We start from the raw sequence: 72089 nt of genomic DNA, 5'->3' as shown, positions 1-72089 counted from the left end.
CCTGAAGACTCTCAGATGAGCATAAGAGACATCCTTACCAAACCAAACTCTGTCAGGGACATCACCATCCAAAGCAACAGTAGGAGATAAATTGATAACATAAGCAGCAGTATTAAGTGCTTCTGCCCAAAATGAATCTGGCAGCTTAGCATCTGAAAGCAAACATCTAACCCTCTCAACTAGAGTTTTGTTCATCTTCTCTGCTAAACTATTTAACTGAGGAATCTTTGGAGGAGTTTTCTGATGCCGAATACCCTGCTGTCTACAATAATTATCAAAGGGACCAATGTATTCACCACCATTGTCTGAGTGGATGCATTTTAGTTTCTTCCCTGTCTGTCTCTCAACCAAGGCCTGAAAAGTCTTGAACACATCAAGTACTTGATCCTTGGACTTCAAAGGAAATACCCAGAGTTTGTGAGAATGATCATCAATAAAAGTCACAAAGTAAAGTGCACCACCACAAGAGCTTACTTTAAAAGGACCACACAAATCAGAATGTACCAACTCCAGCAAATCATGCTTTCTTGAAGGTGAATGACTTTGAAAAGAAACTCTTTTCTATTTCCCGGCTAAGCAATGAACACATCTCTTTAACTTTGCTTGTTTGACTCCAGAAAGCAAATTCTTCTTAGCCAAGTTATCAATCCCCTTCTCGCTCATATGACTCAGCCTTCTATGCCATAATTCTGATGAAGTATCATTCTCCACCAAATTTACTGAGTCACCACAAATGGAGCCCTGAAATAAGTACAAGTCAGACATCTTGTAACCTCGAGCCACAACCATTGAACCTTTAAGAAGCTTCCACCGGCCACCACTAATGGTTTGATCATAACCATCATCATCAAGCTTTCCTACAGAAATTAAATTCAGCCGAACATCTGGAACATGCTTGACATTGTTAAGAACCAACCTCGAACCATTCTTACTTTTCAAGCAAACTGTGCCAATGCCAAGTACCTCAACCTCACTATTATTGCCCATTCGTAAATTTTCAAAATTACCCGGAGTATAAGAAGAAAATAATTCCTTCTTTGGCGTGACATGAGAAGTGGCACCTGAATCCACAAACCAGGTAGACTCATCACAAACAATATTGACATCATTTTTACCACAAGCAACAAGAAGATCATTTCAGCAACAACAACAACACGATTTTCATTATCACCTTCTTTCTTTTGCCTTTTCTGGTCTCTCTTAAACTTGTAGCAATGTTTCTTGATGTGCCCTTTCAAGTGACCATAGTCACATGAAAGATTCTTGTACCTGGAGGATCTTGACTTGCTTCTACTCTTGCCTGTCATTCTGACCTCTGAAGTTACTTCTCCCCATGTCTTCAGTAACCAAAACATCGGAGTGTGAAGTTGAAGAAGACGACGCTTGAGATATTTTTCTCATCTCTTCATTCAAAACACCACTCTTAGCATATTCCATGGTTACACCATCACTGGGAGCAGAATTAGTTAAAGAAACTCAAAAATTTTCCCAAGAGTCTGGCAGAGTATTAAGAAGCCAAAGTCCCTGTATTTCTTCATCAAACTTGACACCCATTCCAAACAGCTGATCAAGGACACCTTGAAAATCATTGATATTGTCACGCCCCGAACCTGGGCCTGGACGTAACACGACACTCGGTGCCTGACTGCATGTGACCGAGCGAACCAACTGGCTGGCTGAATCAACATGTGATACCAAAACATAACTAATTTATAAAATAAAACCAACACATGCTGATTAACTAAAAGTCTCACTGAAATATCATAATGCGGAAATACTTATACAATCTGAACAAATCTGAAAGTAGCCAACATGGCTAAACTAACCAACTGAACGACTGCCAACAAGGCTAACAGAATAAATATCTGACTGTCTGAACTGTGTCTATGAAGCCTCTAAGAGTACTGAATAATAGAGTTGTCTATAAATTGAAATAACTGGATAGCTGACAACGCCCCGAAGGAATTTGGGGCTCACCAGTAGCTGATACGTGCACTCCTAAATAGCTGAGTCGTCAACCTGTATATCGTTGTCTGCATCGCGAGATGCAGGCCCCCAAGCAATAAAAAGGGACATCAACACATTTGAATTGTACTGGTATATAAAGCAACTGAAGCAATAAAATACTGAAACTGAAACTGAAACTGATAACTGTAACTGTAACTGTAATAGCAAGGAAGTAGAGATATGAATACTCCCTACTCTGTATCTGAATCATCTGTATTATATGTGTTTGTATATGTGGGGCCTCGGCCCAATAATAAATGCACGCTATGGCCTCGGCCTAGTAGTGCGTCAGTCAATGGCCTCGGCCATGTATACGTATACACAAGACTGTGTTGTGCCCTCGGGCAAAATCACATATGTATAATTATGGTTAATTAATAAGGATTGAGACCATAACAACAATGAACAATGCTGAACTGAAATAGACATGCTGGACTGAATTGAAAACACTGTCTGTTTCTGAGCATACTGAATTTCTAGACTGAGACTCATGTGGTAACAATACATAAGTCTATAAAGATTACGTGCTGAGTTCATGATATTCAAAGTGAAAACCATGAACGAATTCTGTAATTGCAACCTAGAAGATAACAGTTCTACAACATATCACGAAACTAGGGCTAAACTGTATTCTGAGTCATATTACTGACAAGTATGAAGAATGAGGCGTAGGGAGAATCATGAACATTCCCTAACGTAGATAGTTAACCTCACATACCTTAATTCCAGCCTTTGAGCGTAATGCAATGTTCGTCAACCCTTTCAACTTTGATTTATATCAATACAAGTCAAAGGGATTCTATATTAGCAATAATATTCATGCTTTGGTCATCTAAGCATTTTATCAAACACTTAGTGGGCATGAAGCTCCACAACCTTCATTAATGGTGTTTTCTTCACCCAATCCCCACTCTATTACTTCTAGCTGATTCTACAATCTCAATTAGGTGTAATTAACATCATTCTTCATCACCCACATGAATACAACAATCCCAAGTCAACAATCCAAAACTCTAGCATAGTTCATATAATCCTCTTTATCAAACCCATTTACTATTCTCCCAAGAACTCATCAATTCACAACTATAAATGTTTAGAGAGTAGAAACATTACTTTTTTGAAGTCCAATCCTCTTGAATTCGGGTAAACTCTTCTAATCCATAGAGTTAGGATTGGAACATTAAGTTAGAAAGGGATTAGGGATTTAAATTCAACCTAGAATCATGATAAAAACTTACCTTGGAAGATCTTGAGGTTTGGGACTTGTTCTCTATGAGTTTAGAGAGAATTTTCGTGAATGGGGGGCTGGGGAAATAAACCCCATCCTAAATATAGCTTAAAACGCGTAAACCCGAAACTGACCCTGTTATGCGATGGTCGCGCGATGCACATGCAGCGCATGACCATACTCAGATCATTAGTCATAGTAGGGGTTTTTGTGCGATCGGCGTCCGGCGCGGGGCCATCGCACACGCCCGCACGCGCCCTCACAAGTGGCAGGTGTCGGTTCTGCACAACGTTCGGTAAAATAGGCATAACTCTTTGTACGAAGCTCTGTTCAAGACCCATAATATACCATTGGAAAGATATTTCAAAGGGCTACAACGTTCATCAAGGAAGTTTTCCCAAATTCCAAATTAATAGAGGGGTTATGGTCATTGGAATTAAGACCTTCTATAAACTCACTTGCAAACATGCCCCGTAGAGTGGCTTCTAACTTTTCTTTGCCCAAAGACATTTCTTATGACTTAATTGGTTTTCAAAACACTTCCTATAACCCTCATATTGGTTCCATTATATTATCATCTTATGAGTCAAACTTTCGCCCGAAGCTACGAGGTGTTACAGATATGATCAGAAATAGGATTGCCCTCTTTGTATCTAATATTCATCAATTGTTTTAGTAGGAACAACTTATTATTGCCAGTCTTTGAAGCATAAAGTGTCTCGAGCTTTTCCCACAAGCTTTTAGCATTTGTCTCATTCACAATATGATTTCGAACATTATCTTCAACCCATTGCCTAATATAGCCACAAACATGTAAGTGCTTAAATTCCCAATCCTCATCTTTAATAGACTCGGGTTTATTAGAAGCAAACACAGGTAAATGCAATTTTTTTTGACAAATAGAAGATCTTTCATCTTGCTTTTCCAAATATGGTAACTGCTATTTAAACAAACCATCTTGCTCATATTTGCCTCCATCATTCAAATAAACGATCAACACAATCAAATACAACCACAAGCTCTGATACCACTTTGTTTGGAAGAAACAAGCAATAACCAAATTGCACGACGAGGTAACAACGGAACAAATACCCAAGTCAAAACTTCTCACACTATTTGAACCAAGAGAAGACAATAAACACTAGCACATATGGAAATCTGGGCAGTAGCTATACCAACAATAAAATAGCAAAGCAAGCAAAAATAAATTGAATGGAAGAGACACCAAATTTACGTGGTAAAACCCCTTCAAGGTGAAGAGGAAACATCCACGGGACCTTCGGCCCACAAAAGCTCCACTATAAACAACAAGAGTTACAACAATGTTCTCTAAATGGCTACAACAACAAAGCCAAGCACGGAGCAACAATACATAAAAAATAGCACCAAAACTAGCGAAGAAAGGAGAGAAATCACCCCCAAACACGAGCTACTGTTCGTACTCGAACACTGGAGCTACAGACCATAACATCCGATCCTCACCGTTGAAATCGAAGAACCAGATGTTGAGAACCCCCAGTTCAAATTTCAGCACGATCCAACGGTTAACGAATCAGAAAACGCAATTTAAAGTGGACTGCTGTAGCAGAAAATTTCTGGACGAAAATCTGTTTTCTCTCTCACGTTTTTCTCTCTATATGGCTGCTATGAATTCACTCTTGTGTTCTCATAATAAGACCTAAATTGATCCTATATATAGAGGAAATTTTGGGCAAAATTGGTCTGGTCCAAATTGGATTGGGTTTTATTAATCCAATTCCACATAGGAAGGGAAAACCCAAAAACTTAATTGGATTGAGTTTTATTAATCCATTTCCACATAGGAAGGGAAAATCCAAAAACCTAACACCATTAATGCTATTATTATTCAGAAAGTCTCTATTTTTTTTTTCTAGTACTACATGTCCACCACAATGATGTATTCCTCCAACTATTGAGAAATCAATTCCTTCGTTGATTCCTTGAAATAGAGTCATGTTTCCTCCTTCCATTTATACCATAAAATTGAAACTTGACGGCATGAAGTTCTCTAAAGAAAAAGTTGAATGGTTCCTTTCAACTATTCTTTTATAAAAATCAGTCGGATATACATCAATCTCACAACATATTAATGCATCGAATGAGGAGAATGTTGAAGTTGAAGTGTGGGAAGTGGAAGATGTTATACAATTGGAGGTTGAAGAAAATTAGGCGTTAGTGAGAGAAGAGAGAATTAAAAAGGAATTAAAGTTCAATATTTGTATAGTTTTATTGACAAATTTATGAATCAAATATTATAAAATATATTGTTATGATTCACCTTTTTATTTGGTAGAAAAAAACCTAATAATTTTTCTTTAAACTCTGTATTTGCATTGAGTAATTTATTTATTATAAGCTGCAACTAGATGAGAGCTTCCGCTTAATTGAAAATTAGGATTCAAAAATGATCAATAATCGCTTCAGCTGTCGGATGAAAAAATGAGTAAGACTTACCAGTAGAGGAAAGGAGTATTTATCCAATGTCAACATCACATTGCGTAACAAGTTCACTGACCATTTTGTATAGACTGAGAGACGCTTGAGAAAAGTTGCATAACGATCATCATCGTTTTCTATTGTTGAAATTGAAATTTTTTGCTACACTCTAGTTTTTTACTCTTCATGGCTAAACTTATAAGGATGGACAATAAAGTATATGTTTATCAATGAATTAATTGTTGTAAATAAACAAGTGGATGTCCATGTGGGGCCGTTTTCACTGTAGCACAAATCTTCCCCCAAGCAACTACACTATGTAAAGACTTATAAATAGCCCTATGTAATAGATGAGAAAAACAGATCAATATGGAAAGAAAACTTAGTACTTTCTGTTTCTCTCTCCCCTCATTTTTGCTACTTTAATTTATTGCACTGTTTTTATTTTATAACACGTTATCAGCACGAGACTCTGCCATTTTGAGTTTAATTTTCTATCTAGCTCGTTGTGCAATTAATTACACGAGTGAAAGATTATCAACAAGATGTTATGATATTAGCGAAGAAGCTCTGGTCTTTGTTAACTGTAAGGCTCAGAGGTATAAGGTATGTGCATTTTTAAAGAAATCACTACCCATGTGAGGTATGGACACCTAGAACCCTCAACTATGTGCTTGATAATATTGCCTTTGCTGTAAGTTCGTTGCTCCAGTTGCTAGCTTATTTTGCAAGCATGCATATTTTGGTCAAATATTTAACATATGGGTACACTCCATGTTCTTTATTTCTAAGAACTTGTGATCCTTCAAAAACGTACTTGCTATTAATTTAGATGAATATATCAAATCATATTTAACATTAGACATATGAGCTTTTGGTGCTAATTCATATTTCAAAGAAGTGTAGATCTTGCAGTGCTTCATATTAGCAGCAATTGCTCCAAAAGCCAGGTGAGTAAATTATTACTCCACTTGTTTTTAATCTTGTTATACTAATGATATCACTTTGTTGGATTCATCGGATCTGAGAAAACCTAATTAGTTCTAGACCATTTATGCCTCAAAGTGTTCCTGAAGAACAATATTGTTACAAGGGATTATGGTGTTAATTTTATATCCCTTAAATGACTAAGAATGAGAGTTTACAAGACACTCGAAGTGATAATATTTACTAAATCTCGTTATGATTAAATTCATTTATGTCTATAACCACCAGAAGTGGGATTATTTTTATGGGCTTATTGTTGGGACTAAATATGTATGCCTCAATTTGCTCCAGAAGTAGCAATATCTTAAAAGAGGTTATAAGCTATCACGATTTGATATGCTTAAGGTACGTTCAGAAAATTATGTTTTATTCCTGAAGAATGAAAACTTCTGATAAATGTTGTAAATACAGATCCATTCTCTGAATTGAATGCGATAGTATGTAGTAAGGCCTATAAATATGAACATGCATTTGATTGTGAAAGTATCATGATTCATCTCCGGAAGAGGTAGAATAATTGAGAAGAAATATTCTGAATATTGTACTAAACTCATAAATTTGTTCCTCAAGTGGCAAACTTTGAACTCTACTCCCGAAGCAGTAAAAATTTGAGCTCTACTCACGAAATAGTAAGACTCTGAATTCTACTCCAGAAGTAGTAAGCCTATGAATTTTACTCCTGAAGTAGTAAGGCTTTTAATTCTACTCCTGAAATAGTACAACTCTGAAATCTACTCCCGAAGTAGTAGAATTCTGAAATTTACTCCTGAATTAGTAAATATTTTTAAATTCACTCCTGAAGCAGTAAGACGTTGAAATTTACTCCCGAAGTAGTAAACCTTTAAAATTTACTCCCGAAGTGGTAAAGCTTGAAACTTTACTCTTGAAGTAGTAAAACTCTGAAACATTACTCCTGAAATAGAAAGAATTAGTAAAATATCTGAGAAATATCCTGAAGCAATGTCTTCTTGTGTGTGAGCAAAATAACGAGCTATTGATGAACGTCGTATTTCAAGCACATTTAAATAATCAAGTTTCGTTCCCCGAAGTGAATGAACAAATACCACAACCTATCTCCTGGAGGGATAAAATACAAGGAATGTAGATGTTATATTTTTGTGGTATGAAATTCAGACATTGCTACACGTACCTGTCGTACGTCGAAACATATTAAAGTATCATTCTAAGGCAAAAGGAAGCAGAGTAGAATGCTTTCTCCTATAACCACATTAATACATTATGGTTAGTTGTTATTGATTTCCTTGAAGGAAATAACAATTAATGTATCTCTTTATGAAGGATTTGATTATTATGTGTTTGAGCTTAGATACAAAACACTTAGTTAATGATGAATCTCCCTAATGGAGATGTTTGAAATATTGAAGTTTAGAATTCAATATTTATTTCGTGACACCAGTAGTGTCGAAATTAGCTTTTATGGTACCAGAAGTATTTAAGAAATATTTGGTAATAGAAACTAATGATTAAGGGTTCCCGAAGAGCTAATTGTATATCTACAAGTATCATGACACTAGCAATGTACAAATAATATCTGATTATGATAAACAAATTGATGTCTCTCGAAGAGCTTATATATGATAGTACCATTCATCCTAGATCATAATTATTACGATCGGAAAATAAATTATAGTAAACCCGAAGTTTACTAGCGAGAAAAATGGTCATCATATTGTGACAACAAATGATTGAAAGATTGAATATCTCCAACTTATTACGGGTAAGGACACGTGTGTAAAGCGTTACCCGAGAATGATGAAATCACATGTCACAATAAACCAGAAGTTTTGACATAAAATCTCATGCAATCGTAAATCCGAAGTTTACTAAAATAAATAGTACTCGTCATGGTAAACTTGAAGTTTACGGGTAAAAATTATTTTATCAGTTGACAAGACTATTTTGATTGTCCTGATTTAAATCTGATGTGCTAACTGGGTATTCGAAATATATTGAAGAACTAGAAGATTCTTCAAGAATTTGTTTGCGTTGCTTGTTCTCATAATAAGTTGATTACACTAGCTAATGTTAGGACTGAATCCCCTAAAATTCTGAAAAATATAAAAGGTGAATATGGGCCCCTTCACCTGCGATGTGATGTCTTAAATAGATGCATCTATGAGACGGTCACATGTATGTTTATTGTCAACTGGCAGTTTGACATTTACGAAGTTGCTTGCTCAAAATAATTGAGTTGGAAGCACAATTTTCAAAATATGTAATCAAGACAATCATCTTGATAATGCTGGTTTATATCTAAGCTGGTTTGGCATTAGATGCCTCCATAATACAGCTAAACCATTGCTTATGAGAACAGAGTTTCAGATGTTGGTCTCAGATATGATATATTGCATACAACAGCACTTGTATGCTTCAGATCAATAAATTTTGATAAATTCTCCCCTCATATTTGGTTCAGGGTCAGGAACTAGATATTTTCATCTTTTAGCATTTGATGTGCGGTACATGATTAATGGATATACCATGATGCACACAGATGGATTTTCCCAAAGAAAATGGGGACATATGTCACTAAAATAAGGGGGAGAGAATAAGCAGCTAAGAAATATGTTGTGAATTATCATCAGTATGATCCTCAGATAATTCAAGTCAAATGCTGGAAGCATTTCCTGACCCAACTATTTCACATTTCATCTGCAAAATGCTCTTAATATCCCTGAAAGACAAAGTCTACAGCGTGCATGGAGCATGGTAGACCAATCGGTTCCAAATATAATAATCCTTGAAAAAAGGAGGAGCAAATGATCATAATAAGGAGGCAATGTGCTCTTAAAGAGCAACGACATAACACTTCATAAACCTTATGAGAGGTTCAGGTACCTGAAAATAATGAAGTAATGAGATCTTAGTAAATTATGTCGAATTGCGAACCGATACAACATGATATCTTGTCGACAATATTTTGATACAATATAGCGCGCAATAATGTATAAGGTTGTGAGGATTTGATTTCTACGTCTCTTAAAGCATGTTGACGTAGAATAATTACCAAGTAAAATGATGCATCTTGTTAAACGTAATGTTTATTGGGCCAGCAGTCCAAACAACAGAAGATGTCACATTATTTATACTGATGGAAGCTGTCACAGCCTATATGGCTTACTTGACAAAATTTATATGAAAATTTCTGAAGGATTCAAAATGCCTGAAGCATATACAAATTCTTGGGAAACTTGTTTATAATCCTTAAATGGATTTAATGAATCAAGCTGATGTACTGAAATCGCCTTAATGAATATTTATTGACGAAGGGTACAAATAAGATCATGTTTACCCTTGTCTCTATATGATAATCAGAACCTTTCATATTATTATGCAAGTTGATGACTTGAATATTATTGGAGTTCTTGAAGAGTTTCCAAAAGCACTTGATTATATGTGCTGAAAGAGGTTGAAATGAGAAAATTGAAATGGTCCTGAAGTACCATATATTTGTGCAGTTGATGCATTTATATATCTTGCTATAACTACAGACATGATATAATTTACTCAAACATGGAGTTATTGAAATAGATCAACTGCATATTGCAAATGAAAGCCCTGACATGAATGTATTTGTCCTAACCAATATTGTCAAGTGTTTTGGACGTACAGGGCATTCATCTGATCGACATAAGAGTTCAATCCAGATGTGTTATCTATTTCCATGAAGGATTATTGTCATGACAGTCAAATCATAGAAAGACAACAACAGATTATGAAGCAAGTCATGATGTACTTGTCCTGATTGCAACAATATTATACGGCGATGATGCAACTCTATCTGAGAAAGGAAGATGCAGATCATCAACCAGTTCATCAAATGATCATTTGACAGATCTGATAAAAGCTCTGTCAATCTCAAGATATGATAAGTTGGTATACAAGATTTGTTACATCATCGTCAAGAATTATGTGATGCTTTAATCAGGGGGAGCAAATACGCATTGTACTCTTTTTCCCTTCACCAAGGTTTTGTCCCATTTGGGTTTTCCTGGCAAGGTTTTTAATGAGGCATCTCTCAAAGCGTATTACTAGATATGTGTACTCTTTTTCCTTCATTAGGACTTTTTCCCACGGGGTTTTTTCCTAATAAGGTTTTAACGAGACACGTCATCTATTAATGGACATCCAAGGGGGAGTGTTGTAAATAAACAAGTGGATGTCCATGTGGGGCCGTTTCCACTGTAGCACAAATCTTCCCCCAAGCAACTACACCATGTACCACTGTAGCAAACATCTTCCCCCTAGCAACTACACTATGTAAAGGCTTATAAATAGCCCTATGTAATAGATGAGAAAAACAGATCAATCTGGAAAGAAAACTTAGTACTTTTTGTTTCTCTCTCTCCTCATTTTTACTACTTTAATTTATTGCACTGCTTTTATTTTATAACATTAATATCTTTATTGAAGAAATGACACTTACGAAAAATAGAATATCATGACAATTTATATATATCAAGAACTTCTTCACATTAAATTTCTAAAAAAATGCTATAATAGAAAGTAGTTAAAGAAATCTAAGATTTTAAGCTAATTAAGAAATAAATATTTCAACACGCCTAATAAAATTACAAATTGTGGTTAGAAAGTGTGAACATAGTTTGAAGAAGCACCAACCATGCACTAGAATATTTTAAGTTTACATAAAAAATTAACTTTGCGGCTTGACTTAACAAAAAATAAAGATGAAATTTAACTTGAATAGGAATATTTTAATGCATTAAAACAATGAAAATTCAAGCTTTCCATGTGCATTAATATTAACTAAATCTGAATTTTTAACTTTAATTCAAATTCTTTCGATGTTCTAATGCTGAAATAAGTGATAACTAATTAGAAGATTACCAAATTTAGAAGAAACATAATAAGCGAATAAAATACAATGAATTTCTGAAATTTAACTTGAAATAGATAAATATTTAATTTACTTACTAATTTTACTAAGCACTACTTTTGAATTACAATATTTAAGAGAACCCAAATTGCATACGAAAAGGTTTTTAATTTACAAAGAACTCTTTAAGTATATAGTCCTTGAATATTGATCACATTGGTATCTCTATACTCTAAATGCAAACTAAGAAAAAGTCAGCAATCTACATATTTCATCAATAAAAGACAAAATAACATTTAACAAAAAACTGTCAAACGAATTATCAAAAGGTGAAAAATAAATGAACTTAATTATCGTCGTCCCCTCTTCTTCTTTTTCATAATCATTCGAAAATACTAAAGGGTAGATTATGATACCGCCTTTTTTACGAGACCCGAGAAATTTCCAAAAAAGAGTGGCAAATAGTCCAAATTTTTGATGAATAATATGCCCGCTCTTCTATCATTATCTACTTAAATATCAAAATTTTATTTACTATCGGATCCAAATCAGTGACGCCTGTCTAATTGACACAACACATACATTTCACTCTTCTATCCGTTGACTATTGCAAATTGAGAATTTATTTCGCTTGGAGCTAATGATATTTATCGTTTTAAGGACCTAGTTCTTAGAGATCTAGGGAACGAGAAAAGTAGCATGTCCAACTTGCATGTTACTTATTAAAAACATTTAAGATTTTTAGAAACTTCACTATTGTTTGAGACGGTGGAAGCTCTTCTTGGTCGCTAGTCATGGTGGTGATGATTTTGTCTCTTAGATAAGATTAAAATTTAAGGCTGAAAATTATGAATGACTAAATCCTCTCAACTAAATCTCAAAGTTGAGAGGATTTCTCTTCCTTTTTGATGTAGTGTATCACGTCTATCTTGTTTTACTTGGAATTATTTATAACAATTCGATCCTTCATTTCTAGAAAAATTTGTTCCAAATTGAGTACTAAACATATACATGAGTTTGTATAACTGTTTGGAAATTGTTGACATGGTCAGGGTTAAAACCTGAGGACTTTGTGGTGTTTTGAAACATTGAAAATAATATTAAAGATGCAGAATTTTGTTGATATATTGTCACACTCCGAACCATGGCCTGAACGTAACACGACACTCGGTGTCTGACTACATGTGACCGAGCGAATCACATGGCTGGCTGAATCAACATGGGACATGTAATGATGTAGAATGTAATTTGTAAACATGCTGAGCTACTGAAAGTCTGAGTGAATCTTGTATATAAAAAATACTGGGAATATAATGGTGTAGCCAATACGGCTAACACAATATCTAAAAATGCTGACCGACTACTGCTCTAGTTTATGAAGCCTCTCAAGAGTACTGAAATACTGACTATTTACTGGGACAAGGCCTCCGGCATACCTGAATGTCTAATGGAAATGAATGACTAAAAGTAAAACAACGCCCTTGAAGGAAACTGGGGCTCACCAAGTAGCTGATACGAAAAAGATCCTAACGAGTCGATCCGTCATCTTGAAAATCAGTACCTGCATCGTGAAATGCAAGCCTCGGGCAATAAAATGGCGTAAGTACATTTGAATTGTACTTTATGTTAAACTAACTATAGAAATAAATAGCTATGGGGTGCTCAAGAGAATGGGCAACCCAAATCATAAACGTAAGTCTTACTCAATACTGAAGCTGAAACAAAAACATAAGGATAACTGAATCGAGCATAAGAATCATAGTCATAAGTAACCCTCTCACTGAACATGGGGAAACCATCTATTTATAAGAGTTAATAACTGTAGCCTTGGACCCATATGCACGTGCACAATTATGTGACCTCGGGCCTAAGTACACGTACATAAATTGTGACCTCAGTCCCAAATACATGTTTTCATCATTTAACATTTTATACCTTGGATCTGAGAGATATACTGTAATACTTATTTGAGATACTGAAACTTGAATTCATACTTAGGTTCTGATATGGAATACTGACTACTTCTACACTGAATTGACACATGGATTCATGAACAATTCATGGGAATTAAAGTAATACTTTTACATAAGCATTTTGTGGTCTGTGACTGAGACTCATGGGATGTCAAACATGAGCTTATTCTGATTAGGTACTGAGTTCACAGTATTTAGAGTGATAATCATGAACAAATATGAAAGTATATTCTCAAAGGATAGAAGTTCTAAACTTTTCATGAACTAGGGCATAATCTGTATTTCGGACATAGTAATCATGACGAACGGGGGGTGGGGAAGATTAATAATATCCCCACACGTAGAGAGCTAGACTTACATACCTTAACTTCTCCAAAACTTGATGAAAAGGTCTAAACTTTGAAGAAGAAATCCAAAAATCTGAACTTGAATCCTTGAAAAATGTTTTCTTGAAAACCCTAGGTATGTAGCATAGGATTTCACTTAGAATCCATGCATAATCATTAAAATTCACTTAGGAATACATAGGATGGACTTACCTTGGTGTATGAGGATGAGGATAAGAGGTAATGGTCGTTATAGGGATTGAGGATGTGAAAAATGAAGTGAAAAAGTCAAAAAAATAAAGTTTTAAAGTTGTTGTTGGGCCTCTTTTACGCCCACTTAAGACCTATTTTACGGCCCATTAATCTGATGTAAGTCCCTAAAAATTATTTATGATTTTTTTCTATTTTACAACCCAAAAATACAGCCCGTAAAACATTTTTACGACCAGAAATATGGCCCGTAAAATCTACCGTAAGTTTGCAAAATACTGTTTGTAAAACGTGCATAACCTTTTGTATAGGGACCCATTTGAGCGGGTATTTATATCGATGGAAATGGATTTCAAAGGACTACAACTTTCATTAAGGGAGTTTTCGCAAATTCTAAACAAATAAGAGGGTTATGCTCTCTTGAAGTGAGTCCTTGTTCAAACTCACTTGAAAACATGGTCCATAGTGTAGCTTCCAAATATAATTTGCCCAAAGGCTCTTCTAATACCTTTTATAGGCTTCAAAACACTTCCTACGCTTCCCATATTGGTTCCATTACATTCTCGTATTACGTGTCAAATCGTAGCCTGAAGGCACGAGGTGTACACTATCTCCCCCTGGATCATTCATCCTCAAATGATAGGTCATAAGTAGAAATATGATTAACTCTGGAATTTTACAAAAATTTTGACAGAGTTTGCTCTATAAATAGGACTATCCCAACATTTCTCAATCACCTTCCAGCTAACCGAAGCATCAACACAAGCCTCTCAGGACAGCACAATACATATAACACGGTGTAAGAGGGTAACTGAAATATAAACGCGACTAACGTGAATATATGAATTCTGGGCTCACATGAATACATGAATACTGAGTTGACATAAATACATGAGTACTGAACTGACTAAATACATGAATACTGAGGTAATTACCTTATGCACTCTCTGATTGCTCCTCAAACAAATACATATATATGAACTTCATGTCCTCTACGGCTTACCATGTAGCCTTTACAACCTTTGGCTCCTCCACAAAACCTTAACTAAAGTGACTTATTTAGTCCTCAATTTGCAAACCTGACGATTAATAATAGCCACAGAGATCTCTTCATAAGTTAGGGTATCTTTAACCGCTATAGTTTCGGTGGGGACAACCAACAACGGGTCTCCCACACAGTTCTTCAACATGGATACATGAAACACTGGGGTGTATGGAAACTAAATCTTGTGGAAACACGAGCTCATAAGCCACTTGACCTATTCTTTACAGAATCCTGATATATCTCGGACTAAGCTACCCTTTCTTCCGAAACGTCATAACACCTTTCATAGGCAAAACTTTCGAAAACACCCAATCGTTAATTTGAAACTCTAAGTCTCTATGCCGCACGTCCAACTAGGACTTTGGACAACTTTGAGCCATTTCCAAACGCTCCTGAATCAACTTGACTTTTTACATAGCTTGATGAACCAAATCTGAGATAACATCACTCCATCCGAAATCATTTTCCATCATTCAACCAGTCAATTCAGGTTGAAATAACATCACTCTATCCCGAACCATTTCCCTTCGGGCCATAACGATATGGCATATCAAGTGAATGTGCATGAAAGATCATATGAAAGCATTAATGTCATATGCACACATGGGCCATATTTACTATACAAAAAATCCTTTTAAGCAGCTCATTTACATCAAGTGTATGTAATACCCAGAGTGATGTGTAAACACATAATCAATTATAATAGAGGCTTACCATGTGGCATCTTTAACCTTTTAGCTCCGCTATAGAAACTTCACTAAATCAACTTCTTTAGTCCTCAATTTGCGAACTTGACAATTAAGAATAGCCACAAAGACCTCTTCATAAGTTAGGGTATCCTTAATCACTATAGTTTCGGTAGGGACAACCAACAACGGGTGTAACGACCCGTTTGGTCGTTATAATTGTCTTGGCATTTTCGCCAGTTTTTTAGCATTGATTAGCTTCCTTTTGACCCGAGGGGACCGTTGACATGCTTCCAAAGGTGTCTAGGCTGGAGTCGGAAAGTTTTGGTGAAAATATAGGCTTAAAAGTGAAAGTGGTTGACCCAAAGTTGACTTTGGGGAAAACAAACCTTTTTTGAAATTCTGTCAATTTTGAGGGTCCAGATAGTCGTTTAGAACTTGTGTGTGCATTTGGTTTGGTTCCCAATGCATCCAGATGCATTTCAGGACAGTGGATAGGAAATGGGAATTAAGGCATCGGTGGTTGACTCGGTCAACGAGACCTCCGTTGGAAATTTTGAGGCCACAGATGCCTTCGTAGCGTATTTTTATATGGGACTAGGTATCTGGTAGGTGAGCAGATGGCCTCGGGAGTTAGTCAAAAAATCGGATCGAAATGAAAAACTTAGGCCAAATTCTGGTGTCTGGTGCCTGCTTTGGCGGCACCAGCACCGCTGGGGCGGTAGCCCTGCCGCTGAAGCGGTCCTAGCCATTTCGACTTGACCGCTGAAGCGGTCAGGTGGCTGGTGGGGTGGCGCAACTTGGGTGGTCACAGCACCGCTGTAGCAGGCGACGGGCAGTTAAATCCATTAAATGAGTCTTAGACCCTCATTATTTCATATATCGATATTAGAGCTTGGGGATACTGTTCTTGGAGTCAAATTGAAAAATTCTTGTAGGTAAAACTTTGTCTAATCCTTTACTCCTCTTTAATCACAATTATCTTAGAATTTCCCCCGCCCTTTACAATCCCTTAGAAATGAAATTTGAAGGAGGGTTTTAGGAGACTTTTCCCTAGGATTATAATTGATAAATTGATGATGTTGATGTTAAAATGTGATGAATCTAAGCTTAGTAACCTCATATATTCCACTTTTAACATTTAATTTCGGATTTGGAGAATTAGGGTTCATACCTAATTTGGGGGGTTTTTACTTGAAATCAGATTTGGGATAATTCTTGAGTTAAAAAAAAATTAATGGTTGGGTTATGATCACATAGTACTTAACTTGGTATTTTGCCCGCGCATTTCCCGTTTCACCCTTGTGGGCCGATTTTCCCCAATTTCTAGGATTAAAATGGATTGAATTGAAATAGTAACAATACTAGTATCAATCTTCGTGATTTCTAATATAGAATTCGATTATGCTTAGACTACTTTGGTTCTGAGGTTCAATGGAAGGGAAAAGCAAAAGAGTGACTTGTTGGTGTTATAGTTCGGCAGTCCAGGTAGGTTATGGTTTACCTTTGGTGAGACTTCATATAACGAATCACATATTTAGATTACAATGTCGGAGATAGCATGTGAACCTTCAGGTGTGAAGGTGGGATGGATATTGCCTTAGGTTGGGCCCTAATATGTGTTGGGACTAGTCACCCTGTTATATGTGTTTGATTGTTCAATTGTGTTGGCTTGATGCTATGTGTAGTTGGTAGATATCGAGTTCTGCTTGTTGTCCTGATGCAGATAGGATTAACATACCTGTTGTTGGTATTTGTACTTTGATATATTGTTAGCGTACCCACTGTTAGTACTTGATTTGATATATGTTGGAATACCCACTGTTGGTATTGTGATGTGATACATTGTTGGCGTACCCCGTTGAGGTACTTGTGATATTGAGCTTGATTGTTGATGATAGACATATGCATTGCACGCATTTCTCATATTGATCATGCATGGCTGATATCCAGTGATGATTCGGTATCATTGATTAAGCGAAACTGATATTTGATAAACTCTTTTACTTGAGTGATTGTGAAAAGGTCGATGTCCGAAGATCCATTCCGGAATCGTTGTTTATATGGAACTGATACTTGATAAACTATTTTACTTGAGTGTTTGTGAGGAGGCCGATGTCCGAGGTTCAATTTCGGAATCGTTGATTTGTGAAACTGATTTTTGACAGACTCTTTTGAGTGATTGTGAGGAGGCCGATGTTCGATGGTTATATTCGAGCATCGTTGTTGCATGGCCGATTCCGATGTTATTCCGGAATCGTTTTTAGTGTATGGACTCCGCAGGTCCCCCAGGGTGGTGCCGGCGAGACTCCCCTTCTGAGCAATAAGCCAGGATCCCGTCTGTTTGTTAGGCAAAGATCCGGGACGGGTTCATGGTTCGGTTTGGGTCGGTTATTGATTAAAACCATAATCAAACCAATTTAGTCGGTTTTTAAATGTCTAAAGCCATAACCAAACTAAATAAAATAATAACCACCGGTTTGGTTATTGTCAGTTTGGTTCGGTTCTTCAGTTTAGGACTAGCAACCATGAGACTTATCAGTAAAACATTAAAAAGTTGAAAAAGACATGTCTTTTTTTTTTTGTTCAAACGATAACTTTTATTTATAGTTTAAGATGAAACATTCATCATAAAAACATTTTCACTATTAGTGATAGTGTAGTACTCAAGTTACCCAAAGTTGCTAAACTATTACATATAAAGCTAAAAAACTAACTTAGTAGTGGCTGCACCATTTTTGTCATCTTAATACACACACCTGGAAATAAAGTATAGCATAGGAGCTCTTAGTTATTGTTACAAACATACATATTAATTAAACATAAAGACTACCTAAAATTAAAATTAAAATATATGAAATAGAAAAACTTTGTGTAATGATCCCAAACTTTGGTGCAGTACTTGCATTTTGCCCTCAATTCTCCCATTTTATTAAAAAAACTTTGTGTAATGATCCCAAACTTCAGATGTTCTTCTATCATTATCCCCAAGGCTAGGGTCTCGACTACAATGAGTTGTTCTTTTCTGCTTTTTAGGAGGTTTACCAACAGAAGAAGTGTTAAGGCATTACCATGTGCTTGAGTTGCAGCAAATGCTGATGTTACTGAAATATCTTCTATAGGAACCTCCAAATCTACAACCTCTGTTTTTTTCATATGAAAAATATTAGAAGTTTAGGACCCATTCAGACAAGAAAAAAGAAAGGTATAAGTTCAGAAAAAAAGAAAGAAGAAACCACCTAAAATCAAATGGCTCACAAAGAAAGGCTAAAAATTTAAGTTAAAGACATTAGACTCTAACGTGAGCTTCTGTTAGTAGGTTTACACTTAACACTTAAAGAGTTAAAAGACTTAAAAGACACGGGCTTGGACATATTCTTAAAAACACGGGCCTTAAACAATCATGTGAAATAAGTAGACCAAAAATCAAATTAATGATTAAAAGGTATAAAATATTTATAATTATTTATGCAAAACTAATATTATACATATAAATAATTATAAAATTTATGTATATAATTTATTGGTTTGGTTCGGTTATTTTTTAATAGAACCATAACCAAACCAAATATTATTGGTTTTTAAAATTTAAAACCAAATCAAATCAAACCTGTTACACCTCTCATTTTCATCGTAGGAGAACCTATGGTTTCCTAATAGGGTATGCCTTTGGAATAGAGACCCGAGCCCGAGTTTGGAGGTAGAATGTATCTGACCCCATGTATAAAGGTACCAGTAGGTGTTCCTGGCAATTTACAGGATTAGAAGTTGAATGAATCGAATCGAAGGGATCTGAACTGAACCGGAGAAGTCTGCAGACACTAGTCATCGTCGATGGGGTTGTCGACATGTCGACTGGCCGCTGTTAATGTGGCACCGATGGGTTTCTACCAGCGCAGGTCAACGGAGCACGTCGACACGTTATCGACCTGCTCGTCGAACCGCACCGCTATAACTTTTTAACTTCCAAGTATAAATATATGATCCACGATTTTATTTCTCATTTTCCTCCATTCCAAATCATAGAAACCCTAGTATTTTCTCTCCCAACATTTCCATCATTAGTAGTGGAGATTTGGTAAGATCCGAGCCCCGTGAACCCGTGCTTGTCAAGAAGAAGGTTGTTTCTAGGGTTTCTTTAAGTTGGAAAGCTCAGGAAGTTGGAGTTGAAGTTGATCCTTGGAATCTTAGGCCCCTTAAGGTATGCAAATGATTTCTACCCTTGTATTTAAGTTATTTACCAAGGATTTTAGTGGTTTTAAGCAAAGAGAGGGTATTTGTGGAAGTGGTAAGTTGATAAAGGTTAAGATAGTAATTTGGGGCTATTTTAAGAGATGATTAGGAATATATTTGAGTATATTTTTATATATAAGTGTTGTTATTATTGTTGTGGTTGATGTTGGATCGAATGGGAAGTTGAAGGATTGTTAAGCTTGTAAGGGAAATGTTGCCCATAATTTGTTAAGCTCTATTCGTATTTAAAATGATTAGTAAGCAAGGTAAATAGTATAATTAAGGCCTACGTTATCTTGATTGTAGACTTACGAGCTCGAGGATCAGAAGTTGGACGATTGGATACAGTTCGAGGTATGTTAAGGCTATCTTTTCTTTCCTTTGGCACGATCCTATGATATGAGCCAACAAACGAGTAGGTGAGCTTCCATATTACTCTACTCTTAGAAACATTAGGAGTACTTCATTCTTTGATGTTCATGTACCCCGTTTATGATAATGAAAATTCCTTCTATTCATGGGTCAGTTTTATGTATCCAGTTCTATGTATACAGTTTATTCATGCATTACATTCATTATATATCCATGTACATTGACCCGTGACCAGAAGGCGTTATATACGCGAATATTAGATATATGTGGGGTGTGAGAAGAGAGATAGGCGTTATACATGCATTACCACCTGTTCAGCTGGTGCATAGTGATGATGATATTGATGATGGCCGCAGAGAGGCCGATATGATATGATGGGATGCCATAGAAGCTTGATAGATGTTATACACGCACATATATCAAGCGTTATACACGCACATATATATAGATGTATGACCTTCATTGATAGGCATGAGCATGCATATTATGCACCCACAGTGGCATTATCAATTATATAGATTCATTCGGATACATACAAATACTAGTTCATACAAGTACATGCAGATAGTCATTTCAGCTTATGAGTTCAGATCTTATTCATGATTCTTACATATACATGTTGTTCTTATGCCTTTCATAATAAGTACATTATCCGTACTGACTCCTCGTTGCTCGGGGGGCTGCGTTCATGCCCGCAGGTTCAGGTAGACCAACAAGTGGTCCGGCTTAGTAGGACTTCTATCCAGCAGTGGTCAGTGTGCTCCATTGATCCGGAGCTGCAGTATATTTTGGTATGCTAGCCTTTTGAAATGTATATACATATGGGTATGACGAGGCCCTGTCCCGTCCTTTCTACAACTTTTATTCCAGTAGAGGTCTGTAGACAGTTGTATGTATTAGTCAGATGATATAGCCTTGTCGGCTTCTATTCTCTTGTGTACAGTATATGTAGCAGCCTAGCTGTCTTGCACTGTTCTTTCAGCATGTGTATGTATATATGCAGATTGTTCAAAGTTTATGATGCCGCCTAATTATAAGATCAGTTTAAGTCATTTTATAGGCCCTTGATGTTCAGTAAGATTCAGATATGAGTATAGGGGTGTTTGGTCGCTAGAGGTCAGACACTCATCACGACTCATTAGTTTGGGTCGTTACAGAAGTGGTATCAGAGCAATTCCGTCCTAGGGTTGTCTACAGACTGTGTCTAGTAGAGTCTTATTTATAGGCGTGTTATGCACCACACTTATAAACAGGTGGCTATAGGATAATTAGGAAATTGTCATTCTTTCTCCTTCTTAGATCGTGCGATAGGGCCATGTGCTATGAGTTTGATTTCTAATAAATTGCTCTGATTTCAGCAATGCCCCGCAAGAAAGCTACAGTTTCCCAGAAGAGCAAGAGAGCGGCAGATGAGGCCACTAGCCGTACTCAATAGGCTACGAGAGCTCAGGATGAGATTCAGAGTGAGGGGCCGTCTGAGACATCACATACCTTGCCTCCAGCACCTGCCCCAATTCCTCAGCCGGATGCATCGAGCCAGGATGTGCGGGATGCTGTACAGTTATTGACCAGATTAGTAGTCGCCCAGGCTTAGCGGCAGGGAGTTGGTGTTGACCAGGCAGACAGGCTGGTAGTTTGAGGGTTAAGACCTTCCTTGGGTTAGGTCCTCTAGAGTTTTCGGTACTGAAGAAGAATATGGACCCCCCAAGATTTTATTGATGGAATGCAGAGGACTTTGAGGGTTATGCGTGCCGATGAGGTTGAGTCGGTGGAGTTGGCTGTATATAGGCTTCATGATATTGCAGTACAGTGGTATCAGACTTGGGAGTTATCTACGGGGAGAGAATGCCCCTCTAGCTATATGGCGAGAGGTCTCAGATGCTTTTCTTCGCTATTATTTACCTCCGGAGGTCCGATGAGCCCGAGCAGACAGGTTTCTGCGTATTGAGCAGGGAAGTATGAGTGTTCAGGATTATTTTGTACACTTCGATTCCTTAGCTAGATATGCCCCAGCCATGGTGGTTGAGATAGAGGATAGAGTTCATCGTTTTGTGGCTGGTCTAGGGCCACACTTGATAGATGAGTGTACGACTGCGGCATTACAGCCAGGTATGGATATCTCCTGTATGCAGGCGTATGCACAGAATTTGGAGGATCGTAAACGCCAGCGGAGGGCAGAGCGTGAGCATGACCAGGGCCGTGGTAAGAGGGCTAGATCTTTTGATATGGTTGGTGAGTTCAGGGGAGGACAGATTCAGCAGCATTCCAGATATTATTATCAGTCGGCAGGGAGTGCACCTTCGCGATTTTCAGGCCCTAGGTTTGATCGGTCTTCTTATTCTGGAGCGGGCCAGAGTTCTAGAGCATCAGGCTCTCAGTACCAACTAGAGTCAAGCCAGGTGAGGCCACTCTTTCCGCAGTGTGATCAGTGTGGTAGGCTACACGCTGGACAGTGTCTATTGGGATTGGATGGTCGCTATGCTTGTAGTCAGTCAAGCCACAGGATGAGAGAGTGTCTAATGAGGGTTGGTATCGGTATGGTTCAGCCTACGGGGTCTATGGCTGGTTCTTCTTCTACAGAACACCCTTCAGGGCAAGCTTTCCAGACACCAGCAGGACGGGGTAGAGGGAGGAGTGAAGCATCTAGCTCAAGCGGTCCTCAGCACCACGTATATGCATTGATCGGTAGACAGGATTGTGAGACGTCTCCTGATGTTGTTACAGGTATATTATCAGTTTCCTCCTATGATGTTTATGCGGCGATTGATCCAGGTTCCACCTTATCATATGTTACACCATTTGTTGCTGGCAAGTTTGGGATAGAGACCGAGTTGATTAAACCGTTTGAGGTATCTACGCTAGTTGGTGATCCAGTTATAGCTAGGCGAGTATATCGAGGGTGCGTAGTTATAGTTTGTAATTTCCATACCGCAGCAGATCTGATTGAGTTAGACATGATTGATTTTGATGCTATTATACGGATGGATTGGCTGGCTTCTTGTTATGCTAATGTTGATTGTAGAACAAAGATAGTTCGATTTCAGTTTCTCGATGATCCAGTTCTTGAGTGGAAGGGTAATGTCATTTCGCCGAAGGGTAGGTTTATTTCCTACCTTAAGCAGAGAAGATGATCAGAAAAGGGTATATTTTTCACCTAGTTCGAGTTCAAGATGTGCAAGCAGAGCCACCGACTCTTCAATCTGTCCTTGTGGTTAATGAGTTCCCAGAAGTGTTTCCAGATGAGCTTCCTGGCATTCCTCCATAGAGAGAGATTAATTTTACTATTGATTTATTGCCATATACTCAGCTAATATCTATTCCTCCATATAGGATGGCACCGACGGAGTTGAAAGAATTGAAGGAGCAATTACGGGGTTTACTCGAAAAAGGCTTTATCATGCTGAGTACATCGTCGTGGGGAGAATCGGTGTTATTTGTAAGAAAGAAGGATGGCTCTTTGCGGATGTGTATTGATTATAGGCAATTGAATAAAGTGACAGTAAAGAATAAGTATCCGCTCCCGAGGATCGATGATTTATTTGACCAGTTGCAAGGCGCTAAATATTTCTCGAAGATAGATTTGAGATGAGGATACCACCAGGTTAGGGTGAAGGAAGAGGACATTCCGAAGATGGCATTCCGGACTAGATATGGCCACTATAAGCTCCGTGTTATGTTGTTCGGGCTAACTAATGCCCCAGCCATATTCATGGATTTGATGAATCATGTATTCAGACCCTTCCTAGATTTGTTCGTGATTGTGTTTATAGATGATATTCTAGTTTATTCACCATCAGAGGCTGATCATGCAGAGCATCTACGAGCGGTGCTTGGGGTTCTTCGAAAAAGAGAGCTATATGCCAAGTTGTCCAAGTGTGAGTTCTGGTTGAACTCTGTGGATTTTCTGGGTCACATTATTTCAGAAGAAGGCATTAGAGTGGATGCCCAAAAGATTGGGGCTATGAAGGATTGGCCAAGGCCCACGACATCAATGGAGATACGTAGTTTCTTAGGCTTGGCCGGTTATTATAGAAAGTTTGTAGAAAGATTTTCCTCTCTTTCTGCCCCATTGACTATGTTGACTCAGAAATCAGCTAACTTCCAATGGACAGATACTTGTGAGTAGAGTTTTCAGACGTTGAAGGATAAGCTGACTTCAACACCTGTTTTGACTCTTCCAGAAGGAGCAGATGGCTACATGGTATATTGTGATGCTTCAGGCATTGGATTGGGCTATGTGTTAATGCAGCACGGTAAGGTTGCCTCTTGTGCTTCAAATCTTGCGGTAACTCGAGCTCATAGGCCACTTGGCCGATTCTTTATAGAATTCCGTATGGCCCAATATATCTGGGACTAAGCTTCCCTTTCTTCCAAACCTCATAACGTCTTTCATAAGAAAAACTTTCAAAAACACCCAATCGTCGATCTGTAACTCTAAGTCTCTATGCCGCACGGCCGAATAGGACTTTTTGCAACTTTGAGCCATTTGTAGGCGCTCCTGAATCAACTTGACTTTTACCATAGCCTGATGGACCAAATCTAAGAGAACATCACTCCACCCGAAATCATTTTCCATCAGTCAACTAGCCAATTCATGTTGAAATAACATCACTCTATTCGGGACCATTTCCCATCGAGCCATAATGATATGGATAATCAGGTGAGTATGTATGAAAGATCATATGAAAGCATCAATTTAATATGCACACAAGGGGCATATACACTGTACAGAAAAATATTTTTAAGAAGCTCATTTACGTCAAGCGTACAAGATACCCGGAGTGATGTATAAACATGTAATCAATTATCAACAATCATGAGAATCATTTCTGAAGTTAGCTAAAACATACGTCAAAAATTATTAATCAGGCACATAATTCATAACCTACAAAATAGTACCCATCACATCGCATATGCACCTGCATAAGTGCTCGTCACATCACGAATGTGGGACCCCCTTTATCCATACCTCTGATTATTCATTTAATAAAAAAAAATTAGTGGATTGGTTAGGGGTTGTCAAGATCTATCTGCTTGGACCATAGATAGTACAAGTAGCCTTAGACAAAAGAGGATTTTATACATAAACACTTTAAAATAGCTCAGTGCTACCGAAAATTATACCCAGATAAGAGAAACAAAGAGTTAGAATTCAAAGTAGGTGACAAAGTGTTCCTAAAGCTCTTATTTATGAAAGGTTCTATGAGATTTGTACATGCAATGTACTCAGAGGCGGATCTAAGATTTTTATAACATGGGTACACCACTAAAAAAGGAGAAAAAAAGAAATTATCAAGTGGGAATTGATCCCAATTCTTTTAGGTAAATAACTCAGCATTCAACCAAGTGCATTGTTTAGCCTTTTTGGAGCATGGGTGCTAGCGGATAAGATTAGATCAATGCTAGATAATATGTACATAAAATTCCTAGTTTGATGGAGAAATCATAGGTTTACGTGAACCTCTGCTCGGGGGTCTGCGCCCCAACTCTAGTCTGTGATCCTCCACCCAGAGAAGTAATACTAGCGGCAGCCTGCTGGGCATCCAAATGAAGTAGAACACGAGCCATGGTGTCCTAAACTATCTGATCTGAAGTGGCCTCGGGGGGTGCCCGTGCACGAGCCACATCATCCTCGATGGCCTGGTCTTGAACCGGCTGAATCTCAGTCTCAGGCTCTAGAGATCTCGTACACCACTACCCAAACGCAGGAGTCCTGCCCCTGGCTGATGCAGCCCCGTAGCCTCTAGCTCGACCGTGTCCTCTAACTGTCGCTCATCCCCTGGTGCCAGCCGCAGCTACGGTCTCCAGCACCTGATTTTGGCTATCATTGCTTGAGTCCTCACTATCTGTAAGAGAAGAGATATGAGTCAGATACCAATTCGATTATTCCATACACCAATTAGAATAAAGTAGCACGAACGAATAAAAGAATGCGAAGTTCCTAAATGTCCTATAGCCTCTCGCAGATAAGTACGGAGCTCATCGTACCGATCCACGAGACTCTACTAGACACGCTCTTGTATTATAGACTGGGTAACCTAAGGCTCTGATACCAACTTGGCACGACCCAATTTCACTTGTCGTGCGGACACCTACCTTCCTTACCTCGGCAGGCGATCCCTTATCCCAAAAATCATAAGAATGTAAGTAAAGCGGAACAAAATAGAATAATATAAGTCTTACGATAATAATATAAAGAAATGCGGAAGTAATGAAATTCCAACCCCAGTATCTAGTCTGGTCATATAAGAGCTCTACCAAATACTACAAGTTTGAATAATACAAAAGTCTCATTAATGTCTTGAAATAGAAATAAAACATGATAAATAAGAAGAGTCTTCGGAAGGTGATCGTCATCATGCTGACCCTGAATAGACTATGCAGCAAACTCGATAATCAGCCACGAGGGGTAGAAGTAGATCCAACCTGGTACTCTGTATTCATAAAATAATGCAGCAAGTGTAGGTCAGTACAAACAACACGTACTTAGAACAAATTGGACAACAAGCAACGGGGTGGCTAGCCCCCAAATCACACAACAAGGCCCAACCTAAGGCAATATTCATCCTAACTTCATACCCAATGGCTTACATGCATTCTCCGACAATATCGTCTAGCATACGCTTCGCTAATCGAAGTCTCACCATAAGGTAAACTATAACCTACCTGGAAGGCCGAACAGCTAACTCAAATGTCAATCGTGAGCCTTGTCCTTTCGTTGCGCCTCAAAGTAATGAAAGCCTAGTCATATCCGAATATGGAATTATAATAGAGAAGAAAGTATCCAAAAACCAAACTCCTATTTAACTCCCAAATCTCAACCCATGGAATAGAGTTTATAAACTAACGAGATGAAATAAGGAATCTATAGGCCTTAACATGAAATTAGTACTCTAGGTGATCGATTCCCATCAACAATTAGCCAATTAAACGTACAAACTGGGGAAATTCGGATTTTAGAAGAAACCCCCAAATTTGGATATAAACCCTAACTCCCAATTCATAAATTAGCCACCAATAATGAAGGATACATGTTACAATAGCTTCTAATCATCATTTCCATCCTAAATGAAGCAAACCCAACTCATAACCCAAGGTAGTATAGTCTAGAAATCATTTAGGAAAGAACATATTAAACCCTCTTTTAATCCTCAAGTTCTTAGGGATTCTAGCATGAATTAGGGGAATTTTACGATGATTAAAGGATAATGGACTGGTAATGAAGATGGAATGACTTACCACAATGATGTTCCTCCAAGAAATACCTTGAAATGCTCCCAAATAGCTCTAGTTTCAGAATAGAAAATGAATGAAGGACTTGGGGTTTTAACACTCATTTAATGCCAGCTATTGCCCGTCACCTGCTACCGCGCTCACTCGAACGTTTCCGCAGTCCCATGACTGCCTCCGTGGTCCATGCCCAAATGCATAAGGCTGCTATAGCGGCAGTCACTGCTATAGTGGTACCGGTGCTGCGGTCCTGGTGCCGCTATAGCGGGACATCAGACACCAGAAACTTCTCAAGTTTCATTAACTCAACCCGAAATTCCGACTATCACCCGAGACCATCTGCTCACAAACCATATATGCAGACATACATAAAAACACTCTCCGAACGCACTCGTGGCCTCGGAATTTCCAACGGAGGTATCGTTGACCGAGTCAACCCCCGATACCTCAAAACTAACTTCCCAACCCAAGCCCCAAAATGCACCTAAGTGCATTGGGAACCTAACAGAATATACACACAAGTTTGAAAAGATCATCTGAACCTCTCGGAATCGACGGATTTCCTAAAAAGGTCCGTTTACCCAAAAGTCAACTTTGAGTCAACTCTTTTTCGCTTTAAGCCTAATTTTCCCACAAAATCACCCAAATCATATCCAAAAACCTCGGGAAGCTTGTCAACGGTCTCTTCGGGTCAAATGTGAGCTAACCAAACTTGAAAAAAGGTCAAAAGCATCAAAAAGACAATAACGACCAAACAGGTCGTTACATCTTAGCTTTTCATTAAAGGCTAAGTTCAGATGTAACTTTCGGTTAGCTAGAACAAAGTACACTCAGCATGTAAAATTGGGTGTTGCTCACGTCCCACCTAAGTTTGAGGGCGTGATGGTTTGTGTATACTAATTAGTTAAACTGTGTCAATATATGGTACCTTCTTTCTACTATATATAAACAGAGCACTTTAATTAATTTGCAAAAGTATCCTGCGTTTTTATCATTCACTAGATATGTCATCATTTGTAAAGATTCCTATTGCTAGTGGAATTTCCCCACCAATACATTCCCCTGTCATGACCTATTCATCTAGCGTGCCAAATTACTTAAGAAATTAAACAAATAGGTCTAAGTCCAATTATTTAAAGGTAAATTGGTTGACTTTGAATTATAATACATAGTGTAAATTTTTTAATTATAGTAGTATAAAATACTACACATGCACCAAATGAAGTTTAAACTTTACCACAATAAAGTGCGATGGGATTTTTGAATGTCAAGAAATTGACCATTTCAACATATATACAAAATACCTAAGTTGCTTGTTTATTAGGGAAAAACACAAAAAAGGTGGAGATATCACATCCTAGGTATTTTATTGTGATGGGATTTTTGAATGTCAAGAAATTGACCATTTCAACATATAATACAAAATACTTAAGTTGCTTGTTTACTAGGGAATAATACACAAAAGGCAGAGATATAACATCCAAGGTAACAACCCGAGCATAATACTGAGACAAGAAGACAAAAACACATGCAAACTAGCATAACCTACCTTCCAAGTATTAATTCTCTATTTAATTTCTACCTTCTAGCTTTTATATATTCCAAATTCCTCTATCGTATGTACCACTCAATAATATTAGATAAACAAATTAAAGGCATTATCAGCAATGAATTCCAAAGTTTCTAATAATGTCCCTAATTCCCACTCCAATCTTCTCAAAAACATATTTTTCTTTCTCATTGGCATATCAGTTGGTATCTTTTCTATTTTATGTTTCCAAACCATGTCATTTACCTAAAAAAAATCTCTAAATTTCTCAGTATCGTCAATTAGTTCAGTAGACCTCGAACTTCCACGATCATTATCTCCTCCTATCTCACTACTAAAATTTTCAAATTTTTTGATATAGTCTATAATATCGACTAGTACATCAAACGAATCATCTAATAATACTAGTGTTCTCTAAAAGGACACACATCATTGATGCACAATATTGGTGATGAAGAGCTATTCTTGAAAGCATCAATGGTATCACACAAGAATGTCCCAAAGATAGCATGCATGATCTTGACATCAGGGCCATTGTCACTTAGTGCTTTATGGGACATTTTTTTAATGGTCATCGAGGAAAAAGCCCAAAATATATCATTGGACTAAAAAAAATGGCTTATTCATGCCACTTATTAATAGTTAGAATTGAATCAGAAAAAGTTGCACATGTAAGATAAGAATGGAAGGAGACAACCAATAAAAATGTCACCGTCGTTATAATTTTGGGCCATATATGCCATTCTCCACTAACGAAATTCTACTACTATCTAATTTTAGCACGTATGAGTAATTACATGGTTTTCCCTTCAAATGGGGTGGTCTTTAATTTTTGTCCTTCAAAATCGAACTTAAGCCTATAGGGGCATAAGTTCTTTAAGGGCGCTAGCATAATTTGTCGATATTGCGATGCATAACTTATGCCCCCATAGGCATTGAAGGGCAAAAATTAAAGACCAGCACAAAATAGGATAAAAACTACAAATGACCCTGCCACGTAGCATTATCCAAACATACCCTTCATTACTTACTTGCCCCATCCCTCTTTCCTATTTTTACGAGTGGCATATGCAAGCCATTATGTTAAGTTCAGTAGCATATTTGAACCTTTTTCCAATCCACCATCTTGCCCCAACCACTATAACACCTTAAATTTCACCATGAAAAGACATATGTACTCTTAATTCATGCACTCATATGTAATTACACACCAACTACACCTCATTAGTGTACTCTCCTTTAACCCCGTCTCTTTTTTTCTTAAACAAATTTTATGTCCTTTTCCTAAGGCTGCCACAACGTCCCAATCACTGCAACACTCCAAATTCTACCATATTGAAAATACATACATACTCTTAATTCACTCGATCATATATACTTTCCACACCCAACTATGCCCATTAGTGTACTCTTTTTTAAGCCCCTTTTTTTCTTAAACAAATTTTATGTTCTTTTCCCAAGCCACCACAACGTCCCAATCACTGTAATACTCCAATTTCCACCATGGAAGCACATGCATACTCTTAATTCGCACACTCAAGCATAACTTTCATACTCAATTATACCTCATTTGTCATGACTAATTTCAGGAATCATGATGACACCTACACTAAACCCCAGTAGGCGAACCATCCTCAAGTCATCCATTAATTTAAAAGGAAAAATGCAGAAGATAAATACAACAAGGATATTGCTTAAAAGTCTTAATACTATAAGTAAGTGCAAAAATGCAACTTAATCTTTACAATCCTCAAAACCTAGTCTAAATTGTACAAGATCTTCTAAATGCATACAAGCCTAAAATATTTAATAGAAAATTTGCAGGCATGTAAATGGATAGAAATATAAAGATAGGAGAAGATCCAAGGCTGCTAGCATGATCGATAGCTCACCCTGAAACCTCTAATGCACCACCTCGGGATCAGCCATGAGGCCTGGAACTAGAACAAAGGTTTGTATCTACACGGAAAGTGCAACAAGTGTATTATGAGTATAAACCACTAGTACTCCGTAGGTATCATAGGCCGATAATGAAGGAAAACACGTATAAAACATATAAAGACTGAATCTAAACACTCTTTAGGCTAACTCAACGTAGATCTTGCTAGTTCTAACCCAGAGTTCGTGTTTCCCAAGTAAGACAGGTAAACAAGAAGCACAAAGGGGCAATGATAGAATAAATGGATGAATGAATGTATGGACATAATGATTTGGCCATATAACCCGGTACACACATGCTAGTGGTCATTATGTCTAGTCATGACTCATGGAGGACTCGCGAGGTCCATATAACCGTTGCGGCGTGCAATCTGATCCCATGTTGTTGTGTTCAACCTGATCCCATAAATTATTGTGAATTTGTAACCTCAATCTTACCTTTTTCCGACCCTAAAGATAACATCATATCTCCTTTTCTATAACTTATCCATCAAGTATGTATGAAAGAATGCATGTATGGTAGGTATCATGTGCCAATATCATGAAAGTGTGGAATGGATAAGTGTACATCATGGAGTTACATAAGTTCGACTCTGTCAACATGGATCATCATTTCATAATTTATATGAGTCATGGAATGATTTCAAATATTTGCAAGTATTCATCCAACATGGCTATCATAGCCCTTATAAGAAACAACCATACCAGCCTAGTGGATTTATCACCATTACCATGCCCGTAGGCCTACCATGTGTTCCCCGTCTCATTACACTACTTTACATTAACTACCCGAATAACTACACTGGTACCCACCCAAGTGCTCATCAGAATCACTAAGTTGGACCCCCTTTCATGCCCAGCACCCCTTCAGTATTTATAAACTATATACGTCCTCCAGTCGGAGTCTTAAGTGCAAACCGTAATCAACCTCAAAGTCAAACATGAGTCACGAACCCTCTAGCCTGAGCCTTTCTTTTGGGAAGTGCCCTCGATCGATAAAAGTCTATCAAATATGTCATTAAAATACGAATCTATGGGTACTCATATTGCCGTATTTTTACCCGAAACCCAAAATAATCAAACTGGAGCCCTATGGACAAAATTGGAAATTTAGTGTGGAAATAGTTTACCCATAGCCTAAATAGTCATACATCAAAGAATCATGTAAATCTAATCACAATTAAGCCTTCAATATTAGTTATTTACTCGAAAACTAAATTTATGGAAAAATCCTTATTCCCCAAACCTAAGCCATGAAAGGAATTGAAAATTAACGGATGGAGTCATGAATATTACCTAAATGAAGGTTAGGAACTCACCCCAATGAAGAATCTTGAAAGTAGGACTAGAAATCACCCCAAACTGAGCTCTAGAACTCTAAATATTCGAAAAAGAAGGGTTTCCATAGTTTGTTCGCAATAAAAATCTGTTCAGTTAAAAATCCTCCATCGATCGCAAACCCCCGTCGCGATCGCGATGATATGTGGTCCATCCCAACAATTTGGCCTTTGTGTAAGCAGATAAAGCCTCACGAATGCGAGGCTACGCACTCGAAATGGCCTAACCTAATTCCCTTTCACAATCGTGGTCTCTCCCTCGTGAACGCCAAAAAGGAAACCAAAGCTGGACACCAAAATATTCTGGTGTCGCCTAAATTTGGAATGGATAATCGAAACATACCCAACCCCCCCCCCCCCCCCCCCCCTCTTTCTACTCCTCTGGACACAAACCAAATATGTATTTCAATCATAAAACATGCTAGAATCGCTCGCGCACTCGAAATTCCCAAAGAAGGTCGTCTTGACCCGATGTTGACCAAGGTTAACTCCAAATCCTTTAGTTTACATAATCTCAACCAACTATCTAAAACACACTCGAGAGCCTCGGGACCAGTACCAACGGTTCGACTAAGTCATAGATGACATACCAAACCTAATGGGTTCGTTGAAAATTTGAAAATATCATAATTATCCCTGATGTTGACTTGGTCAAACATCATAATCACTAAAACAAATCCAAAATCCGCCCGGTTGCCTCAGGAACCGTGTCACCCAACCCCGCAAGCCATAAACACCGAAATGAAATTACGAGAAGGGTATTTAGGAAAAAAGAGGTAAAAGGCTCAAACGACTGAATGGGTCGTTACATCATTAGTGTACACTCTTTTAAGCAAGTCGTTTTTTTTTCTTAAACAAATTTTATGTGTTTTTTGAAATCTTTTTAAGATCCATAAAGTATGTGAAAATTGTGAATAATATAGAATAGGATTAGATTCATAATCTAATTAAATAAGAAAGTATAGTTTTTTCATGTAAAATAATAATTTTATACTATAAGGGACAAACTTGTCCTTATAAGTTAGTTATATAAAATTATATATGGAGGTTTATATAGGAATATGATTCTATAAGGTTCAATGTCATGCCTCAAATGATAGAAAGAAAAATAATTGGCTTGTATTACGAAGGATTAGGAAAAGGCTCAAATATGTCACTGACTTAACGAAATGACTCAAATATGTCACTCGTAAAAGGGGATGAGAGGAATGAGGGGCTGGTAAGTAATGAATGGTTTAAATAATGCCACGAGACAAAATCTTATAGTAGTAGGATTCAATTAGTGAATAGTGCCATTTATGATCCACAATGTTAAAGGCGATGACACTTGTATGCTCAACTATTAACGAGGAGCATGGATATGTCATTTCTGATAGTATGATGGCATATTTGAGTATTTTCCCCATAAAACAATGAAAATTCAAGATTTCCACGTGCACTGGCATTAATCAAATCTAAAATTTTAACTTTAAGTGGAAATTTCTTGATGTTCTAATAAGTGAAAATTAATTAGAAGACTACAAAATTGAGAAGAAACATTATAAGTGCATTAACTATAGTACAAATTTGAAATATAACTTGAAATAAGTAGATATTTAATGTACTCACTATTTTTACTAAGTACGATTTTTGAAATACTATAATTAAGAGGAAACAAGTTGCATGCTAAAAGTTTTCAGATTTTACAGCCAAAATCAAATTTGTGACTTGCATTTTAAATAATGTTGTTTTTCAAATTTTAAAAATTTGTGCCTCTTTTTAAAAATTTTAATACTATTTTCCGCTATTTATCAGGAAGCTTTGTGTTACCATAAAAGCAAAGAACTTGATCAATGGTGGTGAATACTGCAATCAGGGGTGGAGGTAGAGTTCGAGCTAGGGCTTCGGCAGAATCCAATGTTGAATAGGAATAATACTTTTTTCCCCTGCTGCTAAGCCGTACTCATTTTTTCACTCCTACAGTTGAAGTGATTGTCGATCGTTTTTTCAATCCTAATTCATAATTAAGCGAAAGCACTCGTTTGGTTGCGGCGCATATTAAATGAATTACTAAGATAAATACAGTGTTTAAAGAAGAATTATTGGGTTCTACCGATAAAAAAAAAGGTGAAACATAGCCATATATTTTGCTGTATAATATTTGATTCTCGACAATAAGAATAACGTTGATTTCGGGGGGTTGGGGGCGGCTAGGCCTTCATTAAGAGTCATGCTATGGTGAAACCAATGCATGTGCTAATTATATGATTGGCTAACAAAATAAACTAGATTATTGCACGGTTGGGCTCACAATTGAATGGATCTCAATGCAGGTTGAGCCCTCCACGACGACGACATCTTCTTCCTACTATGGAGAACCCAATTCCTATGTTGATTCCTTGAAATAGAGCCATGCTTCCTCCTTCCATTTTATGCCATAAATTGAAACCTGACTACATGAAGTTCTCTAAAGAAAAAAGTTGGATGGTTCCTTTCGACTACTTTTATTTTCCATCAAAATCGGTCAGATTCTCATCAGTCTCAAAACATATGAATGCATCGAATGAGGAGAATGTTTAAGTTTAAGTGTGGGAAGTGGAAGATGTTATACAATAGGAGGTTCGAGAAAATTAGGTGTTAGTGCAAGAGAGAATTAAATAAAAAATAAAGTACAATATTTGTATAATTTTATTGACAAATTTATGAATCAAGTATTATAAAATAGATGGTTATTTTTCACCATTTATTTGGTAGAACCTAATAATAATGCTTTAAACTCTGTATTTGCATTAAATTCATTTATTATAAGCTGCAACAAGATAAGAGCTTCCGCCTAGTTGTAAATTAGGATTAGAAAATGATCAATAACCGTTCTAGTTGTAGGATGAAAAAAAAAAAAAAAGAGAAAAGCTTAACAGCATAGGAAAGCAGTATTTATCCAATGTCAACATCACTTGACAGACTTTCACATCTCGAATCACGGCTTGGCATAACACGACATTTGTTGCCTGACTGTATATGACTGAGTGGACCAACTAGCTGACCGGATCAACATGTAGTATAACTGGAAGCACAATATAAATACACAACACGCCGAAATCCTGGTCTATGTTTTTAAACACTATCCAGGCACTTTTTCTTCATTGCGACCCAGCATGGCGAGATCGTGAGTATTTTTTTTTTTGCTCGAAAAATTTCTTCATCGCGATCGCGAGCAAAATTTCACACCAAAAAACTAGAAAATTTCCAATTTGCTTCCAATTATCGATTCAACGCCCAAAATTCATCGGGAACCTCCTGAACACAAACCATACATGCATTTAGATCATAAACACATGCTGCAAACTTTCTTTCTTACTTGAATTTTCCAAAAGAGTTCATCTTCACCCGATGTTGACCTAGGTCAACTCCAATTTTTCAAAATACTAGAGTTTCAACCAACAATCCAAATCACACCGAATGCGTCGAGACCCATTATTGACTTTGGTCAAAGTTTTTCGAAACTTTGAAAATGGTACGTCCAATGTTGAATTTGATCAAACTTCTTCATTTCCTTAACATAAGAACTTCCTATTTTGCTAAAACTAATATGAAACTCACCTGATTACCTCGGGAATCACGTCAGCCATCCTCACAAGTGATAAATACCAAGATAAAACTAAGGGAAGAGTATTCTGGGGAAACAAGCCTTAAAGCTCAAAATGACCAAGCAGGTCATTACAGAGACTCCTCTTACTTGCAGAATAGGCTTGTCTCTTCAGTCGGATGGTTGCTTAGTAACAATTCTTCTGTTTATAATAAAATGAAAATTAATTGAAAAAAGTGTGTAAAAATATAACATTATACCTCAGGCCCAAAGATGCATAAAGCATAAATTACGGATGTTGACACCCAATTTTGACCCTCCTTTCTTCCAATTTATTTCCTCGAGCTTCTAAGTTGGTAATAAATCAAATATTATATCGTCGCTACTATTAGTAACTCAATTACTATTAATATTATTCTCATCATCATTATTATTATTATTATTATTATTATTATTATTATTATTATTATTATTATTATTATTATTATTATTACTATTAGTTGTATCAATACTATTATTTTTTTTCTTTTTTCTTTTTCATCATCTTTAAGGCTCCTCGTGTTCATTTACTTAATCAAGTAGTAATACTATTCTAGTTTTATGCTTTGTAAATAGTTATTATAATATTTTACTATAGAATTTGTATTTTACCAAACATTACCTCATCTCGTGATTTATTTAAGTGTTAGTGATTATAATGTCTCACAACATATTCGATTATTTAATTTTATTACTGAATTAATATTGGCGCTAGCATTATGTAGCACAAAAAATATATCTTCTTAAAAACTCAATATAGAAGCTCAAAAGAAATACAAGGGAAGAAAAGAAACCCAAACAAAGTGCAAAACTTTGAAATTTCCGGAAATCTGGAAACAAAAATTCATCAGCCCAATCTACAAATAGCTGCCCATTTGTAGACCCAATCCATCAGCCAAGCTATCAAGAAGCCCAATGAAGCTCATGTCCAGTCCAGTTCTAGACTATTCCATCAAATGAAAATTATCTTGTGCCCTTCATTAAATGTATGGAGACTCACTAATTCCTCTATCTTCACGTGAAGAGAGATATTTTTCAGGAAAAGAGCTTTTTGACTTTCAAGACGAAAGTTTCTCTTTTTTCTCCTCCACACGCTATTTCCTCAAAAACTTACCAAATCTTCTAATTTCTGCTCTCTTTATTCTCCCATGGCAGACCACCCTCACAGTCAAACTAGCAGAACGACAACCTCATTATTTCAAATTCAAAGCCAACCTAAAATCTCGCTCAAAACTTTAAAACCTTAACCCTAGTTGCATCTATAAATACCAAGCTATAGCAGCCATTTGAAGATAGATTTTATCCGCCGCCTCTTCCCCCTTTAAACTTCCGAAACACGCACTGTTTCATACTAGTTATCCTCTAAAATACAAGCTTTAAATCATGTTTTCTCCCTTCTCAGATCTCTATTGGCTTTCAGCCGTTGAGGTGATTTATTTGACTTCAATCGTGCCGTTTTATTTGTGAGGGAGGTCGGAGTCCGCTGGATCTAAGATCCCACGCCCTAGTTCACTGTACCCGCAAAAGGTCAGTGTCGGTATCCCTTTTTTGATGCCATCGATATGCGATTTGATGCTTGTTTTTGTCAACATGTGAAAGTATCAGTTTACTAACCATGTTTCGGCTTTAAAAGGTTATATTTTAAAAGTTTTTATTTTACTGTTGAAGTTAGATTTATTAAATGATTATTTATTTGATCCTCTTTGTTTTGAATGCTGTACAAATCTCATTGTATGCTTTAATATGTTTGAGAAAAATAGTAAGTAAAATCTGATCCTTTCTATTTCTCTTTTGTGTTGAGATCACATTGCTTGTGTTTAAAATAATCACGTTTTAAGTTGTTCTTGCCTTCAGTCGTGTTATAATATATTAATGTGATTTTGTTTACTGTCCTAACATGATAAAATAATTTGTTGAGGTTTTTTGTATTTAAAATGGTCTCAGAGAGCTTTTATGGCCAAACCATGATGCCAGATATTTTTTACTATATTTTATTTTCATTTTAATGCCTACATCAATAGGTCCTGTTTTGATTTCTTATACATCATATATATCACTCTCTTAGGCTGTATATTTTGATTCATTGATGAAAAAGCATGGTTGTGCGTTTTATTTTTGCTACTTAAAAAAGAGAAAAGACATGTTTTAGCCCCTGAATTTGGCACGAAAACTCAGTTTGGAAATTAAACTTAACTTTTGTTTATTTACCCCCCCTTAACAAGTTACCTTTTAATTATTTCCCCCCTCTGGTGCCCCAGACCAGTTGAGGGTTGGGTAGTGTTAGACACGCGCGAGCTAATTGGTCCACGTATTTATTTAATTCCCCAACTTATTTTTACCCGTCCCCACTTAAAAAACCCGACCCATCCCCAATTAACCCGACCCATCCCAAACAAAATACCCAACTCGATTCCCAATAGTCATTTTCCCCTTTCCACTACAGATCCAAACCTCCACGCTACACAAACCGATCATTGCAAAGTTAAAAATCCAAAAAATGCGTAAATCTTGTCGTTTCTGAGTGATATTGAAGATTAGTTAGCCACAAAGGTACACGATTGTTGTTGTTCTCGTTAGGGTTTGTCTAGATTTCGATAGATTTCGATGTTACTGTTTTTCAGTTGTAAAAAAATTATCTTTAACTTTGTTTTTTTTTTTTTTTGGTGTAAATGGTAACTGAATCTCGTTTTCATTTGTTTTAATTTTACGTTTTGTGAAGAAAATGGGCGATGTGTTTGTGACTTTGAGGTTTAACCACGGAGGTAATTTAGAAAAAACCCCTCGTATTAAGTATGTTGGAGGTATTGTGACAGATTATTTTGATGTTGATCTTGATAAATTCTCTGATTTTGAGCTTGTTTACTATGTTAAAGAAATCGGTTATAATGTTTCATCTTTTTGTGTATATATTAGACCACCTAAATGTCGATTTGTAGTAGAAGTTAAAAGTGATAGGGACATTATTGGTATTGCACCTCAATTAAAAAACGGAGATATTGTTGTAATTTTTGTGATTCATCTTGTTGAGGAACCTATTGTGGTCCCCCCTGCTCTTCCACTTATTACCCCTGTGGGTGGGGAATCTTTTACTGCTTTTGATAACCCCACATGTGAAGATATAAATGAAAAGGTTGGGGCAGGTGAGGGTAGTTAAACATTTGGGGGTAGTGAAGGCTTAGGGTTTGAAGAGGCTGCTGGTCTTGATGAACCCTTGGGTGGGACTGAGACTGCTACTGCAGCTACTGCAGCTGATGATGATAATGATTCTGACTTAGAAAGTGAGAGTGAATCTGAGGAGTCTGACAATGTAGTGGTAGAGGAAGGTGAAGAAGAAGAATTTAATAGTGATGTCCATGAGGAGGATAGGAATCTAAGCAAAGATAGGGTGGCTCTAAAATCAAAAAAGAAGAAAGAAAAGGCTAAGAGATCTGAAGGGATAGATTTAGGGCCAAAGGGTGTAGATATAGGACATGATGAATATTTATCTAGGAGTAAGAGTACATTTGAAGGGAAATTGGGTGGGGATGAGCCATTTTATGACTCAGATGAACCTGTTAGCTTTGAAATAGAGACTGATGATGAAGCTGATGACGAAGATGTGGTTGAAAAGCCTACCAAGAAGTCAAGGAGACCAAAAAGAATTAGAAATAGGGTTATTTTTTATCCTAAGTGTAAAGAAATAGTTTGGGAGACTGGTCTTGCATTTGAAAGTGTTAAAAAATTTAGGAAAGTACTTACTAGGTATGCAGTTCAAGAACATGTACAGTTGGATAAATATGTCAATGAACCAACTAGGGTGAGGGTAAAGTGTACTGCTGGTTGTCCATGGTTATTGTTTGCCAGTTTTGATTCTAGAACAAATGATTTTGTTGTGAAGAATTATAATCCTGTTCACATGTGCAATGGGACAACAAAGAACAAGTTAGTAAATTCTTTGTATATTTCAGAAAGGTACAGGGACAAAATTATTTCTGAACCTGGCATTAGAATTTTTGAGCTTCAAAATTTGATAAGAAAGGAATTAGAGGTGTATATTGGTAGGACTGTGGCAAGGAAAGCCAGAAGCATTGTTTTGCAACAAATCATGGGTGACAATGTAGAGGAGTTCAAAAGAATTTTGGATTATAGGGATGAGCTTTTAAGGAGTAATCCAGGTAGCACATGTGTGGTTAGGCTGAGTGAAGAAACTTTTGAAGGTGGAGTCAAAAGGTTTCAATCCTTTTATATATGTTTTGATGCCATGAAGAAGGCAGTCAAGACTGGTTGTAGGAGGGCAATTGGGTTGGATGGGTGTTTTTTAAAAGGTGTTAGTAAAGGGAAAATGCTTGTGGCTGTTTGTAAAAATGGGAACAACCAGATGCTACCACTGGCTTGGGCAGTGGTTGAAGTTGAGAATGCTTTTACTTGGAGATGGTTTGTCAACATTCTAAGGCATGATCTTGAGCTTGGAGATGGGACTGGTTTGACAACTCTTTCAGATATGCAAAAGGTAATGTATTCTTGGTTATTGATTTCTGAATTTTTTATCACTCTCTTTAACTTATGCTGCTCTACTATCACCTAATTTTTTTTTTTACATGTTATTGTAGGGTCTAGATATAGCCATTAAGGATCTGCTGCCAAATGCCGAACAAAGAATGTGTGCAAGACATGTGCTTGGCAATTTTTCTAAAAAATGGAAAGGCATAGAGATTAGAAACTGCTTCTGGAGATGTGCTAAGTCCACATATGAGCAGGAGTTGCAAAAAAATTTGGATCATATGGAGAAGTTAGGTGATGGAATAAATGGAGATTTGTTGTATTACAACATAGATAGGTGGTCCAAGGTCTACTTTAAATACCTCAGCTGTTGTGATAGTGTTGACAACAACATGGCCGAGAGTTTTAATTCTTGGATTTTGGGGCCAAGGCACAAGACCATTATCACAATGCTTGAGGAAATTAGAGTCAAAATGATGAGAAGGGTAGGACAACTAAGAGAGTTTTCTGAGACTTGGATAACAAACATCAGCCAAATGGCTTTGAAGGTATTGCAAGAGAACACATCAAAGTCAATGAAGTGTACTCTTGAATGGAATGGTGAATATGGCTTTGAGGTCAAGGACAGCTGGGGTAATAAATTCATAGTAAATCTGAACAGCAATACCTGCACTTGTAGATCTTGGATGCTGAAAGGTATTCCCTGCTGTCATGCCATAGCTGCACTTCATTTCAGAAAATTGGAACCTATTCACTATGTTGCACATTGGTACACTAAGGACGCTTACCTTAAAACATACAACTCATTCATTCAACCTGTTACTAATATGGCAATGTGGCCAAAGTCAACCAATCCTCCTGTCCTCCCACCTGAGATTAAAAAGCTTCCAGGTAGGCCAAGGAAGTGTAGAAGAAAGAAGTAGACAGAAAACAAGACAGGGAAGCTGTCAAAAAGAAGTGTTGAGATGACCTACAGCTTGTGCCATGCAAAGGGTCACAATAAGAAGGGTTGTCCTATGAATCCACAATCTGTCACAGGCAGAGGAAGGGCAAGGGGAAGAGGGAAAAGTACTAGTTTAACAAGGTCAAGTGTTGGTTCTTCTACAGTACCATGTAATTCCCAACCAAGTAGAGGAAGGGGAAGACCAAGAGGTTCTGCCAAAAAGGTAAAAACTTTCCTTGCTATTTACTAGTTGATTAAATATTACAGTCTTATATTTAGTCTAACTACTTAAATATGAATTTGGCCATGGCTGCTGCATTTCAATCTGGAAGGGGTACAGGACAGTCGTCTACATCATAGGTATTACTTAGCTTGTTAAATTACCACTTAATCAATTTTACAATTCTAAGTGTTTGACACCTTAAATGTGACTTAGGCTTCTGATGCAAGTGCATCAGTTACTGGAAGAGGGGCACCCTTTAAGAGGCCAAGAGTTGTGGGAATGGGAGTGTTTCAGACCCAAAGTGGTTTCAAAATTGTCAATGTAAGTTTGCAACCTCATTAAACATTTAATGCAAACAATCTAGCCTAATGGAGATCTATTTTATTAATGCAGCCTGGAATGGCAAATCAGTCTGCAACCATGCCTATGAATTCAGCAGTAGTCACTGGTAGTCTTGGACATCACAAACCAAGACCAGGAGGACTAAAATGGAAAAGGAGTCCAGCTATAACACAACAAGGGCTTCAACAAATGAGTGGACAAAAGAGAATGAAAACAAGGGCCAAAGCTGCTGAGTTGAACTCTTTAAGTCAAACAAGTTCATCAACTGCCCAGAAATAAAATGGAAAAATGAAGTTGAATTAGTTTAGTCCTGTATGTGTATGTCTTTGGTACTGACTGTTATGCAGCAGTGACTGCAGGTTTTAATGTTGTTTTTGTGAAACAATTATGGTACATTTGTCAATTATGTTTTTGTGAAACATATTAAGCAGTTGTGACTGCAATTTTTCCCTGTATTGACATTCTACTCTTGCAATATTAAGCAGTTGTGACTGCAATTTTGCCCTGTATTGACATTCTATTCTTGCAATATTAAGCAGCTGTGACTGCAATTTTGCCCTGTATTAACATTCTATTCTTGCAATATTAAGCAGTTGTGACTGCAATTTTGCCCTGTATGACATTCTATTCTTGCAATATTAAGCAGTTGTGACTGCAATTTTGCTGTATATTTCCTGGTTTGTTGACAGTTCAGTCTTGCAATGTTGTGTATGACATTAAATGCATAGAGAAGCTGGCCAACTGTGACTGCAATGTTGTGTATAAATGCAGTAAACTTTTCTGAGCAGTGTGTACACATTTGAGCAGTGTACGTTGGGCAGTGTACAGATTTGAGCAGTCAAAATACATTGAATGGATGCAAGTGAATGCATTATACAATGAATCTGAGTTAACTACTTGAGCAGTCAAACACAAGATTGAATCTGAGTTAGTAAATGATGGTAGTTGGTACTTGGGAGTGATGGTCAAAACCAATGAATCAGAGACACTATAACCATCATTAACTACTTGATCACACTAACACTATAACTCAACTCAATTATAAATAGGCATTCTTTCCATCTCACTTTCACTCAACTCAAATAGCTCTTAACAAATATAGTGATATTAAAGAGGCAGCCTTCATCTAAGATGGATGACATTCGTTTGACCGCATGTTTTGACAAAGAATTGACGAAATCGTACGTCGAAAAAGACGATTTCGTAAGTGTTGTCGTATTATATATTTTCAATTGTTCTTTTACCTCTTTTGGTAATAACATGTCTTTTTTAAGATCCTTCCAACTGACATACTGGAATTTCTTCCAGACACCGACAAGGACGATGTTGTTCATTACGACGATCATGAGTATAATATGAAATACAAGATTAGCGTATACACACGCCTCGCTCAAGGCTGGAAAGCCTTCATTGATGCTGCCGGATTAGGGATAGGAGATGTGTTGTGTTTTAAGGCATGTTTAGATGAGAACCGCATAGTGTTTTTTGTTCATGTAAAGGAGGATCCGGAGATGGTAATGATAGATTAGGTCTCCAGATTCTCTATTTAAAGTAATTTATAAAATTTCTCGACTTTTGCTATCATTTTCAAGGTAATATTTTCCATAACAACAAAATTCTTCAACAAGAGCATAAAGTTCTTCCTTGACATTTACATTGAAACAAGAGCATGAAGTTCTTACATTACCTACTACGCGATTACAACATACAACATAAATTCAGTTGATTAAGGAAGCCGCCAAAAAGCCAATAAATATTCCCCACGAAATCAAAAGCAACATCCTTGTATTTGCAAGTTTCTCCTCCAAATTTAGAACTTTTTTCAAGTCAAATTGCTGTTTACTCTTCAAGCCAATTAATTCATCCTTCATTTTATTCACTTCAATTAGATGTCTAGCCTCAATGGCAATTAATTCTTCTTGCAATTTGTCCCTTTCGATCTTGACCGCATCTAACGACGACGTCAAATTTTGAACATTATTCCACTGAATCTCAGGGAACAATTCATCTTCCCATTCCCAAAATCCACAAGAATTGCCCTTAGGCCTCGGACATTTGTAGAATTTCCATCCGGGATTATTAGGAGTCGATGAAGTGAGGTGTTTTGCAATGTTGCCACAATTACATTTTACGTGAGATGAACAGCTACCTTGAGACATTTATGAACCCACAATATTTTTGAATTACCACAAAGAGTGATTATGGACAGAAATTTGGAGGAGAAATTTGGTGGAGAAATTTCGTGGAGGAAGAATACATATATGAAGGAGCAATGGTGTGAGCAAGAGGAATTTCATGAATGGAGGGAAAAAAAATGGGGCTGGTGTGATGAAGATGAAGATGAAGATGAAGAACTAGGGTTCTAAAGGGTGGTGGGTCGGGTGGGATTAAAGGGGGAACGGTATTATAACCGTTACCTTGTCGATTTTATTTTTAAAAAAAAATTCACAAAAATTAATTAACGCGCGGCTGAGGCACTGTCAAACACGCGCCCTGGTCTGGGGCACTAGAGGGGGAAAATAATTAAAACGTAACTTGTTAAGGGGGGTAAATAAACATAAGTTAAGTTTAATTTCCAAACTGAGTTTTCGTGCCATGTTCAAGGGCTAAAACATGTCTTTTCTCACTTAAAAAATGATTGATCTTATACATTGTCTTTTAACAAAACTGGTAGTGAAACAAGCGTAATTTTAGCAGTAGAATTATTTATTTTCCCGAAGACTGTCTATGGTAATTTTGGCATACTAGTGTTTGACCTTTAATTTGGTGATCAACCTTTGTGTTTGCCTTATTTATTGGATACTCCTAAATCCGTTTATGTCGTTTACTCGTTATGAAGAGGTGAAATTGCTTCTAATTCTCTTTATTTTCCTTTATTTTGCATGTACACTTTGGGAGCAACACGGAGTCTTTCATGAAGACTTTCATCGCTGCATAAGTCCCTTGCGCCACTAGATATGGAATCCGCGTCTTCTTTTCAGTCACTTCCCTTGTACCCTCGAAACTCATCCGAACAGAAATTGCAAAGAGGAACAAGAGGAAGTCTGGAACACACAATTATTTCCTCATTCAGTTCTCTCCCTCTATTAAAATACATCCTAACAGGAGCAAGGAAAAGAGGGGAGAAGAAAAGAATGACTCTTGCATTTTTCAACTTGTTATAGGATTTATTAATTGTTTGTTCTCTAATTGTGTATGTGTTACACTTAAGATTACTAGTCTTAGAACACCTAATTTAGAGGGGAAGCGCAATCGGTACATTATTTCAGCGGCTATCTAGAAAGTAATATTTTCCGAAACTCTATGTTATGAACCCCAAAACGGTTTCAAAATTGGCTTTGTAGTTTTTGAAAGCACAAACGTGAAAAAATGATTCTTTATAGTCTTTTGGTCCATCTTTGAGAGTGAAATTTAAATATATTCTATATCTCCGAAACTGCATTTTTGGCCAAACTAGGATGACGCCAAGTTTAGGCCTATTTTTAAATGAAGGAGATTTGCTTACAAAGATGTTTTTTTTTCCCTTTAAATAGCTGATATTTACATTGTCTTACCTGTCCTATTTTTGTCACCTCTAACATTTGATTAGTTAAAGAAAATTGTTTCTAAATTATGGATTTTTTTTAACGCTTAAAAGTCCTTCACTAATCCTGCTCACCCTTTTTTTTTTTATATAAGTTTAACCTATAACTAAAATTCTGTACTTCTATTTTCTTAGCCTTAATTAATTAACCTAAGTTTGGCCGGTCAACCGTAGTTAACGGATCTTAAAGGATGCTTAATCCCTTCCCTTTAGGATAACTAAGAACTCTTACCTAGAATCACATTAGTTAAGCTGACCATTAATTGGAGTTAATTTCTTGCATTTACTTAGTTAAAATAGGTGTCCTAATTCACCTTTAAAACATAAGTAAGCGGCGAATCCTTAAGTTAAATAATCAGTAATCACCAATATGTTGTACTCCGCTTTGACCCGTTTAAAAAGGGGTATAACAGCTTGGCGACTCCGCTTGGGATATTAGGTTTTAACCATAACAAACTTAGGTTAATTATTAATTTGTTGGATGTTTTCGTTGTTTTTCTTTATTTTTGCTTTTATTGTTTCTCTTATGTGCTTTTAAGCGATTTTAATTATTGCTTTAATTATTTCCTTATGTGAATTTTTCTATGTAATAATATGTTACTGCTTTCTTTAACTGTCATTCCGTTCATATTTCCTCCACTTCTGGAAATTCACACTATCACACGTACACGCGAGGTGTGTTTTGCGCATCCGCGTAATTTCTTTCAAAATACCAAATTTTAGAAGAGTTGGCATATGCGCGGGGTGTCTGAATTTTCGTGTGACCGCGTAGCCTTCTCAGCCGAGTAGTCCACTCGGGAACCTTGAGTCTAGTCAACCAAATCTTCGAAAAACCTAGGATAGAGCTAAAACAACACCTTTTTCCTAAGGGCATGCATATTAAACTTAGGAGGCTTAATATCCTTGGTATATTAAGTCCATTAGTCAACCTTATCCAACTGTCCAAGTGGGTTCACGACCCCGAGTGAAGCTTATCATATTGTGTGTGCATTATTTGAAGGTTGATTGTGCCAAAATATGGACCATTGTTCTAAATTAATTAAAATTTAGGAGGGTGGGGTTGACTAACCTTTTGTGATGCAGATAGCCATGGAGATTGCAAGCTTTGGTAGAAAAAAACAATTCGCCTTGGCACACATTAGCAATGGGGAAAAAGTTTGGATGCGACGAAGAAGTGCACTTAGCTTATTTTAGATTAGGAAATATTTTTATTTCCCTTCATTTGGAATGTAATAAAGCTTATAGATATTTTTGTACTTCATTTTGGAAATAGAATTGTTTAATTAATTAAAGAGCAATGGAATGACATATAATGGCACATTTGTTTTTTAAATATACGCTAGGCCTACCTCTGGCATAAAGAGGTCCCTCTATATTAGAAGGTGTGAATGCTTGTATTATGAACCTTGTTTACTTACTTGCTAAGTGATTTACCTGAATTTATTTGCAATGTGCTTGAATTTATTTCCAATATGGTTGGATTTATTTGCAATATGCTTTACTTGATATTTACTAACATCATCTTTGTTTCAGAAGAAAAATTTAATTCATATTTGCTAATCTCTTGAGTTTGACATATAGCATATTGTTTATTAATTATTTTTTTTACGCATTAGCTTCACAATTTTTAAAAATCAAATTAGGTCGCGCTTAGCGCACTTTAGCGACTCTAGAGCACCTTTAGGCTCACTCACATTCCTAGTGCCTATCCCTCCATTTTTCGAGTATGATCCCCTATTTTTATAAAGTAGGATGTTTCACTCGACAAGTTCCAATAGTCGGAAGTCTTAGTTATTAAAATTTCCTAATATTCGCACCCATGAACTAGCCTTGGAAAAAATTCTTTTTGCCAACACTTGAAGTTAATTCTTATCATGCAAACTTTTTTTTTTTTAAAATAGGATAGTCTCTTATAATTGTTTTTTCCCATTACTGTTTCATTAGTCAATCAAATCGTCTTTCTTCTAAAAAAGTGTCAAAATATTGGTCTCGCGTCAAGTTCGAATTCTAGAGCTTTTACCTTCTCAAATCTTCCAAGTCCTTTTATGGGCATGATCTTTCATCTCAAACGACATAACATTTGGCCCATTAGTTCTCGCCTCGTAGGATCTATCTAGCCCATTTGATAATTTTTCACTATTTATCGCTTCTTAAATTGGTAGATGTCCAAATTTATTTGCGCAATCTATCAAATGACACTTGTTGAAATTTATTCGACATTTTCCATCAAGTCGTTCAAGAATAACTTTTCAAGTACCTTACTTCTGCGGAGTCTTCACTCGTTTAGTCGCGTCATTCTTATTTTGGGTCGCCGAGATTTATCTTCCCGCACCCATTAATTTCAAGTTTTGGCATGCAAGTCGAGGAACAATCTAATAAGTCTCCCTTCCTTGACATTTTACAACCCGCCAATGCCAAAATAAATTTTAGAGCTGTTTGCAACCCTTGTGCGTTTTAAGTTCAACTCTCGTGCGCTCGATCAATCATAATTTTTCTATCTTAATCCTGAGTTTGTCTATCATATATTCCAACAAGCATCAAAATATTTCTAAAGCCATAACCTGTCTTTGGCCTCTTTTAAAATAACCTTTCTAAGACTCAATCCATCGGTTTCTTCTTAGGAAAATTTCTAAATGCCGACTCTTAGCCTTTAAAACTTTCTTGCCTAACGTTAATCATACCTACCATACGCTTACCAAATATTTCATTTTCCTTCCAAAGGTTGACTTAAGTTGAACACCGAAGGTAAAATGAGTGTCATTGTTTGAAAGAAGCGATCCAAAACTATTGGATAATGTAGGATCATTCAGAGACCATTGACTCACCCTCAATTTATTTTGAATCAACCTCCAGCCAGCATATCGATGCCAAGTTACAATCAAGTAGTTTATCCGCAATGTTCCAGTCAAGTTCCTCCTCAAAGCCAAGTAATTATTGGACCAAAGTTTACTGCACCAAATTTATCCTTCCCCACATCTGCTGCAAACACTTATGATATAGCCGAACAGAGCACCAAATAGTCTTAAATGATCAATCTTTTGTATGCCTTTTATTATTAAAAGAAAAAAAACATTTTTTATGTAAAGAGAACTACGCTTGACCCGATTCCTTGTTGGATACGTAGGCAGCCCACATAGGGACTCGGTCATGTTAGTGTAGAATTTTTAATTCCCATTTGCATGTAACCGGAACTACGTTTGACCTGATTTCTTGTCGGATACAAGATATGTAGGCCTATATAAGGCCCGATTTTATTATTATAAAATTTTATATTCCCCCAAAGAAGGAGAATGAAACTGGGGCAAATTTTTGGCATGCAATCAAGACATCTTCATTAGAAACTTCTTAAAGACTGGGGCAAATTTTGGCATGCAATCGTGACATCATTCCTAAATACTGGGGCCATTTTTGGAATATGTCGGAGTTGGTAAAGGATAAGAATCAAGTCAGAACCAAGCTTTGGTGTTCGATATGAACAACCTTTCTTCAAAATGCATATTCTACTCCAATATAGTTTTCTTACCTTTCGTTAATTCTCGAGCGTTAGAGCCTACTAGCCAATAAGTTGTTCCCTTTCTACAACTTAGGTCATCTCTTCTAATCTAGAGCCTGCTTAACTAGATCACGAACTAATCTATTTTAAAAAATATTTTATTATCTTGTGCATTTACTTCATTTTTATATATGTTCCATGCACTAACAATTTATTTTTGTTTGTAGAGGTTTATTTTTCTCTTTAGAGGTTGCCTAGCATTGAACACTGTTTTGGCCGCGAATCTACATTAAGGACAAGACTAAACGTTCAACACTAACATGGGATTAGTGCCAGAACAAAATGATGATAGCGAAAAAAATGTGGTTCGAAGAAAAATTTTGGTCAATTTGGGAAATACCTTCAGTCTTCTTCCTAACGCAACCTCAGCTTCCAGCTCAACCCAAAACATTTCCTTAACCATTTCTCCTAACCCAACTTCTACTTATGGTATTGCTCCACAAATGCCATCAACCTACACTCCCAATCAAGTAATGATAATTCCTAATCCTCAACTTTCCATAACCACAACTCCATTTGAGAAAAATAAGCAAAACAAACTAGCAATATGCCCATATAGGAGGCCTAGAAAGGAAATCAGGTCGATTTGCCAAAAAGATTTGGGAAAAGAACTCCACAATTTGAGGAAATCCATTAATGAAGAGTTACATTCAACAAAATTTCCAGAGTTTGAAGTATGAAGATTTATGTGTGCATCCAAATGTTGAGCTTCCGCAAGGGTACAAGATACCTAACTTTAACACTTTCAATGGTGAGGGAGATCCCGTCGCTCATTTAAAGGACTATCGTAGCAGATTAATTGGCATTGGACATGGCGAAGCATTACGAATGAGACTATTCAATCAAAGTTTATCAGGATTGGCACTCACTTGGTACACGAAACAAGATTTTAGCAAATGGAACACGTGGGAAGATATGGCCCGCGACTTTATAAAGCAATATGAGTTCAATGTTAGAGCGATCCGCACATAGCTGATTTGCTCAAATTAAATAAAATGTTGCATAAGTCTTTCCAAGAATATGCCATACGATGGAGATTAGAAGCTTCAAAAATACATCCTCCATTGCCTGAGGTAGAATTGGTCTCAACCTTCATCCAAATTCAACAAGGCTTATACTATGATAAGCTGCTCGGAGCTTGTGCACGCAACTTCTCTGATTTGATTAGGATTGGTAAAGAACTAGAAAGTGGCATTCAAGGAGGAAGAATTATAAATAGCTCAGCAATAGAAGTCGTTCACCAAACCTTCCAAGCGAAGATACCAGGAAATCTGCAAAGCGAAATAAAGGAAAACAAATTCTCTTCCGTGACTATGCATCAAGCGCAATGCCATCAAAGTCACCAAATTTTGCAATCTTATGCCACTATGCAGCGTCCTAGCTAGTAAAAATCGCAACATGGTTGCCAACAAGGGTTTCACCAGGCACAGTCTAGCTCTCCACAACAGAAGAAGATGAAATCTTTCTCCTTCACCCCTTTTGATGAGCCATTGTCAAATATACTTGAGAGATTAAGTGCTAGGGGCATTCTACAACCAAAAAAGGGGATTCATACCTAAGCATTCACCGCCAAACTTTGATTTATCTAAGAGTTGTGCTTACCACTCAAACATTCAAGGGCATGACACTAAAGAATGTCTAGCGTTAAGATTCAAGATTCAGAGTATGATTGAAAATGGCAAGATAAAGCTGCAACAAGAGCCTCCAACCGGCAATGATAATATCGCAAACACAAATGCAATTATTGTTAAGGGCGATCCATCAAAATTGGCACCAAGGCCTTTGAAGAGAAAGCGTGCAACAACTCAGGAGGACTGACTAAGAAGTCATCTTGCAACTTGAGAAAACCATTCTCCACCTGCCCGCATTTATGAGTAGCTACTATTTTGCAATTTTTGGTAATGAACTACGTTCGACCTGATTCCTGTTAGTAGCGGGATACGTAGGCGCCCATGTTGGGTTCGGTCTCAATAAATAAAAATTTCAATTCCCCCACAGCCGAAACTGGGAAAATTTTGCTGACGGCCTATCATTATTCGAAAAAAGCATAAGTTGAAAGCCATATTCACATAATCAGATTTTCGCAATGCCATAACAACGAGAAGCGTAGATTCAAAGCCAAAGCGTCAATGTTCAATGCAAGGCAACCACTTTTTTTATACTAACAAGTTTTCTTTAAGTAATGCAGGGCTGATTTTAGCCATTCTTGAATGATAATGCACGCTAGAAGAAAGACATCACCAGATTCATGAAGCAAAGGATGATGCAAAATCAATACGAATTTCGAAACTCATAATTTTCTTTGAGTGCAGGAATTTTCTTCATAGAAACATTTCAGCAAGGTGGAATATCCCCAGGTTATTAGCATTGCACCATGAATGTTCATTATTGCAAAGGCACCACACTTGGCTCTCCATATTATATTTTAAATATTCGCTATTGTGAAAGCACTGCATCAAACTCCCTGCACTGCACCAATATTCTTATTTGTAAGTATGCACCACATATTGGGTTCGTCCACCCTAAAATAGGATATATCGGGTTCTTCCACCTAAAATAGGATATATTGGGTCCGTCCACCCTCTAATAGGATATATCGGGTTCTTCCACCCTAAAATAGGATATGTCGGATTTGTTTTCACCCTAAAATAGGATATGTCGGATTTTTTTTCACCCTAAAATAGGATATATCAGGTTCTTCCACCTAAATAGGATATATTGGGTTCGTCCACCCTCTAATAGGATATATCGGGTTCTTCCACTCTAAAATAGGATATGTCGGGTTCTTCCACCCTAAAATAGGATATATTGGGTTCGTCAACCCTTAAACAGGACACGTTGGGTTCTTCCACCCTCAAATAGTATATATTGGGTTCGTCTACCCTAAAATAGGATATATCGGGTTCTTCCACCCTCAAGTAGGATATATTGAGTTCGTCCACCCTAAAATAGGATATATTGGGTTTTTTCACCCTAAAATAGGATATATTGGGTTAATCCACCCTCAAATAGGATATATTAGGTTAATCCACCCTCAAATAGGAAATTTCAGGTCGTCTACCCTCAAACAAGGCATTTGGGTTTGTCCACCTTAAAATAGGACGTAATGTTATTGGGCTTGTCCACCTTATAATAGGACTTAATTATTTTATTTGATTTTGTCTACCTTATAATAGGACTTTATTATTTTATTTGGATTTTTCCACCTTAAAATAGGATGAAATTGGGTTGTCCACCTTATAATAGGACTTAATTATTTATTTGGGTTTGTCCACCTTATAATAGGACTTAATTAATTTATTTTGTTTTGTCCACCTTATAATAGGATTTAATTATTTTATTTTGGGCTCGTCCGCCTTAAAATTGGACATATTTAAGTTTTACAAAGCACACCGATTTTGCACTTACATTAGTTTCATCTCAAATATTTTTGCATTAATCTCGCAGCTGCACTAGTTTTCATCTCAAATAATCTTGCAATAATTATATCTATAAGTGATTTCACATTGATTTCTCTGCTTGCACCAATTTTGTCGCTTTCATTCTATCTTAATGCTTTCATTTATTACTAATGGTTGTACCTTAGATCTTTGTAGCAGATTTAGCAGGTAGCATCGTATAACGTGAAACTTTATCTAATGCAGTGAACCGGGGAAATTTGTTGGGAAGGAACCAAACTTCCCAACAAAGGTCAAGAGTCTACTTCGAACTCCCCTCGACTTCACTCTTAATGTCCTGTTTACGTTTGTAACCCGACGACTAAGTTTAGTTATGCTCATAATCAGATTCCTCCCGTTCAAACACCTTTTCCTCAACCATAATATCCAGTGTCATCATATTCGACACTGGGGCAATATTTTGGGATTCGCATCAACCTTGTTTCCTTAGTATCACAGTTCTTTTCGAACTACAAAAGGCCTGATTCCCATACCTTTCCTAATCTTTGTCTCAGCTCTGATGGTCGGGACAAAATCGGCTACTACGTCAACTTCTTTGCCAGAAAACTCTTTCATCGTCTCCGGTCCAAGCGGGGACAGCTGTTGACACCCAATTTTGACCCTCCTTTCTTCCAATTTATTTCCTCGACCTTCTAAGTTGGAAATAAATCAAATATTATATCGTCGCTACTATTAGTAACTCAATTACTATTAATATTATTCTCATCATCATCATCATCATCATTATTATTATTATTACTATTTGTGTTATCAATACTATTATTTTTTCTTTTTTCTTTTTCATCATCTTTAAGGCTCCTCGTGTTCATTTACTTAATCAAGTAGTAATACTATTCTAGTTTTACGCTTTGTAAATAGCTATTATAATATTTTACTATAGAATTTGTATTTTACCAAACTTTACGTCATCTCGTGATTTATTTAAGTGATAGTGATTATAATGTCTCACAACATATTCGATTATTTAATTTTATTACTGAATTAATATTGGCGCTAGCATTATGTAGCACAAAAAATATATCTTTTTAAAAACTCATTATAGAAGCTCAAAAGAAATACAAGGGAAGAAAAGAAACCCAAACAAAGTGCAAAACTTTGAAATTTCCGAAAATCTAGAAACCAAAATTCATCAGCCCAATCTACAAATAGCTACCCATTTGTAGACCCAATCCATCAGCCAAGCTATCAAGAAGCCCAATGAAGCTCATGTCCAGTCCAGTTCTAGACTATTCCATCAAATGAAAATTATCTTGTGCCCTTCATTAAATGTATGGAGACTCACTAATTCCTCTATCTTCACGTGAAGAGTGATATTTTTCAGGAAAAGAGCTTTTTGACTTTCAAGACGAAAGTTTCTCTTTTTTCTCCTCCACACGCTATTTCCTCAAAAACTTACCAAATCTTCTAATTTCTGCTCTCTTTATTCTCCCATGGCAGACCACCCTCACAGTCAAACTAGCAGAACGACAACCTCATTATTTCAAATTCAAAGCCAACCTAAAATCCCGCTCAAAACTTTAAAACCTTAACCCTAGTTACATCTATAAATACCAAGCTATAGCAGCCATTTGAAGATAGATTTTAGCCGCCGCCTCTTCCCCCTTTAAACTTCCTAAACACTCACTGTTTCATACTAGTTATCCTCTAAAAGACAAGCTTTAAATCACGTTTTCTCCCTTCTCAGATCTCTGTTGGCTTTCAACCGTTGAGGTGATTTATTTGACTTCAATCGTGCCATTTTATTTGTGAGGGAGGTCGGAGTCCGCTGGATCTAAGACCCCACGCCCTAGTTCACTGTACCCGCAAAAGGTCAGTGTCGGTATCCCTTTTTTGATGCCATCGATATGCGATTTGATGCTTGTTTTTGTCAACATGTGAAAGTATCAGCTTACTAACCATGTTTCGGCTTTAAAAGGTTATGTTTTAAAAGTTTTTATTTTACTGGTGAAGTTAGATTTATTAAATGATTGTTAGATTTATTAAATGATTGTTTATTTGATCCTCTTTGTTTTGAATGCTGTACAAATCTCATTGTATGCTTTTATATGTTTGAGAAAAATAGTAAGTAAAATCTAATCCTTTCCATTTGTTTTTTGTGTTGAGATCACATTGCTTGTGTTTAAAATAATCGTGTTTTAAGTTGTTCTTGCCTTCAGTGGTGTTATAATATATTAATGTGATTTTGTTTACTGTCCTGACATGATAAAATAACTTGTTGAGGTTTTTTGTATTTAAAATGGTCTCAGAGAGATTTTATGGCCAAACCATGATGCCAGATATTTTTTTAATATGTTTTATTTTCATTTTAATGCCTACATCAATAGGTCCTGTTTTGATTTCTTATACATCATATATATCGCTCTCTTAGGCTGTATATTTTGATTCACTGATGAAAAAGCATGGTTGTGCGTTTTATTTTTGCTACTTAAAAAATGATTGAGCTTATACATTGTATTTTAACAAAATTGGTAGTGAAACAAGCGTAATTTTAGCAGTAGTGTTATTTATTTTCCCGAAGACTGTCTATGGTAATTTTGGCATACCAGTGTTTGACCTTTAATTTGGTGATGAACCTTTGTGTTTGCCTTATTGATTGGATACTCCTAAATCCGTTTATATCGTTTGCTCGTTATGAAGAGGTGAAATTGCTTCTAATTCTCTTTATTTTCCTTTCTTTTGCATGTACACTTTGGGAGCAACACAGAGTCTTTCATGAAAGACTCTCACCGCTGCATAAGTCCCTTGCGCCACTAGATATGGAATCCGTGTCTTCTTTTTAGTCACTTCCCTCGTTCCCGCGAAACTCATCCGAACAGAAATTGCAAAGAGGGACGAGAGGAAGTCTGGAACACACAATTATTTCCTCATTCAGTTCTCTCCCTCTCTTAAAAAACATCCTAACAGGAGCAAGGAAAAGTGAGGAGAAGAAAAGAATGACTCTTGCATTTTTCAACTTGTTACAGGATTTATTAACTATTTATTCTCTGATTGTGTTTGTGTTACACTTGAGATTACTAGTCTTAGAACACCTAATTTAGCGGGGAAGCGCAATCGGTACATTATTTCAGCGGCTATCGAGAAAGTAATATTTTCCGAAACTCTATGTTATGAACCCCAAAACGGTTTCAAAATTGGCTATGTAGTTTTTGAAAGCACAAACGTGAAAAAATGATTCTTTATAGTCTTTTGTTCCATCTTTGAGAGTGAAATTTAAATATATTCTATATCTCCGAAACTGCATTTTTGGCCAAACTACGATGACGCCAAGTTTAGGCCTATTTTTAAATGAAGGAGATTTTCTTACAAAGATATTTTTTTTTCCTTTTAATAGCTGATATGTACATTGTCTTACCTATCCTATGTTTTGTCACCTCTAACATTTGAGTAGTTAAAGACAATTGTTTCTAAATTATGGATTTTTTAACGCTTAAAAGACCTTCACTAATCCTGTTCACCCCCTTTTTTGTTTTTTAATAAGTTTAACTTATAACAAAAATTCTGTACTTCTATTTTCTTAGCCTTAATTAATTAACCTAAGTTTGACCGGTCAACCGTAGTTAACGGATCTTAAAGGGTGCTTAACCCCTTCCTTTTAGGATAACTAAAAACTCTTACCTAGAATCACATTAGTTAAGCAGATCATTAATTGGAGTTAATTTCTAGCATTTACTTAGTTAAAATATGTGTCCTAATTCACCTTTAAAAAATAATTAGATGGCGACTCCTTAAGTTAAATTAATCAGGAATCACCAATATGTTGTACTCCGCTTTGACCCGGGTAAAAAGGGGTATAACAACGGCCTCAGTCCCAAATACAGGTGTTCAAAATTAAGGGATTTAAAATCAAGAATTGAGAACTATACTGCAATGCATGATGCTGAAATACTGTATCATACTGAGTTACATGATACTAGAATGCTGAATAGAACTTGAGAAAGACATGTGTGCATAATAAACTGATTTGTCATAACTGAGGCTCATGGGATATTGAACAAATTATGAAACTATGTCATCTAGATAATAGAAGTTCTACAACTGTTCATGGAACTGAGGCATAATTACTTTCTGAGGTAATTTGTTATGGTCATAAAGAACGAGACGTACGGAGAATCATAAACATCCCCAACCGTAGAGAGTTAGCCTCTTATACCTTGACTCTGGCCTTTTTAAGCATATCACAATGTTTGTTACCTCTTCCAACAATAATTTATGGAAATACATATGAAAAGGAACCAATATTAGCACTAATGCTCATGTTTTAGCCACTTAGGCATTTTATCAAACACCCTATGGGCGTAAAGCTTCATAGCCCTTATTAATGGTGTTTTCTTCACCCAATTCTCATTCTACTACTTCTAGGTAATTTCACAATCTCAAATAGATGTAACTAACACTTGTTTTCATCGCCCAAATGATTACAACAATCTTAAGTCAACAACGCAAAACTCTAGCGTGATTCTCTTTATCAAACCCATTTTTTTATTTTCCCAATAACTCATCAATTCACAGCTATAAATGGTTAGAAAGTAGAAGCATTATATTTTATAATTTCAATCTTCTTGAATATGATTTTTAGGGTTTCTTCGCTCAACAATGATGTTCCAATCAAACTCTATCGATTAGAATGGTTTACTCAATTTAGAAAGGGATTAGAGACTAGAAATCAACCTAGAATCATCATAGACTTATCTTGGAGGGTTTTGAGGCGTGGTACTTGTTCTTTCTTTCCTTTGGATGATTTTTCATAAATAAGGGTGTTAGGGAATGATTCCCAAGCTTAAATATAAGTTAAAATGCGAAAATATGAGGTTTTGACCCAAAAACCCGACCCATTTTAGTTGGAACCGCGTCACACGTCCATCGTGGGAAACTCTGAAGACTTTGGCCAAAAAGCATGATTTCCCGCTGGGTCCATGATGCAGAGCCAATGCACGCGCCCCCACACGTGACGCTTGTCCAATGCGGGTAGCCCGTGTGGCCTTGTGCACATAATTTGGTAAAATAGGGATAACTTCTTGTACAGAGCTCCGTTCGGGATTTAAATTATACCGTTGGAAATATATTTCAAAGGTTTACAACTATTATGTCTTAAGGTTTCCCAAATTCTCTACGGATTTTCATGAAATTAGGCTGGAAGGCAAACCTGCCGTAAACTTAGTCGATTCTATCGAATCTTAAGCACCTCACTATTCGTCTTGATTTCAAAGCAACTATTTCCATCCAAACTCATCCTGGTAGGACTTCACATGTCTAAAATGCCACATTCATACTCATTTAACACATCCGCACTTATTCTGAATTTACGGAGTGTTATATTGACGCATGGCCAATGCGCATGGCCTGCTGCTCTGAGCGGTTTTTCGAAGCTCATGAATCTCCGATCTCTATTTGGCCTGATATTTATATGCATGGAAAGGTATTTCCACATATTAAAACTTCCATTGAGGGCATTGTTCCAAATTCCTAACTAATCAAAGGGTTATGGTTGCCAAAAGTAGGCCCTTCGGCCATTTTCGCAAAAACGTGAAACCTTCTAAAAAAAATTTACTTTCTTAATACGAGTCGTACCTTAGTCTGAGGACCTTAGGTATTACATTATCTTCCCTTTGGGATCATTCTTCCTCTAAAGATTGTCTTGGCTATAATTGCGACTAATTCTAAGACTCTACGGTAACTTCGGCAGAGTTTACTCTGTTATTAAGATGCCTGAAATGACTAGCTGAGACACGTGATCACGGAACTAACATGAACACGTGCTTCCTAAATTGAATGAATGCATGATTATTGAACTACTGAGATACTGAACTGAATGACTATTGAACTGACTAAATACTGAGTTGATTGAATTATGGACTGATTGAATACTGGACTGAATGAAAGACATAAATATCGTGATATGAGATCTGAATACTGGGAACTTAAATGTCGTGACATGGTATGGGTGTACAACGACCACTCTGATGTTTATTCTAGCTCTTAAGCCACTTGATCGATCCTTCTGAGAATCCCGTATGGTCTATATATATTTGGGGCTGAATTTCCCTTTCTTCTCAAATCACATGATGCCTTTCATAGGCAAAACTTTTAAGGAACAACCAATCGTTAGCATGAAACTCTAAATCTCTATGCCACTCATACGAATAGGACTTCTGGCCACTATTAGTTGTCTTCAACGCTCTCCAATCAACTTAACTTTCTGCATAAACTGATGGACCAAGTCTAGCCCTAGCAAATTCTAATTTCCCAACTTTATACCAACTAATAGGTGATCTATAATTTTGCCATATAGGGCTTCAAACGGTGCCACCTAGATACTAGCACAATATCTATAATTAAAAACAAACTCAATCAGAGGAAAATGATCACCCCAATTAACCTTTAAATCTAGGACACATGCCCTCAACATGTCCTCAAGAGTTTGAATTGTGCATTTCGCCTAGCCATCCGTATGAGGATGAAAGCTGTTCTGAGGTTTACCCTTGTGCTTAGTCCTTTCCAAGCATTCATTGTGAACTGGGCATCAAGGTCTGAAATGATGGGCATTGGAGTCCTATATAATCTGAAAATGTTCTGGATATGTAACTTGGCTTGATCTTCTGCTGAATCTGTGGTTTTCACTAGCAAAAGTGCGTTGACTTGGTAAGTCGATCTACAATCACCTAATCAAATCATGCTTTCAAAATGAGTGAGATAAAGTCCATATTTACCATCTCCACTCAAGAATATGTGTATTCTGTTATAAGACACTGATCTTTCTGCTACTCAACTTTAACTAGATGACAATTTGGACACTTGGCCAAAAACATTGCGATGTTCTTTTTCATGTCGTTCCTCTAATAAATCTCCTTGAGATCATGACACACCTTTGGGGAACCTGGGTTGGATAGAATACCTGGAAATATGGGCTTCTAACATTATCCTCCCTCTCTAAGTCCATCTATGTCTGGTGTTGACGCCTAATTTTCACCTCATAAGATGCGTGTTTTAATTTTTCAAATTTCTCGAGTCAAATACGAAGTAAGGATACTTCCCTTCAATTTTAAAATTTCAAAAATCCCGAGAAAATTGCAAAAACGACGTTTAATTATTATTTCCTGAAAAATTGACAAATATAAGAAATGCGAGTTATTTACTTTCGTCCTGCTCCGTCTAGTCGGGGAAAATTGTTAATTTAAATAATGTACTAATTACGGCTCATTTCAATTGCATTTTTTCACATTTTAAATATTACCCAGAACTATATCAATATTGGGCTTGGTTTAAAGCTAATATTTTAACTTTGCGAGTTTTAAATTTTAATTTTCCTAAATAATTATTTTACTTAATGATATATATAGTTTATAATTATTAAAATAGGATTGGCGGGGGTGTGGGGGTGTTTGTTAAGTTTAAAACTTAAGTGGGTAGAAGTTTTTTAAAAAAAAGGGCTGAGAAATTTGTAAAATAAACTTCTCACCCCCCCCCCCTCCCCCCAACCCCCACTTCATTTTCCTCAATCCGTCACCCCTCTTCTCTATTCAGGCAACATTAGGCGATTTCTAGGGTTTTAACCACGCCTTCAATTCATGGCGATTTTGAGCTTGTTTTCGCTAATTGTTTGAGGGGGTTTTGATCTTAACCATGTGCTCTCATGGTTTCCAGGTTCAGTTCCCTTCGAATTTCGCTTTTTCTATCTAAATTAATCCTTAAACTAGGATGTTACTTGGGTTAAGGTTTCCATGGGCGGGGCCACGAGCGCTTAACCATCTTGTGCACCTTAGCACCACAAAATCAAACCTTAGGGGATATTTCCTAGCAATTCCCTAATTTGAGGTACATAAATTGGGGATTTTATCCCATTGTACTAATTAGTATAATTATACCATTGGAATATAGGTTATTTTGTACTATTATGATTTTTTAGATTTTTATTTGATTATTGGATAGATTTTAGGGTACAAATTGGTTGGATTTTGTTGTCCTATGTGGAGAATTTTGAATTATCTGTCATTGGGTACAATTTTAAGATTTTTTTTGTCGGGGGGGGGGGGGGGGGGGAATTAGGATGAGGTGTCCATTTTATCGTAGGATTCCTTAAGGAAAAGTCTATAAATAGCAAGTTTAGAAGTTGGAACATGGGACCTTTTTTTTCGAAAATCTAAAAGCATAGGCTAAAAATATAAGAGATATACAAGAAATACAATATATATATATATATATATATATATATATAAAACAAAAAAAAACATAGATATACAAAAATATAAAATAGACAAACCTATATATAAGAAAAGAAGAACAATGTAAGAAAGAGGTATCTGGGGAGACAAGAAAGGTCTTTTTGATACTTGAAGTGAATTTCAACCTCTCTTTGGTCTTTAGGTTGCCCCTACAAGAGATAAATCCTTTTCTTCAATCTTATTTTACTTTCAGTTTTAAGCATTTACTTTTTTCTTTTAGCTTTTTTATTATTTAGAATGTGATAAATGTCATTTTTTTACTTCATGATGATGATTCTGCCTTTGTTTTGATCATTTAAAGTTACATAAATGGATTAAATGATAGTTTATGTTACATTAAGTAAATATTATAACCTGTTAGGTTCAAAAAATGAGAATAAATAGCTAAAATGGGGGTCTACGGTTCTTAAGTTTCTGATTAAGGTAGCTATTTTAGATAAATGTGATAAGATTTTTTGTTTAGCTGAAAATAATCTCTATTTAGGCTATAATCTTTTACCCTTTTAAGTTTTGTGTCTTTTGTGAAAAAAAAAATTATATGTGGTTTTGAGACTGTTTTTGATGAAATGACCTATGGTGGCTTTGAAATCATTTTTTTAGGATTAAAAGTGACTCACCTTGGTTTATTTCATCATTGGACCACATTTAGTTGATGAATTAGCTAAATGTGATTACTAGTAGTTACTAAAGTTCATTTTAGAGTATTATACTTGCTTGATATATGGAAACTGTCTTAAGTTAGTAAGTTTCTCTTTTAAATGAAGTTGTGGAATCATTTGCAAGTCTTGAATGTCTTTATTTAAAAATTGGATACTTTGAGTTTACTTTGGGTCTAATGATCATGTTTTGTTACCCCGCTACTGTCTAGATTGCTAAAATATGATACAAAACTAGTGCAAAGTCCTTTATAACTTGGTTTATGACTAATGTATTTACAGTTCTTTGTGAAGATGGCTTAAGTCATATTTGGAAGCTGATCTGTAATTTGAAGTTTTGAAAATTGCTAAGTGTCAATACTGTTTCGAAAGTAGGAACTGAAAATCCTTGTTGACTTTCTATCTTGTATAAGTAGCTTAATAAGAATAAGAAATAGATTTAGTATGTGTCTTGCAAAATTTTGAAATCTGGAAATTGTGTAAGTGAGGTTAGTTGTGAAATTGGAACCTTTTCTACTAAATGGAGCTCTATCAGTCTACATGGACCTATATTTGTGCTTAGTTGAAGTCATGAAAGTTAAAGTAATAAACAGGTTGGAAATTCCTTTTCATTTTGATACTCACTTTGTTTTAAAATCATTTAGGCCATATAGGTTTGAACAAGTAAATCCAATTTTTAAAAAAGAAGGTATAAAAGCTGTAAGTTAGTGTTATGATTGTTATGTAATCTCAAAATTGATAGATAATTGTTCTACTTTTCCCTTATGTGAAAACTGTCTCCCTTTATAACTTAGTTTCCCTCTAGGTGACTTAGTTGGCCATTGACTTCAAAAGAAACTTGTTTTTTCCTGGAATTTGCATAACTAGACATCACTGAGTAAAAAAAAATGACTTTAAAATAAGCAAAACTTTACTGGATTGCAATCTTGTCTCTCTTTACTTATAAATAATTTGAAAAATGTGGACTTGTGTATCCTATCTTTGTGTAATTTGCTATGTGTTCCTTCTTTGACCTTAGAATAAAGACCATGCGCCTTCTAAGTTCTGTTCTATGAATTTTCTGTGAATTGATATAGTTTTATGGAAACTGATTGACTAAGTGAATAAAAAAATGAAAGACTTGCCTTGAAACTTGCTTTTAGACCATACTGTGTTTATTGAAATGCTCTGTGGGATCATTGTGACCCATTTAGGGTAGAACTTGCCTCTGAATATTGCTGCCTACCTTAGTCAATAGGTTACACTTTTCTAGACTTGTCATTTGAAAACTGAGACTGCTATTAGCCAAGTATGGCCTTTAAAGACTAAAAGCTGTAAAAATGAACTTATTTTGATCTTAGAGTGTTAAACTATCTACATTCTATATTGTAACTTGCAGTTTGCTTGTTTTCCTGAATTTGAAAATTCAAAACTGAATGAAACCTATTTCACTGTCATGACTACTTCAATATGATCCTTGTTAATTGTTGTCTTGCAACTTAGGATAACTATTGAACATGAAATACTAAATCTTGTCCTGATTGTTTTATTCACTAAGTTAGTTAAATGAATTGGTTGCTAAACTATCAAGAATGGGAATTATGAACTTTTTTGTGAAACTGTAAGAATTTGAATTTGCTTGGCTATCTGTTTGACCCTACACTTAGATAGAATTCCTTCATAATATTGACATTTAGCCTAAAAACTGGTTTTGGATCAGAGTTGGCATTACATGTAGTGATTATAGGATTCTGTAAAGATTTAACTTACATTAGTTGGATCCTCTTTGCATAAAGATATGTGCATTCCTGTTATTTTAAAGGATGCATTACATCTTGGATATTTGGAAAACTTTAAATTGACTTGAGAATAAGTGGAGACTGTACATGCACATGCATTACCTAGATTGTTTGTGAAATTGTTTCCCTTACTTTTCTTTGACTGTTTTGCCACATTTAAAACTGGGAACCTACTTTAAAAGCTAAGAGACTGAAAATGATAAGTGTGAAGACTGAAAATTTGTTACTTGTGTTAGAAAGAAATTTGAAAAAGGAACTGTAAGTTTGAAAATATGAAGATGCTTTTCCTGTTTGTTGATTAACTTGGCTATTCCTCAATCTTTACTTAGTGTGTTATCTTGTATTGAATTCTCGGTGACACTGCACATTTTTTGAGTCCTGTTTGGGATTGGCATAGTTGTTTGATTAGGAAAACTTATAAGGGCAAATGCAGTTCTGCCTTTTCTCATTTGATTGTGCATTATTATGTTATTTAGCATAACTGCTAGGTGTAGTCCTCACTTGTGAATCACTACTCCTTCCTACTTGACACATACTCGAAACTGTATAAAACTTGTAAGATTAATTCACTTAGCCAACATTGAAAGACTATGTGCAGCTGAGCTTTAAAAACAGACTGAAAATTGCAGTTTTGAAACCTCAAGAAACTGAGTACTGCCCTGAATGATCCTACTTAGCACTACCCTAGATTTAAAACTTCAGGTAGACCATTGTATTTGTTATCATCTCAAACTCTGTCAAAAATAGGCTTAGCTTGACTTGAAGGTCTTGTTTGTGACTACATTTGTGGAAACTGTAAACCTATCCCTAAAACTGAAACTTTGAAAAGCTTTTATTAACTAAGTGTTGCCTTTACTTTAGTCTAGATTAATCATGAGTTTTAAGTGAGAAATTGACTCTCAAAATCTATTATGTGCACTCTGTCCTGGGCACTGTCTCATATGCATTTGCTTGACTTAAAACTGTTTGTTACTTTCTTATCTTTGGTTGAGTTGTTATGTTGTGCTTTTCTGAGTTTGCTATCTTAGAATTCATAACCTTAACTGCCTATATACTTGATTGCTTGTTGAATCCTGAGTAATATGAACCTGCGAAATTTAGCATTTTCTGCGAAGATTGAGCATCTTGTGAGTGCTTTAAATGGGGTGTTTGAGAGGAGTGAATATTGGAGGATATATAGTGTATATTTGTTGTATATGGAGGGTATACCCGTCAATGGGTTTTGCTCTCCATATGAGGGTATGTCACATAGTATATCATGTATATCCAACAGTTTGACACTTAGAAATTTATGCCAATTTAGCAGCTGGGCCAGTTGGGCCTGTCTACTGTTTCAGCCTATATATTTGAGAGAAATGTCCCTTTTGCATAAACTGCCCCTCCCTATTTGTTTAATACTTATGGGCCTAGCCCAATTCTACTGCAATTTAATTTTTGGCATTGTAATTTAATTTATGTCCTTAAGTCAAATACTAATACAATGTATACCCATTTTATTTGTAAACACCCTATCCATTGGTGGGTTCAATGAGACCCACTAACTTTCCTAGATCGAGTTGACCTCAACCATGGAAGGGCTAAGCATTGGAGCATAATATGGAGCGGAAATATTTTAATATGCATTTTCTGTTGGGCTTGGTAGGCCCAACTCCCTATCTCTTATTATTTACTTGACAAATTGATGAAAATGTGCTTTATTGGAACCTGTAAAAAGTTATCACGTATTAGAGTTGCCAAAACCATTTTCTAAAATATAAAACTGATTTTAGACAAGTACTAGCATATAAAAAAGTTTTTTTTTTTTTTGGGAGAATTAAGTCACTAATGATAAAAATGGACATTTCTTTGAAAAAAAAAATCATGATTTTGGACAAAAATGGGACTTGATTAATCTTATGGACTCAAGACAAAAATGATTGTGGACCGTGTACTTGGACAAAATGTAGACTTAGACCATTTTTTTTAATTAATTTGGACTAAAAGATTAAAAATTAAAAATATAACGTACGGTTAAAATATGGACAATAATAGTATACCAAAAATGATTTTGTAAAACTTAAACTAAAAACTATTTTCTAAAAACCCGGGTGGGCTTACGTGGTGTTCTACTTAAGTTGACGCCTTCGGGTTTTAACCCTTTGTGTTCTAGTCCGAAATCCAAAACGCTCAATTTTGGGCAGCACTTTATCACTTTTATTTCTTGAAAGTGTTATATTTTTGCATGAATGACTAACCTTTTATTATGGGAATCTAAAAGAAAAGTAGTTTTTATCAAAAATAACTTATATTCACAAGGCATACTATTCGAACCCGTAGGTCAACCATATTTTATGGATCCTTAATACCGGGGTGCCTAACACCTTTCTCGGGGGATCACCAGAACCCTTACCCAAACTTTGGTAAAGATTGGTTTGTTTTAAAACTCAACTGTTTAAATGAACCCTTTCGAACTGGTTTTCCTAACTTACTTGTAAGTTAGGTGGCGACTCTAAAAAATAATGTCCATTTAGAGTACCATTCAAGTAGAAGTATATTTTTTCCTTTTTCCCAGTATAATTGACAACCGTACTTCCCCCTGGACACTTTTTAAATGAGGAAAGAGCAAATGCGAATTGGAAAAAATAGAACCGCTACATCTGGAACACACAATCGGTCTTGGTACCTCAAAGTACCATCATCTCCCCCTTGTTCAAAAGCCATTGTCTTATGCTTGTGAATCCCCTCTTTCAGCTGGAACAAGTAGGGTCATCAAACTGTTCCTCCTTCACTTCGGCTACTAATGAGGAATAAGTCCTATTTTTGACAACAACTCCACCATCTTCGGAGTTCAAAAATCGAACTTCTAGCTTGGCTAAGCGGCGAACTTTTTTCACCATAGTTTTCTTGTTTACCTAAATCATGAGCTATACTTCCATACTTGATTTCTTTTTGAGGTACTTCTTGAAAACACTTATAGTATTGTTGTGAGCTAAGTCTTTGACCCAGATGTCGATGATTAGCGTCTCGTGCAATGGAACTACTCTTGTGACATATATCTGGGCATGATCCTATAGCTTTTCTGTGATCACCTAATCGATAATAACTGAATTTGACACAAGTCGATCGACCATCATTCTACTCACTTCGGGTTTCTTCTACAGGCGAGGCATATTCCTTATGGAGACTATCTCATTATGCCATCCTAACTGAACTGAGGTTTTTCATATCTCATGCTAACCCTTCGGGTTTTCAAATATCCCGCTGGACTTACTGAATATTTACACATCTCCCCCTAGAGCAAAGTCTAACGTCTTATACTTGAAAATTCTTCTCTTTTGTTAGGATCCAATTAAATTCCCTTATCTTCTATATTATGATTTTTTGTACTGTAAAATACTAACGACTCAATTCTTTGACTCAATTCTGAGCAAGTCGTCTGTACTGGGAATAACTGAATTACTTACATGAACGAGTTGCTAATGTATTCATAACTGACATACTCTATCTTAACGACCTAACTTTTATCAACCTGTCAGTCTTGGGGAAACCCCATTCTTATAACTCTTAAAGGCTCTTCTTTTTTAGCTTGCTCTCTTACTGCTTAGATGATTTCTTCTTTTACTAATTTATACCTCGAATTTAACTTAAACCCTTTGGATCCTAAAGCATATTCGGATTGTATTCAAACTGTTATGCTCTGAATGACCTAAGTTATTTCTAACTTTCCCTTATCATCTGACTCTATTTTAATGTTGTTTAATATCTTTCTAAACTATAGTCATGAATTAAACTTAAGGCAACTATATTTCCTTCATATGAAAGATTGAAATACCTGATCCCTAACTCTCTATACACTTTAGAAAAGGATCATCTCAGGGCATCCACATCTGGGGTAAGCACTTAAATCATATAACCTAAGAGGGAACTGACACGCCTTCTTAACTCTTAATAATATTTCCTTCCTGTAGTAACTTACTACCATCATACTCTCTAACTCTGATCTGTCTAAACTTAAACTAACTAAAACTATTCCTAGAAATTTAATATCGTCTGCTCGTGATTTTTTTTATTCTGCACACCATCTCTTTTACTCATGGGCATAGTTACGTACAAAAATTTCATCTGACCAATCATAACACTTTAGAATCAGGGGTAATTTTCCCATAGGCTCTTTTCTGTACAAAACTAAGGTGATCAATCTGTGCCCATTGTGACTAAGATCATAACATATTTCCTATGTGGTCTTACATTAGAGTTTCCATCATCATACTTGTGGCGACATACGGTGAAGCTTTTGAGTCCTGACGAGCTGCCAAAACATACAAGCTATTCTGACTTCCACTTGTATTGTCAAACTTAGCTGCATTACATCTAGCTTGGGCTTGAGAATTACAGGGAGCTGTTGAATTTGTAGACTGAGCCACATTATCTCTGTTGCCCTTGTCTCACTGATGGGTTGTCCCTTAGACAGTGACCCTGTTGGCCACACCCAAAATACATATCTATGCCTGAACGATACACCCCTTGGTGTCTTCTATCACATTTCTTGCACATAGAATTCTAAAAACCGTTGTGGCTCATACTGGCCCATGACTGAGAGTTGATGCTCTGTTACCCGTTGAACCAACTTTTCTGATCATATCTGGACTTCGGGACTAGTGCATTGGCTGCAGATGGAGCGGCTCCTGATGACCTTCTACAGAAAAACTGTTTGCCTCTACCTTCCAGAGATCCTTTGGGATTTACGTTTCAAGTAGACTTCGTTCTTTTGCTAATTTATGTATCTTCCTCTGCCTGCAATTTCTCGTCCTCCTTTCTTAAGTACATCATTATTATTCAACTTCCAAATTCATTATACAACATCCCTTCTCAGGCGATGTACACTTTATTCCACTTTCAATATCAAATCAAATCTCATTCTTTACCAGCAAGTATTTTACAATTGTACCCCTATAGGTAATCTTCCTCGGTTGGACCTTGAATTCCCTGCTCATCGCTTGCGCATTCGAAACGTACATAATTTGATTGGAAGAGAATGTTACTTATTTCTCTAAGCTTCATGGCACGATCTATAGTAGAAAGAAATGAGACAATCCTGAATGTCTTGGTAGCTAACCATTTATATGCGTGGCCGACACTTATATATAAAGGAAACTCCACTGAACACGGCTTCATAGACTTCCTAGGACAATTGAACCTCGTGCTCTGATACCAAGCTTTGTCACGCCCCGAACCATGGCCTGGGCGTAACATGGCACTCGGTGCCTGACTGAATATGACTGTGCGAACCAACTGGCTGGCCGGATCAACATGTAGTATAACTAGAAGCACAATATAAATACACAACACGCTGATCACTAAAAGTCTGACTAAGAGTCATGAATGCGGAAACACTGAATAAGTCGAAAAGTATAAATAAGAAGCCGACAAGGCTAACACCAAAAAGCTTGCTAAGCCTCTGACTGACTGTCATTATAGTCTATGAAGCCTCTATGAATAATAAAGTATGACTGTTTAGCGGGACAAGGCCCTCGGCATACCTCACTGACTGAAATACTGTAAGGACTGAAAGTATGATAACGCCCCGAAATAACTGAAGCTCACTAAGAAGCTGATACGAGAATCCTAACGAGCAGATCCGTCATCCTGTAAGTCTGTACCTGCATTGAAATGCAGGCCCCCGAGCAATAAAAAGGGACGTCAGTACCTTTGAATTGCACTGGTATGTAAAACAACTTAAAGAACAAATAGGTAATAAATGCTGAAATTAAAACTGGAAACTTTAAACTGAAACTGAGCATAAGTACTCCTATTCTGAATGAGAAACCACATGTTTATCTGAGTAAATAATCTACAGCCTCAGGCCCAATATATATGTGCACAAGCTGCGGCCTCGGGCCCAAGTATACATATAGATAACTGTGGCCTCAGGCCCAAAGATGCATAAAGCATAAATTACGGCCTCAGGCCCAAACACAAGTGTTCAACATTCAGGGATTTAAAATAAAAAATTCAGAACTATATTGTAATACATGATGCTGAAATACTGAATCATACTAAGTTACATGATACTGGAATGCTGAATAGAACTTGACTGAGACATGTATTCATAATAAACTAATTTGTCATAACTGAGGCTCATGGGATATTGAACGAATTATAAAACTATCTCATCTAGATAATAGAAGTTCTACAACTATTCATGGAACTGAGGCATAATTACTTAATGAGGCAATTTGTAATGGTCATAAAGAATGAGACGTAGGGAGAATCATAAACATCCCCAAACGTAAAGAGCTAGCCTTACATACCTTGACTCTAGCCTTTTTAAGTGTATCACAATGTTCGTCGCCTCTTTCAACGATAATATATGGCAATACATATCATAGGAAGCCAATATTAGCACTAATGCTCATGTTTTAGTCACTTAGGCATTTTATCAAACATCTTATGGGCGTAAAGATTCATAGCCCTTAATAATGGTGTTTTCTTCTCTCAATTCTTATTTACTACTTCTAGGTGATTCTACAATCCAAAATAGATATAACTAAAACAATTTTCATCACCCAAATGATTACAACAATCTTAAGTCAACAACCTAAAACCCTAGAATAATTCATATTATTCTCTTTATCAAACCAATTTACTATTCTCCCAAGAACTCATCAATTCACAGGTATAAATGATTAGGGAGTACATGCATTATCTTTTTGAAGTTCAATCCTCTTGAATTCAATTTATAGGGTTTCTTCGCTCAACAATGATGTTCCAGTCACAACTCTATCGATTAGAAGGGTTTAGTCAAGTTAGAAAGGGATTAGAGACTTGAAATCAACCTAGAATTATCATAGACTTACCTTGGAGGGTACTTGAGGTGTGGGACTTGTTCGTTCTTGCCTTAGGATGATGTTTCATGAATAGGGGTGTTAAGGAATGAATCCCAAGCTTAAATATAAATTATAACGTGAAAATACGAGGTTTTAACCCGAAAACCCGACCCATTCGCGTTGGGCCCGCATCGCACATCCAATGTGGGACCGTCTATAGACTTTTGGTTAGAGCTCATGATTTCCTGTGCTGGTCCATGATGCGGGGCCAATGCATGCGTCCCCACCCGTGACGAGTGTCTAATGCGGGTGGCCCATGTTGGCTCCTGTGCATTGTTGGATAAAATGGATATAACTTGTATAGAGCTCCGTTCATGCTCTGCAATATACCTTTGGAAAGGTATTTCAAAGGGATACAATTTCATGTTGAAAGTTTTCTCAAATTCTCAACCAATTTTCATGAAATAGGGATGAAAGACAGACCTACCGTAAATTTAGTCGATTCTATCAAATCTTAAGCACCTCACTATTCGTCTTGATTTCAAAACAACTATTTCCACCAAAACTCATCCCGATAGTACTTCACATGTCTAAAAGGCTATATTAATACTCATTTATTACATCCACATATATTCAGAATTTATAGTGTTACATTGATGCGTGACCAACGCGCATGGCCTGCTGCTCGGAGCGTTTTTGTGACGATCATAAATTCTTGCTCCAATCTCTGTCTGACCTAATCTTTATATGAATGGAATAGTATTTCCATGTACTACAACTTCCATTAAGGAAAATTTTCAAAATTCCCAACTAATTAAAGGGTTATGGTTTCTCGAAATAGGGTCCTCGGTCACTTTCACAAAAACCTAAAACCTTCTAAATTTCGTTTTACTTTCTCAATATGAGTCATACCTTGGTCTGAGCACCCGAGGTGTTACACAGACATTTGAGAAAAGTTACATAACGATCATCATTGTTTTATATTTTTGACATTAGAAATTTTTTCTGCTCCCTGGTCTTTTTTACTCTCCATGCTAAATTTATAAGGAGAATAAGCTATAAGTTTATCAATGAATTAATATGTTTCTTGGAAAAATGACACTTACGAAAATAGAATATCATGACCATTTTATATACATCAAGAACTTCTTCACTGGAAATATCTAATCAAATGCTATAATAGAAAGTAGTTAATGAAATATTAGATTTTAAACTAAAGAAGTAAATATTTTAACACAATAAAATTACCAAGTGTGATTAGAAAGTGTGAACATAGTTTGAAGAAACACCAACTAGGCATTAGAATATTTTAAGTTTTACATCAAAAACTAAATTTGCTGCTTGAATTAATAAAAAACAAAGATGAAATTTAACTTGAATAGGAATATATTACTAAATTAAAAAAACAAAAATTCAAGCTATCCACACGCATTAAAATTAACTAAATCTGAAATTTTAACTTTAATTGAAATTCTTTTGATGTTCTAATACTGAAATAAGTGATAATTAACCTGAAGATTACCAAATTTAGAAGAAACATTATAAGTGAATTAAATAAAATGAATTGAAATAGATAAAAAATTAAATTACATACTAATTTTACTAAGCACTACTTTTGAAATACAATATTTAAGAGGACACAAATTGCATACGAAAATTTTAATTTACAAGAACTCCTGCAGTATGTAGCCCTTGGTACCTATACTCTCAATGTAAAATAAGAAAAGTTAGCAATCTACAAATTTCATCAATAAAAGATAAAATAACATCTAACAAAAAGCTGTCAAACAAATTATCAAAAGGTAAAAACTAAATGAACTTAATTATCGTCATCCCCTCTTCTTCTTTGTCATAATATGCCCAATAGTTAGAAATTTTGATGAATAATATGCCAGCTTTTCTATCATTATCTACTTAAATTTTAAAATTTTGTTTACTATTGGACCCAAATCCTTGACGCCTGCCTAATTCACGCAACACATACATTGCGCTCTTCTATCCTTTGACTA

General features: G+C 36.3%; 1 protein-coding gene and 1 long non-coding RNA gene across 3 annotated transcripts; both read left to right on the top strand.

The window, feature by feature from the left end:
- The first annotated feature begins 37047 nt into the window (after positions 1 to 37047).
- LOC132619031 (uncharacterized) lies at positions 37048 to 42644 on the top strand. 2 transcript variants are annotated; one of them, XM_060334018.1, is made up of 6 exons: positions 37048 to 37567; positions 39988 to 40529; positions 40630 to 41685; positions 41795 to 41822; positions 41899 to 42006; positions 42079 to 42644. In XM_060334018.1, exons 2-3 carry the CDS (start codon positions 40125 to 40127, stop codon positions 41440 to 41442), a joined length of 1218 nt encoding a protein of 405 aa, XP_060190001.1. In that variant the 5' UTR covers positions 37048 to 37567; positions 39988 to 40124; the 3' UTR covers positions 41443 to 41685; positions 41795 to 41822; positions 41899 to 42006; positions 42079 to 42644. The 2 variants fall into 2 exon arrangements, with proteins under 2 accessions (XP_060190001.1, XP_060190000.1); XM_060334017.1 differs by having other exon boundaries at positions 37048 to 40529.
- An 11172-nt stretch (positions 42645 to 53816) lies between these two features.
- On the top strand, positions 53817 to 55815 carry LOC132617939 (uncharacterized). The gene is made up of 2 exons (XR_009573873.1): positions 53817 to 54430; positions 55326 to 55815. It is a non-coding gene; the product is annotated as an uncharacterized LOC132617939 (long non-coding RNA).
- Positions 55816 to 72089: the final 16274 nt, after the last annotated feature.

This window comes from Lycium barbarum, chromosome 11 (assembly GCF_019175385.1).
Source record: "Lycium barbarum isolate Lr01 chromosome 11, ASM1917538v2, whole genome shotgun sequence".
NCBI lineage: Eukaryota > Viridiplantae > Streptophyta > Magnoliopsida > Solanales > Solanaceae > Lycium > Lycium barbarum.
The sequence above is the reverse complement of the archived record's forward strand: the minus strand, read 5'-3'. Positions and strand labels throughout refer to the sequence as shown.

Coding starts and splice junctions, on each gene's coding strand:
- LOC132619031 (XM_060334017.1), top strand. CDS start 39,936: ATGTGCAATGGGACAACAAAGAACAAGTTAGTAAATTCTTTGTATATT. Junction 40,530..40,629: donor CTCTTTCAGATATGCAAAAG/GTAATGTATTCT, acceptor ATGTTATTGTAG/GGTCTAGATATAGCCATTAA.